Raw genomic sequence first — 72,089 nt, 5'->3', positions numbered from 1 at the left:
GCCGTTACAGTATTGTCTATCTATACCATATTAAACTACTGCTACACTTGAAAAGGCAGTGTGTTATCAGTCTACCATATTTCCTATTGCAAAGCCTAACCAAGATGTCGAAGACCATCCAAAAGCAGAAGGGAAATGAAGACAAGAGCCTATATCACTTTGGGTTAATTAAAATTCTTATTGAGCATGAATTGCAGAGAAGAGGGAAAACGTGGAAGGAGTTCTTAGCTGCTAACCAAATTAAAGATGAAGAAGACAAAGAAGAACTGCAGGAGAACTCAGGATTCATGAAGGATATCGATGAAGATATCCCAGTATCCAAAGCAATCAAGGTACCTCCACCTGTGAGCAGCATAAGGACTAGGAAAATGAGAAAAGAGGATGCTCAGAAAGCAGAGCAAGATAAATTTTTCACCACCTATTCAAGAAGAACGAGGAGAGCATCAAAATCCCAGTTATAAGAAGACCAGCTTGAATCCAATGCACCTATACCGATGGATATTGAGAGTAGTGACCACTCACAACCAGGACCAGGAGCTGATATAGAGGTTGAAAGCAATAACAGGCAAGAAAAAGGTTCACCACCTCCCATTAAGAAACAGAAGAAACTGGAGAAACAAATTGAGAAATTAAAGGAAGAACTCATGGAGGCTAATATGCTGGAAAAAGTTATCAAGAAAGAAAATGAAATGCTCCGAGCACAGAGTAAAGAGACTCAACAGAAGAATGAAAAGTTAAGGGAGCGAATCAATGAACTTGAGGCTGAGCAAACGGATATTTGTAAATGGGCCACTAAGTGGTACAACCAGAAGAAGACCCTCAAAGAAAAATACAAAAGATTAAAGCAGGAGCTCCATGGTCAGAAAGATGCCCAGGTGAAAAAGAATGTGGAAACATTGCTAAAGGCAGCAGAGGTACAGGCAGGGACAGAGTTCAAGGGAAGCACTTCGGGGTTAGCATGAGGACATGCTAATTCATTAAGTCGGGGAGAGATGTTGGTACCATCACATGACCTCCTTTTTCCTCCTAAAACATATCATTTTCCTACCTCTTTCCATCATACATCTCTTAGATCCCTTGAAATTGATTAGTTAATAGTACTACAGTTATTAAAATGCATTGAAATTGATTTAGGAGTTTTATGTTAAAGAATTAGGAATTTTTGGTAAAATGACTACAGGAAGTTACAACATCCTGTAATTTGTTTATTGTTTGACATGTGGCATGACAACTAGGCTAGAGCGAAGGGTAGGGATGAAAATCAGAATGTCCAAGCATGGACGAATACCTATCCTACAACAGAACCGACCCTCCTACATGCGCGGTCAACGATGGTCAAAGTATAGCATGTTGGCGACAAAAGCAGCAACAACATAGCATTATAAACTGATTTAGTTTTGTTCCTTTTTGAAATCCGTTCAGAATAGAAACATTTTAAAAATCACGACATGATAAAAGCGGCAACAGCCGCATCATGAATGTACATTCGTTTTCAAAATGTAAGGGTTGTAAAAACATATGTAAACACAGTTCTGGGTAGTCAGTGGTTGGTTATCATTGTATCGTTTTGAAAACAGAGTTTTGAACTTAATACCAAGAACACGGTTGCAGTCACGATTTTCCTTGTTGCGTTGATTCTATAATCGATTGATCACAGTCTAGTATACCTCTGAAACGCTGACGGGCCTTGCGTTAAACTGGTATACTGTCATTTCTTTTTATTCGCGACTTAGGGTATTAAATGATATGCACAACAATTAGAATTGGTTTTTGATTTCAATAGAATGCGTATGGGTGATGTTTATGATAGTGCTTGAACAGTTCATCACTGAGATCGTGAATTGTATCCTGTAAGGGATTCGATCCTTTGTTGTCTTTTAAAGCAATGTCATGAACTCTGTTATCATTTTAAAGTATGCTTATGATTTCAGTATGTCTTTATCTTTCATGAATATTAGTGAATGCTGAGTAATTGTTGAACAGGGGTTTTATGCATAGTGTCTCCGTAAAGAGATTGAAATCTTGGTTTGAAGTGATACACAGTGTTTTAATTTGGTAAATGAATTGAATGACAATGTTTTAATTAGGTAGATTAACTGAGTGACCTAAGTGTTTGGGTGATAGGTAACACACCTCAATCTTCCGTAAAGAAGTCCTGTAACCTACCATCATAACCACTTAGCTAATAATCCTTTATGTCTATATACTGTAGACGCATGCCTCTAAGTCTACGCATCCTGGTCGATAATAAATATAGCCTAGTCTACTACCCTAGATAGGACACTACAACTTGTCTGCTTCTTCTCCCACTGCTCTAGTGTTACAGATGAATGGACCAACTTGAGATTTTAGCTTAAACTGTGATTTCTTCTTTGCATCCACAAAATGCACTTCATTTGCATTGAGCCTCTGCCTAATATATTTTAATGCAAAAATTCTCATAGGGAGGTACTTAGATAGCTTGTAAGGTGGAAGCTCACAGCCATAGACTCTGATATCTATATATTTTTTGTAAAGATACCAATCTCCTATTGTAGCATGGTCAACTAGCTGCAAAACTTTTACAATTTCATCACTAATCCTTGGTTCTAGAGTGCTGCTCAGAAGATTAATGGCTGGATGAACAAACAATTCAATGAGCTGTTTATATGAAAATTATTCTTTCTCCTTCATTCCCATAGAATTCCAAAAGATAACTGATTGCTGGTTCCCTTCTTCATCTAGCTTCTGCAAAGTGAATGGAAACTTGTCTCCCTGAAAATAGATAAAAAGATATACAAGTATTGAAGCATACTTGAATACCTCTTTAATATTGAACTGGACAAATTGTTCATGAATGGCCTCAACTAGAAATTGACCAAAATTAAAAAGAACAGTGGGTTTGGAACTAACAGAAAAGATAGACAAGAAAACAATGATGGCTTCATCTACATATTGATCAGAATAGTAACCAAGGAGATAAGAGAGAATGGTGGTAATTTTCTTGGTTATGTTTGGGAATATAGATGAATCATAGGGAGGGTTTCTTTTAGGCAGAGGGCTATCTACAACTAGGAAAAGTTCTAGGGTTTGAGCTCTTTTAGTGAAATCCAGCTTCTGATAGGCTTCTGTTAGGATTTCATGAGAAAAAGGAGTTGTTGGCACAATAGTTGGGGCCTACAACATTTGGTCAATGGACTGGGAATTGATAGAGCACAAGATTTCTCCTGTAGGTGAGATAATAGCTCTTTGAGTGAGGTCATAGGATGCATGATATTTTCTGACAAATTCAGGTGCTCTGTGGGTCTGAGGGAAGATGTAATGAGGAAGATGGAAGTCCCAAAGTCCAATTTCGTCATTTTGATCGACGAATTGGTCCTCCATCTAGCAATAGATCTCAAACAAGTCAAATTCGGATAAAGATTCATGGATTTTACGGTCTTTATCAACCAAGGGAGTATGATGGAAATCAACTTGAGGATGAATGAGAGGATTTTGGATTTCTACAATTTCCTTCCCCTTAGGAGGAATTCTGTTGATTGGACTACAAATTGAAAGTGAAGAAATGGGAAGGATTTGGCTGAAACACAGTGATAAAAGAAAAACAGTGAAATTGAAATAGATTAAAAAAACCTGGATGCCAGCTTGCTTGTGAACAGGACATAAAATTAGCTTGAACGGTAAATTTTTCATTTTGACTATAAGCTGCAAGTATCCAGTGATCAATTAAGTTACGGGAATGCACTATGTAACAATTTTTATGAAAGAATAAGGTTTATAAGGCATAAAGTGGAGTGGGTCAGTTTAATCAACGACTAAATTCGTATTAACTCTCCAACGAGACTGAGAAACGGATCGATAGAATATTCATTTGTAGGGGTGGCGAATTAAATGGATAACAGGTAGACAGGCGAAAGATTGGTCTATGTAGGATGATGGGAGAGAGGAAGTGACAGGGTGTTTTTGTAGACGATGACGTGGGAGCGGCGGTGATGGTGGAGGCCAAAAGCTACTTTCGGGAGTGAGTTTAGGCAGTAAATGGTTTGGGATTTTAAGTCCCGAATAACTAGGAGCGGAGGTTGGCAGTTTCAGAGGGCGGTTTCTAAAACTGCCGACTTTGGACCCCCCCTCTGCTAATAATGTTCGGATGGCAAGGGAGGGTCGAAGAGAAATGTAGGCCGTTTGATCGGAGGGAGATGCGAGGGATTAAAGGAAAATGGAAGGGGTTTAATGAAGTGAGGCAGAAGGTGATGGTGGGGTTGCTTGGGGAATCAATGGATAAAGCAGGTAAATATTATAAAATAACATTGGGATTTAGAAAATTATGGTTAATTAAAACCATTCGTTACATGCACATATATCCAATGTTTTAACTTAGGATAAAAATCCTATCATGCTCCAATTTCATTTTATTTCTCTACCTACCCTTAAATCTCCTAACATTTTTTGCAATCTTAGTCACCCGAGTGCATTTAGACTAGCAACTCAACATTTTCCTTTTAATGATTAATCTACTTCTATCCCTTATTTCTTCCATTGTCTCAGATTAAACTGTTGAGCTAATTTTATTTGCTACCTATTAACAAACAATTTTAAATCTAATCCAATCATGATTAAACTGTATGGTTGAATTGTATGAACTAGTGTGGAACTTAAACAATCTGCACACAACTTTATTTGAAATAATAGAATTGACTAAAAGTAGTGGCATTTGGATGTGAAACACTTTCATAATTTATTATTTTTTCTTTTATTTCTAATCTAACAATTTTTTTTTTTTGCCTTCCTTTTTAGAGCATCTATTCTAACATTTTATTTTATATGGACTTGTTCATCAAAATATTCCTAACATTTTATTTCTTTATTCTTTTTGTCCATATCTTAACTTAACATTTTCTTAAAATATATTTTCATTTTTTCTAACTTACCAAAATAAAAAAATGCTACAACATCGGCTCCAACTAGGGACTGCTTTTCCAGTAGAATGCAGAGAACCTGCAGATCCATGTGCCTTCTCCTTGGGCTATGGAGTCTTAGTTGTGAAAAAATCACACTGAAGTTGAAAAAGTAAAATAAACATGACTTTTTACAATGGTAGTATTGAAATCTACTTCAACTTCTCAGTACTAAATGTAATGCTTGAAAAATTTTCCATTAACCGGATATGTGGAATATTGACCCTCTAAATTTTGTAACACAAAAGTGTTGTTTCCTTTTACTTCAGCAATAGCTAGAGGTCCAAACCATAGGTTGTCAAACTTTCCATGTTTTCCTTTGTCTTCTCTTCTAGAATCCCATCTTAGAACTAGATCACCCTCCTTGAAGTCCCTTTCCCTGGCTCTTCTGTCAAACAAGCTCTTCATCTTATTCTGATACTTTTTCAATTTGTATTGAACTTCATCTCTGTTCTCATTTAGTTCAATGATTTGATTTATCCTTCTTGAGAAATCATCAGGTTCATTAGTTGAATCCTACAGAAACTTTAAAACAGGGAAGGCCAAGTTGGTAGGGAAAATTGCATCTTTCCCATAAACTAACTGAAAGGGAGATTTTCCAGTAGATCTCTTTGGAGTAATCCTGTTTGCCCAGACTACATAAATTAGATGAGTGTCCCAACTCTTTTTATGATCTGCTAAAGTTTTTCTGATAACCTTTACCAGACTTTTATTGGATGATTCTGCAAGACCATTACCTTGAGGATAGTATGGAGTTGAATGATGTAGCAGAATTTGATATTTTTGGCTAAAATTCAATCATTTTAGCATTGGAAAATGATGTGGAATTTTCAATAACAATCTGGGTTGGGCAACCAAACCTAGATAAGATGTTTTCTTCAATGAATTTGATTACTACTAAATCAGTAGCATTTCTTACTGGAATTGCTTCCACCCATTTAGTAAAGTATTCTGTTGCAATGAGGATCCATCTATGCTGATTACTTGAAGTAGGATGAATCTCTCCAATAAAATATAATCCCCATTGGAGAAAAGGTGCTGAAACTATTGTTGGGATCAGTGGGAGAGCTGCTAGTTTTTTCTTACCAGCAAACATCTGACAAGGGACACAACTTCTGACCTTTGCTCCTACTTGCAAGAACAATATTGGCCAATAAAATCCTACCCTTAATATTTTATATGCTGTTGCTCTCCAAGCATAATGTCCTCCACAAAATCCTGTATGAAATTGATCAATGATCCCTTCAGTTTCTGATTCTGTTAAACATAATAACAAGATATTGAGTGGGTCCTTCCAATATAGATTTGCATTTATGATATAGTACTTGACTGCTTTCAATTTCAGAGTTTTACATTGACTTTTAGAGAATGATGCTAGAAACTCAAAATGAATCAAGAAATTTACAATATCTTGATACCAATTTGATAAAAGATATTTCTCATCAATATGTACATAAATGGTCTGATTTGAAGGTAAAGGTTCATGTGGATTCTTTTCATTTGGATTTTGGGAAGGTTCTTTTGGATTCTCCCCTGGTATTTCCAGAACACAGTTGATGCCAAACACTTTATAGTTGGATTCAGCAAGAAGCTTAGCTAATTTACAATATCTTGATACCAATTTGATAAAAGATATTTCTCATCAATATGTACAGAAATGGTCTGGTATGAAGGTAAAGGTTCTTGTGGATTCTTTTCATTTGGATTTTGGGAAGGTTCTTGTGGATTCTCCCTTGGTATTTCCAGAACAGAGTTGATGCCTAAAATTTGAGTGATCCACCTACCTCTCCTCCCATTAGTATCCGGTAGGGTGAGAACAGTTTTAACAACACTGTTGGGGACATAAACTATAATGGTTGAATTTAAAACATACATCCTAAAAGATTTCAAGGATTGGACTAGGGCATAAGCCTACTTTTCAATTATATCATATTTGAGCTCAACATCCTTCATGAATTTGCTAAAAAAGGCTATAGGTTGGTTATGGGAATCTTGATTCTTTTGTAATAAAACAATAGCAAGGGTTGTTTCAGAGGAAAATGAAAATATACTGAATGGTTTGGTATAATCAGGACTAGCCAAGGTTGGAGCTTCAGAGATGGATTTCTTGATTTGATCAAATGCATGTCTGGAAGAGACAACCCATTTAACTTCATGACCCTTTTTTAGTTATATCTTTGACAATTTTAGCATAATTGGGTATGAACCTTCTTAAAAAATTGATTTTACCAAGAAAATCTTGAACTTCCTTTTTATTTATTGGTAATGATAATCTCTTGATGGATGATACTCTGTTTGGATCAATAACTACTCCATCTTTGGAAATTATATGGCCAAGCAATTTACCTTCAGTGATAGCAAATAGAGACTTCTTTGGATTCAATGATATTCCAAATTTCCCGCATCTTTCAAAAACCTTCATCAAGTGCTTTAAATGTTTTTTATTAGAATTAGAAAAAACTATAAGGTCATCAAGATAAATAACAAGAAATTTGTTTATTTGGCCTACAAAAGCTATATCCATATCTCTCTAGAATGTAGCTCCTGCATTTGTCAAGCCAAAAGGCATCCTTGCATACATGAAAGTCCCCCAAGGTGTCATGAACGTAGTCTTTTCCCTATCCTCTTTGTCAACCATAATCTGATTATAACCAGAAAAGCCATCTAACATAGAAAGTCTGTTAGCTCCAGAAACTTGTTGAAGTAACTGATCCATTTTAGGTAATGCATAGTTATCCTTTAATGATGCTTTATTTAAGTTTCTAAAATCAACACAGAGCCTGATTTCACCATTCTTTTTCCTGACAAGTACTAGTTTCGAAATCTAATTAAAATATCTTAGTGGAAGAATGATCTATGCATCTAACATTTTCTTAAGCTCTTTCTCAATAGTTGGTAGAAGAACTGGATTAATTCTTTTGAGATTTTGCTGGTAGGGTTTAGCTTCAGACTTTAATGGGATCTTATGTTCAATGAGGGATGTGTCATAAGTTTTAAGATCAGCGTAACCAAGAAAAAACATCTTTGTACTTTCTAAGTAACTTAAAATATTCATCTTTAACTTCAGGGGCTAAAGATGTAGATATTTTTAAGTTTTTCACTTGTTCTTGGTTTCCAATATTGATTTCTTCAATGTCATCTTCAGGAGAAATGGATGGAGGGTTTCGAGGGACATCATTATAATCAAATAATTTCTCCAAAGGAATTAACCCTTTAGGAATGAAGTTGTTTGATAATTGTATGATGTTATGATCTGCAATTTTAGAATTTAACTTTGGATCATCAACATCTTGAGGATTGAGCATATCAAGATTGTGTTCATCAATTTGCAGAAGAGAGAATTCACCTACAAGTTGAAGGAAAGACTTTAGTTGTTCATCATACTCAAACACCTACCAATGCTTTTGGTTGTTTGGTATAGATGGCGTGTTTTTAACTTGTATTTGGTATAACACTTGGGTTTGATTAAGAATCTTAAATGAGCTTGCAGAGACAACTAAAGAGTCTGCATGTATGTTTTCATTTCTAGGGACATAAGTTATGTTGAAGGCATCAAATAAATTTTCAATGGAGTCCCCAACCTCATTCGATAAGATCTAAGCCTAGTATGCTTCGTTTGGAAAAGATTTCTAACTTGTTTTACAATGAGCTCTGAGTCAGTGAAAACACTCAGGTTGTGTACCTATAAGCTTTTGGCTAATTGTAGTCCTAGAAGGAAAGCCTCATATTCTGCTACATTATTGGTAACTTCAAAATCAAGTTTACATGACTGTGTAATGTTTTCTTTTTTTGGTGAGATTAGTACTACCCCAACCCCTTCTCCATCCTTTGTACAAGAACCATCAAATAATAGCTTCCATACATTAGTTTGATTTGATATAGGGTTTTCAATTACATCTTCAATTTTTACTTGAGATTCATGTATTTGGTTTGAAGAGAGTTGAAAACAACCAAAATCTTGATCAATAACATAGATGGGGTGGTTCTTTGGTTGATCTATTTTGCATACAGTGTGCACAAATCTAACTTCTCTATACAACCTAAGTTGTTCTCCCCCATAAAATGGAATAGTGGCATAAGACATGTCCATATGAAGAGTTCCCCCTAATTTGGCACAACAAGACCTTGAAAGGAGCATTCCAAATTTGGGAGGGATATCAGTGACAACTATATCTAACACTATGCTTTTTACTGGGATTTGGGCAAGAGTGACTACTAAATCCTTAATCAGACCTAGACAAGGTACCCTTTTAGAATCAAAGGTATACAAATCATGATAGGATCTAGTTATGTCAAGATTTAAATGATCCATGATGGTTTTTGGCATGAGGTTATGTGATTCTTTAGAATCAAGCATACAATTGTATAGCATGGAATCATTTGTTTTTAGTGTCACATAGAAAGGGGGTACTATTTCATCTATCATATCTGAGCTAGGGCCAAAGACAACTGCTGGTTTTTCATCTTGAAGGCTAATAACATCACTTTCAGCATCAACCGAGGTGTTTTGTATCCATTTGGAGACTTGATTTTTATATCCAGGGTTTTTGGAAAGTTTTGAAAGTGGTATGGGGGTTTTAACTCTTTCTAACTCCTTTTCAACATTAATGCAGTTAAGACAATTTTTTCAAATTGAGCTGTATCAGATGATTGATTTAATGGTCGAGTAGTAGTTGTATGAGTTTCTACAACTTTGGTATGAGGTTCAATTGTTGGAGTTCTTCCAAGGCCAAGTATAGGTCTAAGATCATATCTTTTGTTCAACACCACAATTAGGAATTTAGAGAAGGCATGGTACTTGGAAACCTGTGAGGATTGTTGATCTTCTTGAACTTGCTCATGTTGTGAAAGAGGAACAATAGTGGTTTGACTAGAAGAAGTATCCATATTATTAATGTCTTTAGTGATAGTCATTGTATTATCATCAGGCTATTGATCATCTATCAGTAAAGGAGTTGGAACCTGCTGATCATTACTAGGTCTTTGAAGAATTTGTAATTGTGGATTTCTTTTGTATTGACCTTGCTTTTGATTTTGAGGTTGAGTGACTGACTGTTGAAATGTTATAGGTTGAGTCTTAATCTTGGAAATTCTATTGGATAGATTTATAAGAAGTGAAGTGATCTCATCTATTTTAGAATCTTCAGTTTTAGTCTTTGAAGAAGTAGTGGTCTCTTGACTAGATTTAAGTTTTCTTTGGGCATTTTCCTCTTTAGCTTTTAAAGTGGCTGAGGCAGTCCTATTTGCTTCCACCTCTATAGAATTAGTTTGCATGTCTTCAAGAGTCCTTGAAGTTCTTTCTCTTAACATTACAACAAAATCAGCTTCAGAGGTTTTTGAAAACCTAGATTTGGCTGCTGCTACAGGGGGTTTGCAATCAGGGGGCATCTTATGATAAAGTTTGTTGAACCTTTTGATAAAATCAGAGACAAGTTCACCAAAGTTTCTTTTAAGTTATTCAAACTCAGTCAAAAAGTAAAAAGCATCTTTCTTCACACCCCTTTGATTTTTGAACATGTTTGTTAGCTCCTCCCAATTTCTAATGGAATTTGCAAGTAACTGCCTAAACTAGGTTCTCACATTTCCCTCAAGAGATTGGACAAACAACCTCATGTAAACATTTTCTTGTTCTATGTTCATGTTATCTGCGAAGTCTAGAAATGCTTGAAGATGGTCCTCAACTGAGGAACCAGTTTCTCCATTATACCTAGGAAGGTGCTTTAAATATCCAGGAGGGAATGCATCGAGGATTGGAGGTAAGACTAAAGCTGCATATATGGCCTGTACAATAGGTTGGAATGCCATAGTAGAAGGTGGTGTATGAGGTGTTTGTGTAGATGAAGAAGAAGAATATGGTGATAGAGAGGGTGTATGACTATGTGGGGGTGAAGAAGGAGGGGATAAAGAAGAAGGGGACATCCTGAAAGATTTTAAAGGAGTCTTAATAACTAACTTGTGGACCTGAGAATGAATATCTTCTTTTGTTTCAAAGAGAGGATTTGAATATATAGAAAATGTCCCTTTATGTTGTTTAGAAGTAGAAGATTCAGGTTGTTCAGAAGTGGAAGGGAATGAATAAGTAGTGGGGGATATGAAGTCTATAGGTTTGTATTCAGGTAAATGAACACCCAAGTCAGACTCAGATTTAGGTGATCCTACTGGTAGTGGGGGTTCTTGACATGATTCAAGTGAATGAATAAGGAAAGCTAATTTGAAATCAACTCCCCTATCTAAAAGTTTAGCAACCCTAGGTGATAAATGAGTCCAATATGGATTTGATGGAATGTTACTATAGGGATCAAATTGTAATATATCTTCAGATTGCAAGGTTGAAGTAGAAGAAGATGGTTGATGTCTTCTTCTAGAACTGGCCTTTCTCACAAGTTTTTCTGGATCTGACAGAGGACTAACTGTGTCAGATTCAGAATGGGATCTAGTGTGCTTAAAAGGTGCCAATTTGACACAATGGAGTCGCCAGGTGAAGGATTTTGACCTATCTATACCTTTAGTCACCTTTAAAGGAATAGGATTTATATCGTTGTCCTAGGAAAACTTATCAAATTTGAGTTCCAGGCAATGGCGCCTGATTAATTTTGTTCCTCTGAGATGATAATGGTCAATTGATCATGCGAGAGCATCTAAGATATTTGTTTTGGGGGTTTTGGTTTTGGCTTTTATGGAGGACCAATACATAGACAAACTGTAAGAATGATGTATTAACTCTTTTAGATAGTACTAATAGATAATCAAAGGGCTACTTTTTAACTTCACACAGTGATTTGAATTTATAAGGTGTAGAAATAATTGTAAGGAGATATGATTAATTTAGATTTCAGACAGAAAGATAAATGATCATAAGTGGAAAACCTTTGACCAATGTTCAAAAGTTAAACAAACTATGCTTAAGATTAAATAAGATGCTGGAAATTTTATGGTTTAGAGGGAGCCTTTCAAACAGATAGTCCAATATCTCAGTCTCTTTATGATAATAACTTCAGAAAGGAATTTTAAGAATAATTGTAACACATTTATTCTCACTTGATATCTCTGTAAAGTTTAAACACTTGAAGAATAAAAAAAATCAATGAAACATATGAAAAACTTACAGAAGAAAACAAAACTGTATGAGACCAAATTCAGAATCCTTTGCTTTATTATCAGTAATCTAGAAACAAATTGTACATAAATGCTTTTACAAAATTGCTTGGTACCACCCTTGTTAACTCCTAGAAGAGAGTTATTTATACAAGTTGAGTGTTAAGAAAACATCTTAAACAAATCTACAAAAATAGCTTAATACAAAATCAAGAAAAATGAACTGATAATCGATCTGTCACTATTTTGATGTTGAACTGTTGATGACTGTTCCTCAAAATTCTGAATGATGTTGACCTGTTGATGACTGTTCCCCAAAATGCTGAATGATGTTGATCTTTCTTTCAGTCAAGTAAATCAGTTAACTGTTCCTAATGTTTAATATTTGGGATAGATAACTTACTTACCCTTCGATAAACCTCATACATTTCTGTATATTTAGTAAAAGTAGGTTTTACTAAAATTATGTGTTTTATTTCATTAAGGATGAAAAAGGTATCTCAAAGGGCATTCAACACAAGCCTTGGTGTTGTTGTACCCTTTATATTTGAAACTGTAGCTGCACTGGTCTTGACCTCTATGATCTTGCAGACATAATCTTCAATAAGCATTAAATTATCATTTATCACAAATATGGAGGGCAAACCTGATATGAAAATGACGATCTTAGATTACTTTTAAGGAATTAAAGACTCACGTGCATGGATTTTCCTATATTATTTGGTGCAACGGATAGATAAGATTGCGAATAATATAGAGAGTGAGCAGTTAGAGAAACATAATAGACAAACACACATAACACAACAAGTTTAATATGGATTTCACCCAAAACCCTTGGGCTACGTCTCCTGTTCTAGCCTTCAGTGGTGACCTCTGTATTATGTCTTCAAGGGCAGAGTTTTACAAAGTGTGAGCTCAAATTGAGTCTCAACACAATAGATACAAAGCAGTAGGAGTTTTTCTTGAATCCCTCAACCCTCTCTAAGTACATAGACTCTTTCTTTCACTATTTGTCTCTAATTTCCCTCTGTCTCAGTACTACCCCTCTCTGTCTTTGTTAGTTTGTGGCTTTAAAGCCAATCAGCGTTGTCTGTTCGTTTCCCCTTCTCGAGCTCTCTAGCTCCCGGCCTATGTCATCTCAAAGACCCTTTGAGCATTAACCAATCATGGCATAATGTCTTCAGGGAAGGTGGCCACCTGTTCTGCAACGGAAGGGACCATCAGGCCTTTGAAATCCCCAAAAATAGCGTTCTCTATTTACACAGAGAAATACACTACAAACATGGGAAAAATTGCCATTTTGCCATTTATCAGACTTCAAATATCCTTAAATCTGCCCTATATTCCATCGGGTCCACCTTTAAATCGCTATCGCAAGTCGATTAGGCGCGGGTTCATTTGTATTTTGGTTTAATGTTAAAAATCCCAAATACAAAGAAAATCCCGAAAAATGGCTCATATCGGACTTGAAATAATTATGCAGTGGCATTTGCAAACCCTTTCAGGTCCGGCTTCACCGCATTGGCGCATTCCCTTTGTATTTCGTTCATTTAGTGAAAATGCGAAATACATAGAAAAATGTCGTTTTTTGGATCTCAAAATATGTTAAATATCATCTATAACCTCATCGGGCCCGGCTATCGCAAGTCATATTTATATCGGCCCTGCTCCGTTGTATTGCTCTGACGCGATATTGCGATATGATTGATCACAATCACATATCGTATAGACCCCGGACTATTTGTAAGCGCTCCTCTGTGGTTTGCCGACGCGATATCGTGAGTTAACTTGGGCCGTTGATCTGCGGGCTTGATCGACGGTCCTCGTTGACTGTGCTGATCGCTGTCACAATATTTATGTGATAGCCTCTGATAGCCTCCGATAGTCTCCGCCGATTGCGATATGCCGATCGGATTTGGACCATTGATCGGCCAGATCTGATGACTCCTGTGCACTGCTGCCCAAGCCTCCGATAACTCTGTTTTTGGCCATTTCTTCATGTTTTTCAGGCCTGATAGTGTAAGCCACCATTTCTAAGATTTCTTCTTTTGCGATAGTTTTGATCTTTAGAAGACTTAGAGGGTGTTTTGGATCCATTTTGGATCACGCCTTCCCACTGAAAAACCTTTTGGACCACCAAAAGTTGGTTTTTTAAGCATCGACCAAGTGAGGATACAACTTCCTCACTTGTCCAATCTCTATCTATCGTGCACTGCTTGGTTTTGAACCTTTGAGTCCGATTATGAGGTACTCAACATCCCCTCTGCACATAGTTCTCACCTTACTATCCAACACTGTATCTTCTTGCAACTCATTAAGATATTCAGGCAACAGATCATTAATAGAAGGAAACTGACTTTTCTCTTTGGGATCTTCAATCAATGAAGGTTCAAACAGTCTATAGTTCTATGCATTAACTACTGAATATAAGTGCATGTAAGCTGGAAAATCAAGGCGAAAAGTGTACTCACCAATTTTCTCAAGTATCTTGAAAGGCCCATACCTTATTGGCTTCAGCTTCTTGCCTTCACCTTGCATTCTGTCTTTGCTGATGTACAACAAGACTTGATCACCAACTTGGAAGCTATGCTCAATTCGATGCTTGTTATGCCTTGCCTTGTACTTGGCTTGGTTCTTTTCCAGCTGTTCCTACACTGCCCGGTGAATTTCTTGGATCTGTTCAATGAACTTGGTTGCTTTGTCCACATCACTGTGTCCATCAACTGTAATGTCTTTTCCAAAGAAAAAATCCAAGGGAGACTTTGGTGTAAAACCAAAACAAGTCTCAAAAGAAGATCTTTGTGTAGAAAAGTTCTTAGCACGGTTGTAAGCATGTTGCACATAAAAAAAATGTTCATCCCAAAGCTTGGGATGTTTGCTGCAATAGCCCCTGAGCAACTGGATCACTATCCTATTGACTACCTCTGTTTGGCCATCTGTTTGTGGATGAAAGGCTGTGCTCTTCTTCAGTCTGGTGTCCATGAATTCCCACAGACTTGACCAAAACTTCCCAACAAATCAGGAATCTCGATCAGATCCAATAGAAGTGGGTAACCCAAAATGAACCATACATGCTGAAAGAACAACTTTGCTGTTTGTTCAGCTGTAATCTACTTGTTACAAGGTATTAAAATACACATTTTGCTGAACTTTTCCACAATAACATATAAATAATCATGACCTTTTCTAGATTTTGGCAATCCCACAACAAAGTCCATGGAAACACTTTCCCAAGGATGAGAAGGAACTAGAAGTGGAGTGTACAAGCCTAATTTTCTATTGCTGGGCTTGCTTTTAGCACACATGGTACACCCTTTAATATATCTAGAAACTGTTTCATGCATTCTTGGCCAATAACAGAACCTTTGCAGCTGTGCAATTGTTTTACTTACATCAAAATGACCTGATATAACAGAAGCATGTGATTCTCGGATTATGTTAACTCTTTCAGTTTGTGGAATGGATAACTTTCCCAAATGATACAAGAGTTGGTCCTTAACAGAATAATCCAATTCTTCTACTTGTTTGCCATGACTTAAGGTTGCATATACATATTTAAAATCTACTTCTTGAGCATATTGGTCAATATAGATTTCATGCATTATTGAGTTATGCTTAAGTATAGTAGATGCATTTATGATTAGTCTGGATAACATATCTGTAACCTTATTGTGTATGCCCTTCTTATATTCGATGACAAGATGAAACTGGTGTAGAAAACCCATCCACCTATAGTGTCTTGATTGCTACAATTTAGTTTGTGAGTGCAAGTATTGAAGTGGTTGATGATTTGTATGTATAATTGTTTCTTTGCCCATTAGGTAATGTTTCCACTTTTTCACACTCTGTACTAATGCATACAATTCTTTATCATATGTGGGATAATTAACTACTGTAGAATTAAATGTCTCAGAATGATAACATATGGGTTTACCATGTTGCATCAGCATTGATCCCATGGCATAGTCACTGGCATCTGTTTCAATCTCAAATGGTCGTTGAAGATTTGGCAGTGCTAGTACTGGTGCTGTACTAATTTTTTCTTTCAAGGTGTCGAAGGCTTTTTGTTGTTTGCCTCCCCACTGAAACACGTCGTTCAATCCTGTTAAAGCATGTAAGGGAGCTGCAATCAAGGAAAAGTTAGCAATAAACTTCCTTCAATATTGTGCTGCTCCTAGGAAACTCCTAATTTCTGTAGCAGATTTGGATTTAGGCCAGTTCACAATGACTTCAACCTTAGAGGGATCTATCTTCAATTCACCACCCCCTACAATATGACCCAAATAATTTAAAGATGTTTTGCCAAATTCACATTTTGATAACTTCACATAGAGATTTTATCTTTTCAAAAAATCTAAAGTCTGCTCTACATGCTTCAAATATTCTTCCCATGTTTTACTGAAAACAAGAATGCCATCTAAATATATAATTACAAAATCATCAATAACAGGCCTGAATACATCATTCATAACTCTCATGAAAGTGGTAGGAGCATTAGTTAAGCCAAAAGGCATAACTAGCCATTCATACAACCCTTGCTTTGTTTTGAAAGCAGTCTTCCATGCATCTTGTTCTGCTACTCTGACTGATGATAGCCACTATGCAAGTCGAACATGGAAAATTAAATTGCTTCTTTCAGCTGATCTAATAGATCATCAGTGCGAGGAAGAGGATAATGATTCTTGATCGTTATTTTATTCAGTGCTATTTAATCAATGCACATCCTCCACGAACCATCTTTCTTTCTCAACAATACAATTGGAGATCCACATGGTGATGTGCTTGGTCTTATGAACCCTTTCTCGAGCAGCTCCTGTACCTGCTTCTTGATCTCTGCATTCTCTAAAGCAGATAACTTGTACATTCTGATGTTAGGCAATGGAGCATCTTGTTGCAAATGAATATCATGTACTATTTCCCTTTTGGGTGGCAAACCTTTAGGTTCTTGAAATCTGAAACAACTTTTTCTAAATCAACTTTCTGTTTAGCATCATAGCCTTCAAATATATTGGTTTTATTAGGGTTCTTTTCCTTTACAACCATTAGTAAAAACTTCTTGCATGAGTTTATAATTCTTTTCATCTACCCTGATTTTATGAGAGTATAGTTATTTTGAGTTTATAAGCTGTTACAATATATTCTATTCCATCTTTGGTGAGTTGATACTTATTTTGATCTCTATAGAAAATGGCTTTTCTATCATACAAGTAAGGACTTCCTAAAACAATACCAAATATATCCAAGGGAACTATATCTAACTCAACCTCATCTACAAATGTTGACCCAAAAGCAAACCTAAGTTTACATTGTCTAGTCACTTGTAGCTTTGTTTTATCACATACCCAACCTAATGGATATGGCTTCTTGTGAGGTGTGGTTAGTAGTCCCAACTTCTTTACAATTGCTTCAGAAATCAAGTTTACTTGTGATCCACTATCAAATAAAGTATCAATCTTTTGGTGCTTGCAAATAACTCTAATATGAAAAAGCTCATGTCTTTTCCTCTCATTTTCTTCATTATCAATAAATTGTGCAGAATTACTAGTAGATGCTTCAGAATTTTTATCTTTTATACCTATGGCTGTGACTGTTGTTTCATCACCTGAGTTTGACCCCAATTCTTTCTAAATAGTAGCAACAATCTTCTTCTTCTTACCACCGAATTTTTGGGTTTCAGCTCCGGATGCAAAAACTAGCAATGTTCATCATCATGTCCATCCTTCTTGCAGTGAGTGCATGAAGGTTTGTCTTTCTGTACAGCATTTGCCTTCCTCTCTTTCCATTTCTTCTTCTTCTTTTCCTTGTTCTTGCTTGCAGAGGGTTTTGATGATCCCCCGATCTCTGGGTTCACATTCTTGCCTCTAGCCTCTAGATGTGTAGCCTGAACAGATACCACATCTATGCTAGTGGGGTTAAACATGAGAATGGTGTGCCTCAAATAGCTATGCAGACCACCTATATACTTCAACAAAGTTTCAGGTGAGTCTAGAGAAATGCCCAGAATTAAAGCTCTTTTTCTAAATTCCTGGGTATAGCTTTGTACAATTTGCCCCTTTAATTGGTGAAGATTTTTCCAACTCATCATTTCTTGCTGCATATAAGCTTGTGGATAGAATTTTTTTTTAATGGAAGAAACAAATTCACTCCAGGTAGAAAGAATTCTACCATGCTTCTTCAAATCATCTTGTGTCTTGCCTTCCCACCACACTAGGGAAGTTCCTCCAAGGCGAAGGCTAGCCAGCTGAATCTTTCTCCTTTCTGAATTGATGTTCTGCACCCTGCAATATACATCAATCTGTCTAATCCAGTTATCTAGCTTTTCTGCATTTAATTCTCCATCATATATTGGCAAATCAAATTTTACATATAATTTAATCAAAGAGGTTTATTCTTTTTCTTATCAGGGCTAGGAGATGAGGATGATGGAGGAGATGATGGAGGAGGATTTTCCCCTTTCCCTTTGCCCTTTGGGGCATCTAGGGAAGGTTCTTCTACTTCTTTATCTTGTTTGGAGGTTGAAGTACTTTCACCTCGACCCTTCTTGAATTCTCGATACATTTCTTCCACCATGGCCCTCATGGCCATCAAACTGTCCATGAATTGAGATTCCTATTCCATTGAAATTTCTTCTGCCATCCTCCTCCTCGGATAGACTCTTCCAATTTCTGGGTTGGCCTCAACAAGTTCTCCTTTTCCCAGTTTGAGCTTTGACCTCGTTAGCATTCAAAAAAGTCCAACACAAGCTTGTCTAACCTTAACAAATCAAAAACCCAAAGCTCTGATACCACTTGATTTGAAAATGACGATATTAGATTACTTTTAAGGAATTAAAGACTCATGTGCATGGATTTTCCTATATTATTTGGTGCAACGGATCGATAAGATTGCGAATAATATAGACAGTGAGCAGTTAGAGAAACATAATAGACAAACACACATAACACAACAAGTTTAATATGGAGTTCACCCAAAACCCTTGGGCTACGTCTCCTGGTCCAACCTTCAGTGGTGACCTCTCTATTATGTCTTTAAGAGCAGATTTTTACAAAGTGTGAGCTCAAATTGAGTCTCAACACAATAGATACAAAGTAGTAGGAGTTTTGCTTGAATCCCTCAAGCCTCTTTGAGTACACAGACTCTTTCTTTCACTCTTTGTATTTGCTTTCCCTCTGTCTCAGTACTGCCCCTCTCTGTCTCTGTTAGTGTATGGCTTTAAAGCCAATCAGTGCTCTCTATTCGTTTCCCCTTCTCGAGCTCTCTGGCTCCCGGCCTCTATCTTCTCAAATACACTTTGAGCGTTAAACAATCATGGCATAACATCTTCAGGGAAGGTGGCCACCTGTACGGAAGGGACCATCGGGCCTTTGAAATCCCCAAAAATAGCGTTCTCTGTTTACACAGAGAAATACACTAAAAATATGGGAAAATTCACCATTTTGTTGTTTATCGGACTTCAAATATCCTTAAATTTTCCCTATATTCCATCGGGCCTGCCTTTAAGTCGCTATCGCAAGTCGCATAGGCGCGGGTTCCTTTGTATTTTGGTTTAATGTTAAAAATCCCAAAAACAAAGAAAATCCCGAAAAATGGCTCCTATCGAACTTGAAATAATTATGCAGTGGAATTTGCAAACCCTTTCGGGTCTGGCTTCATCGCATCGGAGCATTCCCTTTGTATTTCGTTCATTTGGCGAAAATGCGAAATACACAGAATAATGCCGTTTTTCGGATCTCAAAATATGTTAAATATCATCTATAACCCCATCGGGTCTGGCTATCGCAAGTCATATTTATATTGGCCCTGCTCCGTTGTATTGCTTTGACGCGATATTGCGATGCGATTGATCGCAATCGCATATTGCATAGACCCTGGGCTGTTTGTAAGCGCTCCTCTGTGGTTTGTCGACGCGATATTGCGAGTTAACCAGGGCCATCGATCTGCGTGCTTGATTGACGGTTCTCGTTGACTGTGCTGATCGCTATCGCAATATTTATGTGGTAGCCTCTGATAGCCTCCGCTGATTGCAATATGCTGATCGGATCTGGACCGTTGATCGGCCAGATCCGACGGCTCTTGTGCATCACTGCCCAAGCCTTCGATAACTCTATTTTTGGCCATTTCTTCATGTTTCTCAGGCCCGATAGTGTAATCCGCCCTTTCTAAGAGTTCTTATTTTGTGATAGTTTTGATCTTTAGAAGACTTAGAGGGCGTTTTGGATCCATTTTGGATCAAAACCCTTACTTATCAAGGGTTCCAGCCTACTGAAAAAACGTTGGACTATGACATTAACACTGCTCCACTTTTCCCCCAACTGAAGAATGAGATTTTTCTTTGTAATAAATTTCTTCACTTCCAATATGGATGATATCCTATCATCAATACCCAATTCTTCAAGCTCATAGCTGTCTTTAGAATTCAGAAACTTGATTATATTAGTGGCTATTTCTGGCTTGTCCTCAAGTTCATTTGAGATAGTTTCAATAACTTCTTGAGCTTTTTCCAACAAGTCTTCTTGATAAAAAAATATTCTGATATAAAGTCAGATATATTTGATTGATTCAATGATCTCTTCCTGTTGGGTAGTAGAGGCCCCACGTAATGGTTTTGGGGCTTAAAGCCTGTAAGTTAGGGTAATAATATTGTAAATCTTTGAAATGCGCGGAGCACAAAATGTAATAGGTCGAGTCAAAGGGTTGTCCGCACAGAAATAATATAGAATAATAGGAAGTAAGTTAGCCTGCCCATGGTTTGCAGACCATGGGAATGTATAAATAGAGTGAGGCTCTAAGGGTATAAGGAAGTTCTTGTTTTTTGTCGGTCTGGAATGTATGGGTATGTGAAGGCAATAGTGGATCTGAGTCTATAAATCCGAGTCGGGTTAAATAGTAGTGGAATAGGCTCTGTAGTTGTGTGTGCAGAGGCCCGGTAGAGTCCGCAGCCGTGTGCGCGGACCCCTGTAGCTGAGTGCGCAGGGTGGAAAGTGGATTGTACTGAACAAAGATATCAATAAAGCTAAGTGGCTTCTGAAATATTATGGATCTGGTTAGTTTTTGGTTTATATTTCTGTTTGATCTATGCACTATGCTTATGTTCTGAGTTTTGCAAATCTATGACATTTCTGGGTGCGTGTACTAGTTATCTCTGTTAAATGTCTGGTTAAAGACTGTAGCAAAAAGATTAGATCTATAATAATTTCATTAATAAGAAAGTACACCCGCACGGATCTTCGTAGAAGACCGATAATATTCCAGAGTGGCATGAGGCCACAGAACAGTTCGTGACTCCTCCAGACCACATCAAGACATCCCAAGGGTGTGGAAACCTGGTTTCAGCACCCTCCCCTGCTACCTAGGGTGAGACCTCAGTCCGCGTTCCGCAGGCTGTTTCCGAAAGGGCCAGTAGATGCGGGATTTGTTTGGCTAATAACTCTTCCGAACCTGGGTCAGGCCCCAATAAGCTAACAAATGGTTCTGTTGCTGGGACCAGGATTTGCCTAAGGGATGTCTGATGTTGGAATTTTGAAGCCTTACGAAGAAAGAGATTGAAGATTGTTTGGATCATAACTGGTATGAGGTCATAGTAGGCCCTAGCATACCCACGTACAGACCAAGAGTTAAAAATGACAAGCGCGATCAAGCTGATAGTATTCAAAGGAGCAGGAAGCGAAGATCCAGAACAATTTTGGTTTGTAGTAAGAGAAGTGTGGGAAGCACATGGAGTTACTAATGATAACATCAAAAAGGCTACTTTGGTTAGCGCGTTGCAGGACCGCGCGTTGACATGGTATATAAAGCACTCGAGCGATCACCCGAATGCGAGAATACCAGAGATCTAGGAGGCATTGAAAAAAGAATTTAGCCGGCTGAGATCAGAGATGTAGTCAGTCATCGAGTTTAAGGAGATCGTAATGTTGCTAGGGGAAATCCCTTGGGACCTAGATTAGAGGCTAAAAAAGTACAATCTGAGAGGCTGACATGACACTGACGGTTGCGTAACACTGCATGTGGTTTGTGGCGTCTTTAATGCCACATCTGAGGACGACGCTGTCACAGCAAAATATCTCAAACCAGGTTGAATCATTAGAGATAGCGATGAGGTTGCATGAAACTCCAATACAGGATCTGGGGTTGGGAGTTCAGCAAATCCACATGCAAATAAAAAACATGTGTTTAGAAATGTAGAATTTAAAACAAGAAAAGGCACCCTGCCCAAAAGCACAGGAAGAAGTGGGTGCATGAAATGAAAAGGCCAGGGTCACTATAAGGATCATTGTACAATATTCGCGAATTATTTGGTAGGGGGGGACCAATGCCATTGCGACCAGAGGCACAGGTAGGGCCAAGCGCGGTGCCCTTGTTGTGGTGCGTAATCTGTCAGGTTGGAGGAAAGCACACTACATACAGTTGTCACCTACTGCAAAATTTTAATTAGACCCCCCAGCAACTATTTTGAAATTTTTGCAGATCGGTGGGCCATGATGAATAGGACTGCCAGAGTTATGAATTATTGATGGATCAAACACCTGCCTACAGGATGCAGACTGAGGTGCAAGGTCAGGATCCAGCTGCAGTGATAACGTGCGGTGGGTTCCAGGGGCGAGGACGAGGACGGGGAATGGGGCCAGGAAGGGGCCATGGGCAGCTAATCTGCTATAACTATGGCGGACCAGGGCACTGCGTGCGGGATTGTACCAACCCGACCAGAATATCGTGCCCTTATTGCGAGCAGTTCGATCATGAAATAATAGATTGCCGCACATTGATAGCCTAGATACGTGAGAAGAGGGCAGCGCAACGTACGACGACGCAGAATGTCCAAATGATGAGGGCCGAACCGCGTGAGGAAGGCCCCAACGTGAACATGGTGCTCAGAAGTGGTGCAACCACAGGGGAGGATAAGAGGAAATTAACCAAGGACGATGTCAGCATTTGCAAGGAGATAGATCTGGAAGCTAAGAATAGCTTCGCGGAGGTCTCTACGCCAGGTAGTAAGGATCAACTCGAGTCGGAAAGGGATCCCTCGATGCTAACTACTTTTTTAGAGACATGAATGAAATTGCTTCGCGATAGTAGGGTGGTTAAAGGATTACAAGAGTTGATAACTAGATATGCAGGTCAGGTGAACCCCACGTGGTCCGAGAATTGTGGAAACATGCTTCGCGTACTAGATGGGAGATGCGGTTAACGACACAAATCAACGACTATGAGATGGATCAGGTTATCTTGGACTTAGGCTCGGATGCAAACGTGTGACCTAAATGGACTTGGGAGCGCATGGGCAAGCCCACACTACAATGGTCTCCTATTCAATTGCGAATGGCAAACCAACAGAAGATCTTGCCCATGGGGAGACTGCAAGGAATCACAATAGATATAGAAGGCGCGAGCACACAAACAGACTTTGAGGTAATAGAAATCATGGATGACAATAGCCCTTACCCTGCGTTGTTAGGGATAGATTGGGCCATAGATATGAATGGGGTCATTAATTTAAAGAAGCGGAAAATGATATTTGAGAAGAAGTCACTCCACGTAGTTATTCCGCTAGACCCGGCTGAAGGAGCATGCTACACAGAACCCATCCATGATGAATGTTGGGTTGTGTTATATTCTTTCCACGTAGTTAACAGGGGGTTTGAAGGGCACCTGTAACCCCAATTTATGGGGTCTAGGGCAGTGCCCTGGAAAATTTTGGTTTTGGACCCTATGTTAGGTTGGGCGGACCCACCTATGGTTTTGTGCATGATTTTTGCACATGTTTTTTTGGACGCGATGGTTTTTGGTCCATGGTATTGGATGCTTTGGCATGTATAAATACGTATTATAACATTGAAAGGAACATAATGAAAAATCAAGCTGGTAGTCCCAGTTTTGGGATCCAGGGGAAAATCTCTATGTATATGTGTTTTTTGTGTTATGCTCTCGCTTTGTTTATTTTCTATGTTTAAGAATTCGTATGCAGGTAATTTCTGTACAGGGTTAAAACCTACATTTGGTATTAGAGCAGTTTTGGCTTCAAGGGGACGCCTTTGTTGCTGAGGGGTTTCGCTCGAGCCTGTGGTAGACGTTGTTCAGTGGGAGATCTGCAAGATCGATTCTAGTGGTGAAAGAAGATGGCGAGCAGTGGAAAGATAGAGATCGAGAAATTTAATGGTCAAAGTTTTGAGTTGTGGAAACTCAAGATGGAGGATCTGTTGGTGGCTAAAGACCAGTGGATCGCGGTAGATCTGGGTACTAAACCAACATGAGTGTTTGATGAAGAATGGAAGAAGCTGGATTGGAAGGCAAAGAACACAATACGATTGTGTGTTTCAGACTCAGTATTGCTAAATGTATTAGGGGAAGCTATGGTGAAGGCTTTGTGGGACAAGTTAGGGACTTTGTACCAATCTAAGTCTTTGGTGAATAAACTGTTCCTGCGAAAAAAGCTGTATAACTTGAGGATGAAAGATGGAGACTCAGTGACAGAGCATTTGAACACATTTAATACTATGGTAAGTCAGTTAGCATCTGTTGATATTGAAATTTTAGATGAAGATAAGTGCGTCAGTTTGTTGTGTTCTCTACCAGATTCGTGGGATAGTCTAGTTATTACAATAGGTAGCAATGCAACTGCCTTGTAGTTTGACGAAACAGTCTCAGCCTTGCTGACGGAGGAGATGAGACGGAAAAATATGGAGAGCCAGAATGGTGATGCCTTGTCTGTATGAGGATGGTCCCATAATAGAAACAAAAATAAGTCATCGAGTGGGAGATCTAAATCTCTAGGAAAACCTGTAAAGGTGGTGTGCTGGAAATGCGGAAAGGAAGGCCACTTTAAAAGGGATTGTAAATCTAAAGCTCCTGACAAAGGAAAGGGATCTGATAAGGCTCCTTTTGCAGAGTCGAAAACCACCTTAGATGAAGGTGGGGATGTGTACTTGGCTTCTTCAAGTACACATTTAGATCATGAGGCATGGTTGATTGACTCAGATGCATCCTTTCACTTCACTCCCCATAGAGAGTGGTTATGCAAGTATGAGAAATATGATGGTGGTGATGTCTTCTTGGGGGATGACAGGAAGGCTAGAATCGTTGGTCGCAGAAAAGTAAAGTTGAAGTTACAAGGTGGAAGGGTTAGAACGCTTCTAGGTGTTCTACATATTCCTGCATTAGCTAGAAATCTGATTTCTATTAGCAAGCTGGATGATGCAGGTGTAAAAACAGTGTTCGAGAAGGATACCTGCAAGATGGTTCAGGGAGCACTGGTATTGATGCGGGGAGTTCGGATTGGAACTCTGTACAAGCTACAAGGTAGTTGTAATATTCCTAACCCAGAATATTCCTCAAACCCCAGCAAAAACTCCAACCAAATATGTGCAAATGATATAATAACCCAGAAGTGATAAAATAACATTGGAACAACATATAATAATGTAAACCGGAAATATAAGCAGATACACAAGAAATGTAGCGAGAAATGCTAAGCCATTTTATTATAATGAGCAATAAATGAGTACAAGAGGTGATTAGATAGATGGCACCTCAACTTGCACAAGGCAAGTGAAGAAATACTCTCAGAATGACAAGAATGGCCTCTCTGCGTGGATGTTGCTGTTGTGCTGCTGCTGCTGCTAGAAAAAAAATGATGATTTGGGGCCACTCCCCTCCTCGGAAAAAGCTAAAACTCTGGATTCGGGCTCTACTCAAGAAACCCAGAAAAACCCAAAAAGCTTTCCTAGAATGGCCTCACACTGATCTGCGTCCCAGTTGCTGGGAAACTGCCATGCTGCTGCTGCTACAGGAAATAAAATGAGGATTTGGGGCTACTCCCCTCCTCAGAAAAGGATGAAACTCTGGAATCGGACTCTACTAAAAAAGCCTAGAAAAACCCAAAAAGCTTTTATGAAATGGCCTACCCCCGAAAATCACCCCCTTAGGGTTTTGCGCAGTTCCTCAAAGACGCTGATGAAACTGCTGCTGAAATGCTGATGAAACTGCTACTGAAATGCTGATGAATCTACTGTTGGAACGCCAATGGAAATACCTTGCCCGATCAGGCACTCGAAGTCCCCCGGGGCTAAGGGTGAGATCTTCGAACGGAGACACTCAATGCACTAAACAGTGTTGCAGACTAGCTAAACATCCAATGTGTTCTAAGTCAAAATGACTATCACAAATGTTCATAACTAGAATGATCCCAAATGAGGGGGTTCCTCTCTATTTTATAGCCTCTGCCTCTCACAATCCCTAGGCTCACTTTCTCCTGCGTGATCCCCTTCTTTCCATCTGTTCCTTCCCTCCTACGCAGTCCCTCCATGTGTCTGCATGGGCCCCATTTCTGCGTCCCCCTTTGGCCCCCTTGGTTCCCCCTTAAGTCACAACGTTGTGCTACCTAGGAAGTGACTTTTTATTCTAAAGTGAGGTATGTTCCCCCTTCCTCACTTTTTATTTACAAATAACTATAGAAGGCAAAAATCGAACAAAATCGAATATTACAATTGGCCACAGCTAATTAGGAATATTACAGTAGCACTATTGTTGATGGGTGCAACAATTCCGTGGTTCTTGAAAGTGGAGCAGAAAATCTAGCGGTCTCTGGAGAAAAGACCATGCTGTGGCATCAAAGGCTTGGACATATTGGAGAGAAGGGCCTTCGAATACTTCATGGTAAAGGTATGGTAGAAGGTATAAGTAATAGCTCTCTGGATTTTGATTTCTGTGAAAATTGTGTATACGAGAAGCAGAATCGGGTGAGTTTCCCCTCTGGTGGTGAGAGGGCGAAACATATATTAGAGCTTGTGCACAGTTATTTGTTTGGACCTGTGAAGGTTCCATCACTGGGTAAGTCTGTGTACTATGTATCATTTATAGATGACTTCTCAAGGAATACATGGATATATTTCCTTAAGAAGAAATCTGAAATCTTTGACATGTTTAAAGAATTTAAGGCTCTGGTGGAAAACCAGACAAAGAAGAAGATAAAGGTGCTGAGGACATATAACGGTGGAGAGTTTTGCAGCAAGGAATTTGAAGAATTCTGTAAGAAGTGTGGTATATCACGGCAGAAAAATACTCCATATACACCTCAACAAAATGGAGTTGCAAAAAGAATGAACAAGACATTGATGGAAAGGGCAAGAAGCATGCTCAGTGGTGCCGGGTTAGGACAAGAATTCTGGGCAAAGGCAGTGGATACTGCATGTTACCTGGTCAATAGGTCACCTTCATCAGCGTTGGAGGATAAGACTCCACAAGAGGTATGGACTGGTAAGAAACCCTCTCTTTCACATCTAAAGGTATTTGGATGTGATGCATATGTACATGTTCCAAAGGAGAAACGAACCAAGTTGGATAGTAAATCTGAAAAGTGCATCTTTATTGGGTATAAGGATGGTTTAAAGGGTTATAAGCTTTGGAACCCAGTGTTAGAGTTTGTCTGGTCAGTCCTCCGTCAGAGATCAAAACTCTTTATGCATTTCATTTTAGGTGTCCTGTTCCATTCACTCAACTGCATTCCGCTAGGGGCATGCCATAATTTGACGGAGAAAGGTCATGCTAGTCATTTCCCCTCATGTCTAGCTCTTGCTGGCTTTGGTCTTTTGTCAATGATCACCAAAGTCCATGACAGTCAAGGTCTGGTCCTTTGATGGACAAAGGTCATTTTCAATCATTAGGTCTAGGGATTTATCAGTTTGGGCTTTAAATATGTCTAGTAAATCCATGCAGGCCAGAGAGAGGCCCTTACAAAGTAATGATTCACGGAGTTTCATCGTCATATTGATAAACTTCGACTGTTCTTCAAAACTCTGTTTTGAAGAAAAGTCAAACAGTGTCATTGGTGATAAAATTTTCAAAGAGATCGACAGTTTATTTCTTCAGGTGCAGTCATGGTTTTCGTGGCCAAATTCCCTGTCATGCAATCCCCGCAAAGAGTGTCAAAAATTTCATCATTTGAGCCAAAATTTCAAAGGAAAAGTGAAAATCAGTGTTGATTTAAGTCAGTGAAAAAGTGGCAAAACATGACATTAGAAAATGGGTTTTTGAAAAAGCAAAATTTAAATCATGACTTCCAAGTCTTTATACACAAGTTTACATCAAAAATCAAAGTTATTGTGTAATCAAAGGCATAGGGAAAACATTGCAAAGTCGTGGAGTGTGCATCGTGCGTTTTGGAGCAAAGTTGGAGGCGGTTTCAGCGCGCGGCGCATATAGACTGGGGCGTGGTGCACACACAGGGCGCAGCGCACACAGAGCCTACCAGCAGTGCAATTTTCTAACTGGAGCGGCGCACTGGGTTTTGCGCGCGATGCACACAGACAAAGGGCCAGAAACTTGCCAAAACTCCCTCAAATATTTTGTGGATGCCCATCAGCTCGAGAGGTAGGCCCTACAACATCAATGGTTCCTCAAATTATGTAAATGATATAGTGATGTATGCCTATGATTGAAATGCAACAAAACTCATAAAGCAACCACAAGAAAACATAAAGGGCCATTTTTGCTAGGGTTGTGTAATTGTGTTGTTGATGCCAAGGTCCCATTTTCCCTTCCTTACCATTTTTCCTTATTCCCCCATGCCATTTTTCCTATTATCACTACCCTAAAACACTACCAAACCCTATTCCCTTCCCCCTCCTCCTATTGGTCAATACAAACCCCAAACCCTACCTTATAAAAACCCCAAACCCTACCCTATCAAACCCCCTACATATCCCTAAACACACTTCCCCCCATAACCCCTATTCCCATCACATTACTCCCTTCCTAATACTCCCTTTGTTTCATTGTTCCCCTTGGTGGCAATATAAAAAACAACACCCAACTTCACCATCATCAAAGGGCAGCTTAAGTACAGTATATAAACAACAGTCATGGCATCTGAGGGTTCATCAGAGTATGAGGTGGAAACTCACAGCGATATAGCTTCAGGAGAACAGGCTCCCAGGAGACATCACAGGAGTGGCAAACATGTTAGGGATGAGCCAAACACCCTCACTGAATTGCAGGCATGCCCTCTTGCTATGTCATGTTTCCAGCACCTAGCATGTTTTTAATTTTGTCAAGGGGTGGCAAACGTTAGAGTTCATCATGAGTTGGTCCGTCTTTTTGTGCTTCATCTACATGGAGGTCAGTCTATCTTGGCCAGGGTCACCTTCACATTGACACCCGAAACTATCTCAGTGGCAATAGGCATACCAAATGTTGGAGAACAATGGCATAAGAAGAAGAAGGTGGATAGGCAATACTATGAGCCTTACATTAAGGCTAGTTGTTTGAGGCATCTCACAAGAGTCTTCCCATTCAGATATTTGAAAGATGAGTATGCTCCGCTCATGAAATTGATCATGAAGTACTTCAGTTGTGAGGGGAGGTTCTCTCGCCTATATGCCTATCACATTAGGTTGCTCATGCACTTTACCAAGGTGCGGATGATGAACCTCCCATTTTTCATTTGCAGGAACATAGAGAGGATGAACAATTTCATGCAGCATAAGACCCCTCAGCAGCAGTTCAACAGTGTTTATCACTTTTCTCTTATCCGGATTTTGGTGGATCATCAGTTGGGATTGCAGGGCATTGCTTGGGAGGACTTCATCTCCCGTGACTTCTTCAGCACTCCACAGGTAGTATCAGAGGCAGAGCATGAGATAGGTGGTCCTTCTCATCAGTATGAGTGCCATGAGGCCACTACTATGCGAGTATTCATCACCTATCAGAGAGGCAATAGACATTTGTTTGCAGCGGCAAAGCGAGTGTTATCTCTACCTGGGGTGGAAGGGGCCTCACTTCCTACATCGACGACACCATAAACAGGACAGAGGTAAGGAGCCAATGAATGATGAGGGGCCTTGAGGTGAGCCATCAGGTGAACGAGAGACAAAATTTGTTCTCCTTCATGATGATGAGACAAATACAGAACCGACAAATGCAGAGCTTAGAGAGATCATCCAGGAGTAGCAATCAGTGATTGAGGCCTTATCCCTTGACTTGGAGAGGGCTAAGTGGAACATGAAATACCTGGAGCAGAGGAACAAACAACTGGAGGATCAACAGGCGATCATGGAGCTACAAAACATTCGTGAGCATCGCTAAGCTGCACAAAGAAGAAGAGTTGAGCTCACGTCATTGGAGCAAGAGATCAATGAGGATCGGGAGGCCAATCTAGAGAGAGTTAACATGCACTTGGATTGGCTGCTAGACAAGGCCGACAAGGACCATGCCTTACTGAGACACATGGCTTTCCATTACAGGGCACGAAACATGAGTGCAAGGGCCCGGATAAAGAGCTTGAAGGCAAAATTGAGCAAAGCAACAAAAGAGGCAAAAGAGGCAAAACAGCAAGATCGGCTTCGAATCTTGGCTGAAGCTTCCTTGGCATAGCATAGCACTTCATAAAGGACCTCCAGCCCAAATTTCAAGAAATTTGGGGAAATTTTGGTCACATGACAAATTTTTGGGCAAAACACAGGTTTTTTCTCTAAAAATTGGGAGCTCCAAATGAAGAATGGTTTGCATTTTTGGATTCAACATGAAAAATCACGACTACTGGTGCTTGAAAAATAAATTTGGGCAAGATCTGAGTCTCCAGGAGGTCAAAAACACCCAAAAAATGATCTCTCTGCCCCTATTTTGACACACAGGAAGCAGTCTTGGGAGAATGAAGATTTGGAGGGGAAAATGAGCACCAAATTCAGAAATTCTACTTGGGTTAGAAAGTAGACAGGACAGGCTTTCCAACAAGCACACTTGGGCACATTTTGGACTCCTGCAAGTGCCTCAAAACAGGCTCCAAAGTGGCACGATGCACACAGAAAATGGCGTGGTGCATACAGGGAAAAAGCCCAATTTTACCTCCGTTTCGCGAAATTTCGATTCGTGACTTCTCCAAGTGGGCCCGCTCATCTACATTTCAGTTTTTTGGCACCTAAGGCATCATTTAAAGTATTTTCACTCCAGATTGGCTTCTATCCAAGTGGCAAAGGAAGGAAAACGGTCACCCAAGCCATTTGTCATGTTTGTAACGCTGCACCTGGAGCTAATGGTTGGCTTTCCACTTCCATTTTGTAAAGATTCGAGTAACTCCCCAACCCCTGGGCGCTCTATATCTTCATGGCACATTCTATATATTGTATGCAAACTATTTGCAAAGGGTTGGTTGGCTTGTAACTTCTGGGAGACTGTGGGAAAGAAACTCTGTTTCTTCACTGTATATTTTTGACAGAGAATTAATGAAAGGCAGCGACTCTGTTTTATGAGATTCATGTGGTTGTGAGTGTAGTAAATGTGTCTCTTATGTTTCATATGTATTTTGTAATTTTCATAATTCAATTCATATTCATTTCCAACAAAATTTTCTGAGTTAGATAAGGTAGAATTCAATTTTATTGCTCTGCCTGTGGGAAAATTTCATGTTCAGTGTTCTTCTTCTGTTGAAAAGGATTCATGTACTTATGCCCTTTTCACTCTCCTAAGAAATCTCTCCATTCTGCGTTATTTCGAACTAAATTGCTACACTTTCCGCCTATCTTGCCTCACGGAGTAATCTGTGCCTTTGTATTAAATTCTCTGTTCATTGCTGTCTGTTGGTCCCATAACATCCCAGAAGCTCAGTCATTCATAAAAATTGTTTCTTGTATCCATATTCACTTATTAGCCTAAGATAAATATTTCACTGTAAGTCATCTCAGACCGTTTCGTTTATCCTTTCACTGAGCGTGACTCGGAGAGATCCCTCTCTTTTTCTGGTAGGGCTAGCTACCAAACTGAGCGTGGTTTGTGGTTACCCTGAATTTTGCCTTCCTTCAGCGTAAGGCAGATTTAGGTGCTAACATAGTGGTGACTCAACTAGGGAACTGAAATCAAATCCCCTTACTTCTTAATAATTCTAAGCTTCCGGATGATAATTTTAGGATTGGATAGGCTGAGTAAGTTGGTTGTGTCCTGTGATTTTTCTCAATAGCATGCTGGCTTCGAGACGATATACCAGAGCCAATCCAGACCCGGATCCTCCTCATATCTACGAAAACCCCAATTTGATTCCAAGACTCCTTCATCAAGAGAGCACTATAACTCCCGTGTTCAAATCCCATTCATGTCTTGACATTTTTGAGTATCTTGAAGAGCTTGAGTTTGACGAACGGTTTGAAATATCATTGTTCGAGTCTAAATCTGAAAAGGCTGTTGACTATACTGTCCCCAATCCACAATTTCTTGTAGATCTAGAAACCGAAAGAGCTAACCGGTTAATTGATAATTATATTGCGACACAACCTCAAACTCCAATTGCTAGCCCCTTACAAACTGTGCAAACTCCTCCAACACCTCCAAGGCCAAATCCACCAAGAGCGATGGCTGCCCATTTTGCACCCCTGGTTGTGCCTCAAATTCTAGATTATATGCCCGCAGATTATCAAAACAAACCCCGTTTTTTGATGGCAATCCTAATAGCATTACTGCTCAGCAACATGTGGACAAAATGGTAGACTTCTATGAACTTCATGAGATCGATGCGGAGAATGTGGCAATGAGACTCTTTGTACAGACATTTGCAGGTGATGTGAGGAAATGGTTCAGAGGTTTGCCGGCGGCAAGTATCGCTACCTTGGCCAACCTACAAAGACAATTTTTAAACCGATGGGAAGTGAAAAAGAATCCTCTTCAAATTCTGGCTGAATATGAGCAAATCAAACGAAATGCTGGTGAGTCGGTCCAAGACTATTGTGTTAGATTCAATTCAGTTTATAACGAAATTCCAGATCATCTAAAGCCACCTGTGGGACTAGCTATGATGAAATTTCCGGATGGTTTTGATGCTGACATGGCCTACCAACTAAGAGAGAGAGAACCGGCCACAATGGAAGACATGCAGAAAATCGCGGTCAGCGTTGAAGCAAATCTGCTATCCAAGAGAGCTAGAGCAAAAGCAGAAAAGAAAGTCACAGTTAAGGAAGAGTCTTCTTCGATGGATCAATTATTCAAGAAGGTAGAGCAAATGCTTGAAAGGGTGAAACTTGACAAACCGGAGCCACACGTTAGAAATCCTAACTTTCGTGGTCAGCAACAACCACAATATAGAATAAGACAGAGAGATCAACGAGCCCAAGAATAGACAGCACAATGGCCAGTACAAACACCTTGGCAGCAAAATTTTGTGCATGGACTGGAGTCAGATGAGGACAGGAATATAATAGGTGAAGAAAACCACCTCTTTACTCCAGATGATCTTCCTACTTACATTACTGAAGAGGAGGAGTGTGCGGTGAGTTCAGCTGCACACAAAGACACAGATTTCATTCTAGCAAGTGACACTATTTTAGAAGAAGAATCAGAGGAGTATCAAAGAGGGTATATGAATGCTCTGTCCGCATAGCAACAACGATATTCACTTAGAAATATATATGTGCCGGTCAAACCAGTTTAGAAAAGGAAGGATGTTGAGGCATCAAAGAATGAGTTGTCAGTTACACAAAGGAAAGGAAAGGAGGCGGTTGGTCTGGAGAGTAGCAAAACACCATCAGCTGAACAATCACATCAGCAAGTTGCATCTAAAGAAAAGGAAAAGAAAGAAATCCCAGTCAAAGAGGTAGAAAGGATTCCCCTTTTAATTTAGAGAATGAGATTTCCAAATTAAAAGTATCCATCCCCTTGACTGAAATAATGAAGAACAACAGTTATAGAGGACAAATATCTAAGATGTTGAATTTGGACCCAATGTCTGACATGGTGAATGTTTAAGACGATCAGCCTGAAATGATTTTTGGACCAGCATCGAATGGTGAGTCTCCTGATAGTGATGTGCCACCCTTTTATATCAGTTTAAGATTGCATGATTTTGTGTTACACAATGCCATGTTCGATTCTGGAGCCTCTCACAATCTCATGCCCAAGGCTATCATGGATAGACTTGGTCTGGACATCACCCGACAATACCACGATCTCTATTCATTTGATTCCAGTAGAGTAAGATGTATAGGACTCATCAAAGACTTGGTTGTGAGTCTGGATCAACTCCCAATGAAGAATGTTTTGATGGATGTGGTTGTAGCAGATATTACTCCAAGGTTTGGCATGCTTCTTTCTAGGTCTTGGGTAGCAAAATTGAAAGGGACACTACAACTAGATTTCTCCTATGCAACGATTCCGGTGTTTGGACAAATGAGGAAATTGTATCGGGAACAAAAAATGAAATACATGATCATAAGCAAGGAGAAACCAATAAATCATCCAATTAACTATGTACATACAGATTTAGAGTCTTTTGTTTTGTATTCAGATAGTTTTAATGATATAGATAGTCAATTAGTTGAAGCAGATGATATTCCGGAAATAACAGAAAATTTCAAAGAAATTTGAAAGAAAGAAGGACAAGAACAACAGAACAATGTTGAGCAATCAGCTGAAAGTAATGGAAAGCAAGCAGACAAGGCACAACAAACAGATTTCCAGCACTTGCAAGAGGAGGAAGAAGGTTTGTGGACCATGGATTTTGATGGAGCAGTGGGAAATGATGGCGCTGGAATTGGAATTTGGGTACGCAGTCCTTTCTCCGCCCCGAACAAAGTGCCTAATAATGTGCGGTATGCTCTTACAAGTTGGATTTTGAGTGTTCAAACAATGAAGTTGAGTATTAAGCTCTGATTGCTAGCCTAAAGATTCTAATAAAGCTGAATGCTAAGAGGATTTCAGTATATGGCGACTCCGAATTGGTAATTAAGCAGGTCAGAGGCGAGTATCAAGCAAAGCATCCTAGGATGCGGGCCTACCGTAATGCAGTTCTAGACATCCTAAAATTATTTTCAGAATACACCTTGACATGTGTGCCTCGTATACAAAATAGTATTGTTGACGCTCTTGCCAAGGTAGCAAGTAGTTTGAAGATCCCAATGAACTCTAGCAATAAATTCGAAATCCATGTCAAGCATCATCCAACCGTTCCAGACAATCAGAATATTGGCAAGTGTTTCAAGATGATGAGGAGATTAATGATTTTCTGCAAAACAAAGGCAAGTTCAAAGAAACCTCAATAGATGTAGAAAATGATGATGTTAAAGGGAATGGTACAGATGAAGTACAGATCAATGAAATTGACGTGTGGTAGCTGAAGAATAATGTTATTCCTAAAGGCTTGATACCTTTAGAAGAACTTTTTGATCAAGATGATGTAGCCCGCAAGCCAACATTGTAGCCAATAGAGAAGGGTGTAGAAGAGGTCAACATCGGAACAGCTGTTAATCCTAAGTTGGTAAAATTGTCCAAAGCATTGCCGCCAAAGATCAAGGAAAAATACATCAGTTTGCTGGCTTCATTTGCAGATGTGTTTGCTTGGGACTACTCTGATTTAAAGACATATGATACCAATATAATTCAGCACACTATACCCATCAAGCCCAATAAAAAACCATTCAGACAGAAGTTGAGAAGGATAAATCCAAATTTGCTACCATCTATTGAAAAGGAGGTAAACAGGTTGTACAAATTAGGGATCATTGTGCCCATCAATTTTCAGATTGGATATCTAACTTGGTGCCTGTATGAAAGAAGACAGGTGAGATCCGCTTATGCATTGATTTTAGAAATCTCAATAAAGTTTCATTGAAGGACAACTATCCACTGCCCAAAATGGACCATATACTTCAGCGAGTAGTGGGAGCATCTCGTATGTCACTACTTGATGGTTATTCCGGATATAACCAAATTTCTATCCATGAAGATGACCGAGACAAGACAACATTCACCATTCCATGGGGAACCTTTCATTACGCCAAAATTCCTTTCGGTTTAAAGACTGCAGGTGCCACATTTCAACGTGCAATGGACTTGGCTTTTGCAAATGAGAAAGATGTCTTTTTGGTAGTGTACTTGGATGATTTGATGGTGTTTTCCAAATCTGATGAAGAGCACATGCACCATCTAAAAACTGTCTTTCAAAAGTGCAGAAAATATGGTTTGTCACTGAATCCGAAGAAGAGCTTGTTCACCATGGAGGAAGGCAAATTACTCGGGCATATTATCTCAAGAGATGGCATTCATATTGACCCATCACGTGTGCAAGCAATTCAGAAAATCGATCTGCCCCAGAATAAAAAAGAGATACAATCGTTCAATGGTAAGATGAATTTTCTACATCGCTTTGTACCAAATCTTGCTGAACACCTAAGAGAGATGACAAACATGCTTAAGAAGGACAACCAAGTGAAATGGATAGAGGAGGCTGTAAAATCTTTCAATTTGGTCAAGTTGGCTCTTTCTTCAGCCCTAGTTCTAGTCAGCCCGGACTACTCTCAGGATTTCATATTGTTTTCATTTGCTTTGGAGCACACTATGGCAGCTGTATTATTGCAGAAAAGAGATAATCATGAAAGACCCATTGCATTCTTTAGCAGAGCCATAAGAGATGCATCCTTAAAGTACAACATCATTGAGAAGCAAGCCTTGGCACTTGTGAAGGCATTGAAAGATTTCTTGGTATATATTCTACATTCTCATATTGTGGCCTATGTTCCTAACGCTGCTGTAAAATATGTTTTAGTGCAGACCGATCCGGAAGGAAGACGAGGTAAATGGATTGCAGCCTTGCTGGAATATGATGTGGAAATACAGCCTACAAAGCTGGTTAAAGGACAGGGATTGGCAAAGTTAATGGCCAAATCAAACTTGCACGCCTTGGACATAAATTTGATCGCTGCTATGTCCGATGAGAATGAGGAAGGGTCTTCAATTCAGGTATCTAAAATGTTTTCTCTCTCTCCATGGTATTCAGGTATCATATATTTGATTAAAAATTTGTCACCACCGCCCGGCATGCCTAAAAACAAAGCGAGAACACTCAAATTGAAAGCTGCCAAGTTTTGCATTCTAAATTCTGCACTGTATTGGAAAGATCCCGGTGGCGTTCTTTTGAATTGTTTGGTGGAAGAAGAAGCACAGAAAGTTATGGAGGATTGCCACGGAGGAGAATGTGGTGGTCACCTTTTTTGGAAATCAACAGCAAATAAAATTCTGAGAGCAGGGTACTATTGGCCGACATTGTTTGCTGATGTATATAAGATGGTCAAGCGCTGTCATAAATGTCATATTTTCGAAGGAAAGCAGAAGTTACAGCCTTTTCCACTTAAGCCTATTGAGGTGAGCGCTCCTTTCCAGCAATGGGGGTTGGACTTCATTGGTGAAATTCATCTCGCTTCTTCTGGTCAGCACAGGTGGATCCTCACAGCAACAGATTATTTCAAGAAATGGATTGAGTCAACTCCCACCAGACAAGCTACAGATGCAGTAATCATTTCATTTCTTGAAAATAACATCTTGTCTCGCTTTGGTTGTCCAAATAAGTTAATCACTGATAACGCAACAACTTTCAAATAAAAAAGGATGGTAGAGTTTTGTCATAAATATCACATCATTTTGGGTCACTCAATTGCCTATCATCCGCAAGGAAATGGATTGGCAGAGTCTTCGAACAAATCATTGGTCAACATCATGAAGAAGCTGCTAGAAATAAATAAGAAGAGCTGGCATAAGAGGTTGGTCCATGCACTTTGGGCAGATCGGATCAGTCAGAAAAAATCCATTAGTATGTCACCGTTTGAGCTTGTTTATGGAGTTGATACAATATTTCCTACCTCTCTCGCTGCCTCGGTAGTCAGACTTCTTCAGGAGGCCGATAGTGAAGAAGATCCCATCCAGAGAAGGTTGAATCAAATGGTCCACTTACAACAAACAAGAGAAGAAGGTTTCAAGAACACATCCAAATTGCAGGAGAAGATCAAGAAAATTTATGACAGAAAAGCAAAGGCAGATAAATTTCAGTTGGATGATGTGGTGCTGAAGTGGGATGCAAGGAATGAGGAGAAACGTAAGCACGGAAAGTTCGAGAATCTTTGGAAAGGTCCTTTCAAGATTGTAGCATTTAGGGGTCAGAATGCCTTTCTTCTGAAGGAAATGAACGGGGAAGATTGTCCAGGAGGGCCGATCAATGGTCGGCTGCTCAAGCGGTACCATTTCTGAGTTTATTAACGCTGCTTCCACTGTCATTGTAAATACCATTTTTATTTCAGTTTGGTTTGAGTTTGTCAAGTTAGTCTTCAAGTCATTTCAATTTCAAGTTTGAGTTAATTTTTTGGTCACTTTAGTTTCAAAAATGAGTCAGAGTCCTCTGTCGTTTGTCGAAAAAATGACTCCATAGCCCAATGGACGGAAGGCACTGTCTAGCTCTTCCAGAGATCTGTTGTTCTTGGCACCTCCAAGGAGCTACCATCCCCCATTGGAGCCAATGTTAGAGTCGGTCTGGTCAGTCCTCCGTCAGAGATTAAAACTATATATGCATTTCATTTTAGGTGTCCCAATCCATTCACTCAGCTGCATTCCGCTAGGGGCATGCCATAATCTGACGGAGAAAGGTCATGCTAGTCATTTCCCCTCATGTCTGGCTCCTGCTGGCTTTGGTCTTTTGTCAATGATCACCAACGTCCATGATAGTCAAGGTCTGGTCCTTGGATGGACAAAGGTAATTTTCGATCATTAGGTCTAGGGATTTATCAGTTTGGTCTTTAAATATGTCCAGTAAAGCCATGCAGGCCAGAGAGAGGCCCTTACAAAGTAATGATTCATAGAGTTTCATCATCATATTGATAAACTTCGACTGTTCTTCAAAACTCTGTTTTGAAGAAAAGTCAAACAGTGTCATTGGTGATAAAATTTTCAAAGAGATCGATAGTTGATTTCTTCAGGTGTAGTCATGGTTTCCGTGGCCAAATTCCTTTTCATGCAATCCCCGTAAAGAGTGTTGAAAATTTCATCATTTGAGCCAAAATTTCAAAGGAAAAGTGAAAATCAGTGTTGATTTAAGTCAGTGAAAAAGTGGCAAAACATGACATTAGAAAATGGGTTTTTGAAAAAGCAAAATTTAAATCATGACTTCCAAGTCTTTATACACAAGTTTACATCAAAAATCAAATTCATTGTGCAATCAAAGGCATAGGGAAAACATTGCAAAGTCGTGGAGTGTGCATCGTGCGTTTTGGAGCAAAGTTGGAGGCAGTTTCAGCGTGCGGCGCATATAGACTGGGGCGCGGCGCACACACAGGGCGCGGCGCACACAGAGCCTGCCCGCAGTGCAATTTTCTGACTGGCGCGACGTACTGGGTTTTGCGCGCAGCGCACACAGACAAAGGGCCAGAAACTTGCCAAAACTCCCTCAAATATTTTGTGGATGCCCATCAGCTTGAGAGGTAGGCTCTATAACATCAATGGTTCCTCAAATTATGTAAATGATATAGTGATGTATGCCTACGATTGAAATGCAACAAAACTCATAAAGCAACCACAAGAAAACACAAAGGGCCATTTTTGCTAGGGTTGTGTAATTGTGTTGTTGATGCCAAGGTCCCATTTTCCCTTCCTTACCATTTTTCCTTATTCCCCCATGCCATTTTTCCTATTTTTACTACCCTAAAACACTATCAAACCCTATTCCCTTCCCCCTCCTCCTATTGGTCAATACAAACCCCAAACCCTATCTTATCAAACCCCCTACATATCCCTAAACAAACTTGCCCCCATAACCCCTATTCCCAACACATTACTCCCTTCCTAATACTCCCTTTGTTCCATTGTTCCCCTTGGTGGTAGATATCACAAACAACACCCAGCTTCACCATCATCAAAGGGCAGCCTAAGTACAGTATATAAACAGCAGTCATGGCATCTGAGGGTTCATCAGAGTATGAGGTAGAAACTCACAGCGATACAACTTCAAGGGAACAGGCTCCCAGGAGACATCACAGGAGTGGCAAACATGTTAGGGATGAGCCAAACACCCTCACTGAATTGCAGGCATGCCCTCTTGCTATGTCATGTTTCCAGCACCTAGCATGTTTTGAATTTTGTCAAAGGGTGGAAAATGTTAGAGTTCATCATGAGTTGGCTCGTCTTTTTGTGCTTCATCTACATGGAGGTCAGTCTATCTTGGCCGGGGTCACCTTCACATTGACACCCGAAACTATCTCAGTGGCAACAGGCATACCAAATGTTGGAGAACAGTGGCATAAGAAGAAGAAGGTGGATAGGCAATACTATGAGCCTTACATTAAGGCTAGTTGTTTGAGGCATCTCACAAGAGTCTTCCCATTCAGATATTTGAAAGATGAGTATGCTCTGCTCATGAAATTGATCATGAAGTACTTTAGTTGTGAGGGGAGGTTCTCTCGCCTATATGCCTATCACATCAGGTTGCTCATGCACTTTACCAAGGTGCGGATGATGAACCTCCCATTTTTCATTTGCAGGAACATAGAGAGGATGAAAAATTTCATGCAGCATAAGACCCCTCAGCAGCAGTTCAACAGTGTTTATCACTTTGCTCTTATCCGCATTTTGGTGGATCATTAGTTGGGATTGCAGGGCATTGCTTGGGAGGACTTCATCTCCCGTGACTTCTTCAGCACTCCACAGGTAGTATCAGAGGCAAAGCATGAGATAGGTGGTCCTTCTCATCAGTATGAGCGCCATGAGGCCGCTACTATGCCAGTATTCATCACCTATCAGAGAGGCAGTATACATTTGTTTGTAGCGGCAAAGCGAGTGTTATCTCCACTCGGGGTGGAAGGGGCCTCGCTTCCTACATCGATGACACAGGAATAGGATAGAGGTAAGGAGCCAATGCATGATGAGGGGCCTTCAGGTGAGCCATTAGGTGAACAAGAGACAGAATTCGTTCTCCTTCATGATGATGAGACAGATACAGAACCGACAAATGCAGAGCTTAGAGAGATCATCCATGAGCAGCAATCAGTGATTGAGGCCTTATCCCTTAAATTGGAGAGGGCTAAGTGGAACATGAAATACCTGGAGCAGAGGAACAAACAGCTGGAGGATCAGTGGGTGATCATAGAGCTACAAAACATTCGTGAGCATCGCCAAGGTGCACAAAGAAGAAGAGTTGAGCTCATGTAATTGGAGCAAGAGATCAATGAGGATCGGGAGGCCAATCTAGAGAGAGTTAACATGCACTTGGAGAGGCTGCTGGATAAGGTCGACAAGGACCATGCCTTACTGAGACACATGGCTTTCCATTACAGGGCACAAAACATGAGTGCAAGGGCCCGGATAAAGAGCTTGAAGGCAAAATTGAGCAAAGCAACAAAAGAGGCAAAAGAGGAAAAAGAGAAAGATCAGCTTCAAATCTTGGCTGAAGCTTCCTTGGAACAACATAGCACTTCATAGAGGACCTCCAGCCCAAATTTCAAGAAATTTTGGGAAATTTTGGTCACATGACAAATTTTTGGGCAAAACACAGGTTTTTTCTCCCTGTGTGGCGCGACGCTAAAAATTGGGAGCTCCAAATGAAGAATGGTTTGCATTTTTGGATTCAACATGAAAAATCACGACTATTGGTGCTTGGACAAGAAATTTGGGCAATATCTGAGTCTCCAGGAGGTCAAAAACACCCAAAAAATGACCTCTCTGCCCCTATTTTGACACACAGGAAGTAGTCTTGGGAGAATGAAGATTTGGAGGGGCAAATGAGCACCAGATTTAGAAATTACACTTGGGTTAGAAAGTAGACAGGACAGGCTTTCCAACAAGCACACTTGGGCACATTTTGGACTCCTGCAAGTGCCTCAAAACAGGCTCCAAAGTGGCATGGCGCACACAGAAAATGGCGCGGCGCATACAGGAAAAAAGCCCAATTTTACCTCCATTTCGCGAAATTTCGATTCGCGACTTCTCCAAGTGGGCCCGCTCATCTACATCTCAGTTTTTCGGCACCTAAGGCATCATTTAAATTATTTTCACTCTAGATTGGCTTCTATGCAAGTGGCAAAGGAAGGAAAACGGTCACCCAAGCCACTTGTCATGTTTGTAACGCTGCACCTGTAGCTAATGGTTGGCTTTCCACTTCCATTTTGTAATGATTCGAGTAACTCCCCAACCCCTGGGTGTTCTATCTCTTCATGGCACATTCTATATATTGTACACAAACTATTTGCAAAGGGTTGGTTGGCTTGTAACTTCTGGGAGACTGTGGGAAAGAAACTCTGTTTCTTCACTGTATATTTTTGATAGAGAATTAATGAAAGGTAGCGACTCTGTTTCATGAGATTCATGTGGTTTTGAGTGTAGTAAATGCGTCTCTTATGTTTCATATGTATTTTGTAATGTTCATAGTTCAATTCATATTCATTTCTAGTGAAATTTTCTGAGTTAGATAAGGTAGAATTCAATTTTATTGCTCCGCCTGTGGGAAAATTTCATGTTCAGTGTTCTTCTTCTGTTGAAAAGGATTCATGTACTTATGCCCTTTTCACTCTCCTAAGCAATCTCTCCATTCCGCGTTATTTCAAACTAAATTGCTACACTTTCCGCCTGTCTTGCCTCACGGAGTAATCTGTGCCTTTGTATTAAATTCTCTGTTCATTGCTGTCTGTTGGTCCCATAACATCCCAGAAGCTCAGTCATTCATAAAAATTGTTTCTTGTATCCATATTAACTTACTAGCCTAAGATAAATATTTCACTGTAAGTCATCTCAGACATTTCGTTTATCCTTTCACTGAGCGTGACTCGGAGAGAGCCCTCTCCTGTTCTGGTAAGGCTAGCTACCAGACTGAGCGTGGTTTGTGGTTACCCTGAATTTTGCCTTCCTTCAGCCTAAGGTAGATTTAGGTGCTAACACCCAGTCACACAGAAGGTTGTGTACAGCCGAGATGTGGTGTTCAGAGAGGTGAAAGATGTTATTAAACATGAAGTCCAACGAAAGGAACCTGATAAGATAGAGTTTGAGCTAAAGGAGGAAGAATCAAACTCTACAATAGAGGAGGAATCAGAAGATGAAGAGCCACAAACTCCGGCTGTGAGAAGATCAGTTCGAGAAAAAGGGCAGCCAAAAAGGTATAGTCCATCTGCTTTCTATTCAAATTTTGCTTTGTCTATTACTGATGATGATCCCAGAACTATGAAGGAAGCAATGGATTCAGAGGATGGAAAACTCTGGAAAGAGGCCATGGTTGATGAAATGGCATCTTTGCACAAAAATGAGGCTTGGGATCTAGTGGAGTTGCCAGCTGGAAGGAAACCCATTGGCAGCAAATGGGTGTTCAAAAAGAAGACAAATGCAGAAGGAAAAGTGGAGAAATAAAAAGCTCGGTTGGTAGCAAAAGGTTATTCCCAGGTGCCGGGAATTGATTTTGGTGATATTTTTTCTCCTGTTGCCAAGGTAACTTCTATTAGATTACTTTTATCTGTTGCTGCTGCTTTTGATTTTGAGGTAGAATAGATGGATGTGAAGACGACATTTCTTCACGGGGATTTGGAAGAGGAAATCTACATGAAGCAACCTGAAGGATTTGCGGTGAAGGGTAAGAAAGAACTGGTATGCAAGTTAAAGAAGTCTATGTATGGGTTAAAACAATCACCAAGGAGGTGGTATCAGAAATTTGATACGTTTATGCGGGGACTTGGCTTCACTAGAAGCAAAGCAGATCACTGTGTGTATTTTAAATTAATTGGTGACCATGTTATTTATTTGGTCTTGTATGTGGATGATATGTTGCTGGTTGGAAATGACAAAGAAATTATCCAGGATTTGAAGACCCAATTGTCCTCCAAATTCGACATGAAAGATCTTGGTGCTGCAAACTATATTTTGGGCATGGAAATTAAAAGAGATTGGGCAAAGAGGAAGCTTTGGTTAAACCAGAGGAAGTATGTCGAGACAATACTGTAGAGGTTTAATATGCAGGATAGTAAACCGGTGAAGGTTCCTATTCCTGTAGGTGTGAGGTTATCTGTTGAACAGTGTCCCAAGACACAATTAGAGGAAGAGGACATGTCTCGTGTTCCATATGCAAGTGTAGTCGGTAGCCTGATGTATGCAATGGTTTGTACTAGACCAAACATTGCACATGCAGAGGGAGTATTGAGTAGGATTATGTCAAAACTAGGGAAGGAGCATTAGACAGCAGTGAAGCGGGTTTTTAGGTATTTGCGTGGCACTAGCGATTATGGTCTGTGCTACCAAGGAAGACCAAGATTGGACAGAGTGTTGTATATTCATGGCTTTGTTGATGTATACCGGGTCGGAGATCTGGATCAGAGAAGATCTACAAGTGGGTATGTGTTTAACCTATTTGGAGGTGCAGTCAGTTGGATGAGTAAGAAACAATCTGTAGTGGCACAATCAACTACAGAGGAAAAATACATGGCAACCATTCATGCAAGCAAGGAAGCAGTTTGGTTGCAGAGATTGTGTTCAAGTATGGGGTTAGTACAGGAAGCTATAAGGATAGATTGTAACAGCCAAAGTGCAATTTTCTTGGCAAAGAACCCTACCTATCATTCAAAGACAAAGCGCATTGATGTTCAGTATCACTTTGTGAGGGATATGATAGAATAAAAAAAGGTGTTGCTGGTAAAGGTGGACACTTTGAAGAATACTGCAGATGCATTGACAAAATCTGTGAGCTCTGAGAAGTTCTCTTGGTGTAGAGAGACAATGGGCATTTCAGGGTTGGGTAAATGACTAAGCTCTCTTGTGCCCCCCTGTGGAAAGAAAACAACAAGTGGGAGAATGTTGGGTTGTGTTATATTATTTCCGCGTAGTTAACAGGGGGTTTGAAGGGCACCTGTAGCCCCACTTTATTGGGTCCGGGGCAGCGCCCCAGAAAATTTTGGTTTTGGACCCTATGTTAGGTTGGGCGGACCCACCTATGGTTTTGTGCATGATTTTCGCACATGTTTTTTTGGACGCAATGGTTTTCGGTCCATGGTATTGGACACGATGGTTTTCGGTCCATGGTATTGGATGCTTCGGCATGTATAAATATGTATTATAACATTGAAAGGAACATAATGAAAAATCAAGCTGGTAGTCCCCGTTTTGGGATCCAAGGGAAAATCTCTGTGTATATGTGTTTTATGTGTTATGCTCTCGCTTTGTTTATTTTCTGTGTTTTAGAATTCGTATGCAGGTAATTTCTGTATAGGGTTAAAACCTACAATGAAGGAAATGATGATGAATTGGATTGCATCTATAAGATCACTGCACAAAATCAAGATTGGGTCAATCCGACTGCAGAAGGAAGAATATCGTGGGAGCGTGTAGAGTCCTGCACTACAGATTCAGATGAGGAAGATGAGCGGTGGCATAATCGGTTAAATGGAGTAACAACGTTAAAATGCAACATGATGACTAGGTCGCTGTATTGCGTAAAATCTTAGGATAGAGAATTGCCAATGTATAATGGGCTGACAATGGTAGATGAATTCCTGACCAAGTTTGAACGCACGGTACCAGAGCACCATCGGTTTGAGGCGTTAAAATGGGCGTTGCGCGCGATGCCAGCACGATGATGGGGGATGCATGAAGGAACCTTTAACGACTGGTGTAGTTGCAGGCGGATGATGCAGATAAGGTTTGGGAAGCCGGAACTACGAATAACTAAGAAATACGATGGACGTGATGACCCACGCATGCACCTCACCAAATGGACCTAGGCCTATGGACAAGAGCCCCAGCTAGAGTGGGTACACTTATTTTATCATACCTTGGATGTCATCGTACGGAACTGGTATACTGAAACAGAACTCTGACATGGTACAGGCGAATGGGATATCTTGCGTGAAGGGTTCTTATTGACATTCTTATTTGAGGACCAATGGATGGATACTGTTGATGATGCACTGAAAATTGTGAAGGCTGCCATTTTCAAAGTACCACTGGAACTAGAAGAAATAGTGCAGCTAGATTGGTTGCGTCAGTTGAGCTAGGCCCTAGAATGTTACAGCGTGCAGATAGAGGATGATGAGGATGATCCCAGAAACATCAATATTCCAGAAACAAAGGGGAGTCGCGAGGTTCGAGGACCCGCAATCGAGGACCCCGACATCACCTCGCCGCTAAAAAAAAAACAGGTGAACATTGGTACGGAGGAGGAGCAGAAGTATACGATGCTTGGGGACTATTGGGATGATTCCACGGTGGAAAAGGTCATCGAGTTACTTCGAGAATATCAAGACTTATTCCCGACTAAAATCACGGAGTTAAAAGGAATCCTCGACGACCTAGGGATAATGAAGATAAATCTGAAGCCGGACATAAAGCCAGTAAAGGAGCGGCTTTATCGGTTTAATCCAAAATACAAAGCGAAGGTCCGCGAAGAGTTGGACAAAATGCTTGTAGCAGGAATAATTGAACCAGTGGAGGAATCTGACTGGGTAAGTCCTATGGTAGTACAAGAGAAAAAATAGAAAGGTGAAATTCACATCTGCATGGATCTTAAGAAGCTCAACGATACATGTGTTAATGATCCCTTTCCGATGCCATTTAAAGATGAGGTACTGGAAAATGTGGGTGGACAGGAAGCCTAATCCTTCATGGATGGTTTTTTGGGGTATCACCAGATCAAGATCACGCCAAAGGCCAGGAGTAAAACAACTTTCACCACTGAAAAAGATCGTTGTGATACTCAATTTGCAAGAGCCGCGAAGTGTCAAACAATTGCACGCCACGTTGGGACACACTGGGTACTATCGAAAGTTCATCAAAAGCTATGCACAGATCACGCCACTGATGGAATAGTTGTTGAAAAAGGACGCCACTTATTGTTGGAATGAGGAATGTAACAAAATTTTGGAAAATCTCAAGGAAAAGATGGCATCAGCGCCCATTTTGGTCTTTCTAAAATGGGACATCGAATTTCACGTACATGTTGATGTGTCATGTATCGTGTTGGGCACGGTACTCACACAGGAAGGAGCGGAAGGAATTGATCTCCGGATCAGATTCGCAAGCTGATGATTGTCCAAAGCTGAAAAGAACTACTCCACCACTGAGTGTGAAGGGTTGGCAATGGTGTACGCGCTCCAGAAATTCTGCCACTATCTACTCAGTGGACACTTTAAGATGTATACTAATCATTCTGCGTTAAAATACTTAGTCAATAAGCCTGTGTTGTGGGGGTGCAGTTGTTGATAGATGTTATTATTTCAGGAATATGATTTTGAAGTCATCATAAAGCTGGGACATCTATATGCCGACCCAGATCATCTGTCCTGAATTGAGAATGGTGAAGAGCCCACAAATTTACAGGAGGGACTACCTGACACACAACTCTATGTAGTCCGTGTCACGGATGGCCACTTTGAGGATATAATCCACTTCTTAACCACAGGAACCGTGCCGCCAGGGTATTTTGTGCAGTAGAAGAAAGAACTGGTAATACGCGCAGTAGACTTTACTGTTATTGCAGGGCACCTCTACAAAATGGGCAACGATGAAATATTATGCAGATATGTACTTGAATTCGAGAGAGGACAGATCCTTGCCAAAGCACATGGGGGGTTGCAGGAGGACATTATGCGGGATTCACCACAACACAGAAGATTCTCTGCGCCAGACTATGGTCACCAACTCCACATCAAGACTCAAAAGCATACTGTCGGGCGTGTGAGGTATGTCAACGGATTGGGAAACCACCATGGAGGGATGAAATGCCACTCAAGCCACATATGACACTGCAATCGTTCAAAAAATGGGCAATTGACTTTGTGGGGCCTATCACACATCAAGGGAAGACGGGCACGCTCTATATCATCACCGTGACAAAATACTTGACCCGGTGGGCAGAAGCATAATCGATTAAGGATTGCACGACTGCTACAGCTACGAAATTTTTGTTCGAGAATGTGTTGACACGGTTTGGATGTCCCAAAATTCTAATGAGCAACCGTGGAACGCACTTCCTAAATGAGACTATTAGCGCGCTCACTAAGGAATTCCAGATATATCATCAACAGAGTATGCCATACCATCCGTAAGCGAATGGGACTGTCGAAGCGTTTAGTAAGATTTTGGAGACTGTGTTGACCAAGGTATGTAATGCACAATGAAACGATTGGGACTTTCACATCCCTGCTGTGCTATGGGCATAATGAACCACGTGCAAGAAGTTTATGGGCTAGACACCTTTCCGATTAGTCTATGGCATGGAAGCCATAATGCCAATGGAATACATTGTACCTAGTTTGCGAATCGTGGCAATGATAGGCATCGCAGACCGCGGGGATTTGGAGGAGCGGCTCATGCGACTGGAGGAACTTGAGGAGGAACAATTTTTGGCCGAATTCCATCAATAGGTATAGAAGCAGTGAGAGAAATCTTGGCATGATTACCACATCAAAGTGTGCACTTTCAAGGAGAATGATCTAGTATTACTATATGATAGAAAGTTTGAGAAATTCCCTGGAAAGCTCCGAATGCATTGGTTGGGACCCTATGTAGTCAAAGACGTTATAGATGGAGGCGCGGTCCAGCTTGCCAAACTCAATGGAGACCCCTTCCTGGGAATAGTAAATGGTAGTCGCCTGAAGCTCTACATGGGTGGGCTGACCGCCTGACTAACCGACCGAAGGAGAGTCTCACCGCTCCAGTCAGTTGAAAGAGAGCATGGGATGATAAAGCAATTTATGGGGAAGATGCGCGACAACCAGGGTGTGCGTAGATTTGGTCTATCACAAGGGTCACCATTGCATGGAAGGGGCTGCGTTGTTGCATTGAAAAGCAGAGAGGTGACCGTTGCTGTCATTATTCATGATAAGATGTCTGAATCATGGCGATAAGGAGCGGGCGACGGGAAATTAAGAGACGAGGTACAAACCAGATCTGGATTGATCTGCTGCAAGCTTAACGTTACGGTGCTAGAACTAGAGGGAACAACTGAATTTGAATTTCAAAACACTTATAAATTACAGGGGGGCATCCGCCGACTGAGCTGCGCTTTTGAGAAAAGTAAGCTATTGTGCCTTCTAGCCGATATGGAAATGTTCATGATTTATGCTCAAGGAGTAAGCCCAACGGTTGTGATATGGCCAATGGAGTTGTAGGACTTTCTAACTCATATGGTGTTGTTGGCTACGGGTGTTGTGCGTGGAGCATGATTGTTCAGAGGTCTTTGTTTCAGCTGGATGTATACCCCAGGAAGTTTGTACACCCCCCCATGCGGGGGGGTAGGGGGGCCGATCCCCCCCGGTTGCGGGGTCCGGGGGCCAGCGGTCCCCCGACGAGGGCTCGGGGGCAGCGCCCCCAAAGCTAAAAATAGATGTAAAATTGCCTTGTAAAAGTATAGTAATTTCTAGTCAATCTGGGCCGTTCATTAGGCAGCTGATCTGACGGTAGAACTTATGTTTAGTTTAGGGTTTTTTGCCTTAGAAGGCTACCCCTCTCTTTGTATGAGGGCATTGTATTTGAGGCTGTGTAATAGATGTGTAGACTGTGAGTGAGAAACAGAGAGGTGAGACTGTGAGAGAAAAAAGAGGATATTACAGCGGATCTGCTGTAGGTTGTGTCTCTTCATTTTGCTGGATAATAGAAAGGAAGGACTGGCTATTCGGGGTGGACGTAGCCCAAACTGGGTGAACCATGTAAATATGTGTCTCTCTTGTTTTATGTGTTTTATGTGTTTATATTTTTGCGATATTTTATGTGTTCCATTGCTCCGTAATATATAATTTTATAACAGCGGGCACCATGCAAAGTTTAGCACCGACGGTAGGGGATGTGCCAGAAATTCTTCGACACGAAGCAGAACTGGTCCGGATGCCGCTGCCTAACCCATGGGCTGGCTGGTGAACCATAAATGATAAGGGAAAGACTGTACATATGGAGACAAATGGTGAAATTGCCGTTAACAGTTTGTCTCTAATGCACCTTGAAGATTGGGATCTCGCGGACATAAGCAATGGTCTTGCAAAATTGAAACACAAGCTACAATAGATAGTGCATATAGTAGACCAGATGTTGGAAATTTGTTGTTATGGCGTGAGGATTTCCCGTATGTGGCACCCCAGCTAGAGCTAAAATCCTATGAGGGGGTGTTCTATGTTAACCAAGTAAAGTAGAATGTGCATCATCGGTTGCGCGAATTGGTAGAGGCAATGGAGCAAGAGCTGGAAGAAGCATTGCAGGAGACAAAGAGAGTAGTAGAACGAAGTGCATCACTCACAGGGAGGTGAACCGCGGAGCCTAGGAAGTGCATATCACCGCACCGAAGAGTGACTCGGGACGAGTCACGATGATTGTGTTGGGGGCTTGTTGGGTAGCGAAGGCCCTGCGTAATGGTTTTGGGTTTAAAGCCTATAAGTTAGGGTAATAATATTGTAAATCTCTGAAATGCGCGAAGCGCGAAATGTAATAGGTCGAGTCAAAGGATTGTTCACCTAGAAATAATATAGAATAATAAGAAGTAAGTCGGCCTGCCCATGGTCCGCAGACCATGGGAATGTATAAATAGAGTGAGGCTCTAAGGGTAGAATGAAGTTCTTGTTTTTTGTCGATCTGGAATGTATGGGTATGTGAAGGCAATAGTGGATCTAAGTTTGTAAGTCCGAGTTGGGTTAGATAGTAGTGGAATAGGCTCTGAAGCTGTGTGTGAAGAGGCCTGGTAGAGTTCGCAGCTGTGTGCGTGGACCCCTATAGCTGAGTGCGCAGGGTGGAAAGTGGATTGTATTGAACAAAGATATCAATAAAGCTAAGTGGGTTCTGAAATATTTTGGATCTGGTTAGTTTCTGGTTTATATTTTTGTTTGATCTGTGTGCTATGCTTATGTTATGAGTTTTTCAAATTTATAACATTTCTGGGTGCGCGTCCTAGTTATCTCTATTAAATGTTTTCTTAAAGACTATAGCAAAAAGATTATTAATTTCATTAATAAGAAAGTACACCTGCGTGGATCTTCACGGAAGACCGATAATAGTCCAGAGTGGCGCAAGGCCACAGAACAGTTCACGACTCCTCCAGACCACATCAAGACATCTCAAGGGTGTAGAAACATGGTTCCAACACCTTCCCCTACTACCTCGGGTGAGACCTCAGTCTGTGCTTCGCGTGCTGTTGCTGAAATGGCCGGTAGTTACGGGATTTGTTTGGCTAATAAATCCTCCGAACTTGGGTTAGTCCTATGGTTGTACAGGAGAAAACACAGAAAGGTGAAATTCGCATCTGCGTGGATCTCAGGAAGCTCAACGATGCATGTGTTAACAATCCCTTTCCGACACCATTTACAGATGAGATACTGGAAAATGCGGGTGGAAAGGAAGCCTACTCACTTCCTATATAATATCCTTTACTAAACCCAGTGTATTTCCGAGGTAAGAGTCTTTGACTTCTTTCTGCAATACCTCAATTTGACCTCTTGCCCTCTGCAACTCAACTGCATGTGAGCTGTCTGCAACTGCTTTCATGTGTTGTAGTGTCTTCAGTTGATCCTGCAATTTCTTGATTTCCTCTATCTGAATAGACAGGTTCTAAATAGCTTCAACAAGCTGTTCAGCTCCTTCTGTTGTACCTGTGGTTGCTACTATGCCTGAGGTAGAAACTGTAGTTATAGGGACTGCTGCAAGAGGAACTACATCCATTTGAATATTGGCCTTTTTCACAGCTTCCTCTTTCTCTTTGAAAAGTTTTTCCATTTGTTCCTCCATCTGTTTTATTTGCAGATTTTGTTCCATAATGAGTTTCATCATATCTAATATCTGAGCCTTAGTTTCTTCAATTTCCTTAGTCATTAGGTCCTCTGAAGCTGGTAATTTGAGCTACTTCCGTAATGTTGAAACCTCAACACTTTTCTTCTTGACAATTTCTTCTGCAACATTTATATTAGAGGGATCATATCCCATATTCAGCACTAGATCTTCCAAAGATTTGATCTTGGTGTCTTTTGCCAATGAGGAAACTTTCTCAATCTTGAGCTGTCAATTTGTATTAGCCAAGGTGACTTGCAACTTTGACAGACTCATGGTAGTGTTAGTTAAAGTAGAAGAAATCATTTGGCCAGTCTGTTTGTGCATCTCAATTTGGTCAATTGGATGTAAATCTTTAACATTAAATTGAAAGGAGGTTTGCTTATGGTATTGTGCAACAATTTTGGGTTGTGGAATTTGAGCTTGTAAGAAAGCCATATTCATTTTACCCTTTTTAGAGTCAAATACTGAAAGAAGTCTAGCTTGAGAACTGAAAGAATGTTTCCAGAATTGAGTATAAGTGTTCAATTTTAACTCCTCATTCTTCTTCTTAATTTCACTGAAAACATGAAAAATATCATCTTCTTCATTTTTATCCTTCTGACTGCCTTCAATGGTCTGAATCACCCGTTGTTCATGAGATGTGGTGGAATGAGTGGGAGACTGAGTAGACTGTCCACCAGACTGTGTGAAAAGAGATGTCTCTCCAAGTTTGTCAAATGTTGCTTTTTGTGACTTACTAGTTGTACTGACCTTCAAAAAGATCTTAGGCCTCTTCTTTCTGTGTACAATTCTAAAGCCTTTACTTGATGCTTCTTCTGTAGGGGATGACTGTTCTTCCCTTCCTCATTTGGCTGTCTTTTCCTATGCAAGTGGAGTTTGTATATTTGAAGTAGAGATTGCCTGCTCTTCAGCTTCTTGAAGGGTGTTTTCCTTCCATTCTAACAGATTTTTGTATTGCTCAATCTCAGGCTTGGCTGTGTGATGATATGGAGTAAATTTATTTTCTACTCTAAGTTTTGAAATCACTCCCATTGGGTCATAAGACCAAGTAAAGCTGAGGCCAAACTTCATCTCTTTCAATAACCTGTCTGCTTCTTCTCCTGTTGCTCTAGTGTTATAGATGAATGGACCAACTTGAGCTTTTAGCTTAAATTATGATTTCTTCTTTACAGCCACAAAATGCACTTCATCTGCATTGAGCCTCTGCCTAATATATTCTAATGCAAAAATTCTCATAGGGAGGTACTTAGGCAACTTGTAAGGTGGAAGCTCATAGCCATAGACTCTAATCTCTGTATAATTTTGGTAAAGATACCAATCTCCTGTTGTGGCTTGGTAAACTAGCTGCAGAACTTTTACAATTTCATCGCTTATTCTTAGTTTTGGAGTGTTGTTCAGAAGATTAATGGCTTGATGAACAAACAATTCAATGAAATGTTTATATGAAAATTCTTCTTTTTCCTTCATTCCCATAGAAGTCCAAAAGATAACTGATTGCTGGTTCCCTTTTTCATCTAGCTTCTGCAAAGTGAATGGAAATTTGTCTCCTTGAAAATAGATAAAAAGATATACAAGTACTGAAGCATACTTGAATACCTCTCTAGTATTGAACTGGACAAATTGTTCATGAATGGCCTTAGCCAGAAATTGACTAAAGTTAAAAAGAACAGTGGGTTTGGAACCAACAGAAAAGATAGACAAGAAACCAATGCTGGCTTCATCTACATATTGATCAAAATAGTAACCAAGGAGATAAGAGAGAATGGTGGTATTTTGCTTGGTTGTGTCAGGGAATATAGATGAATCATAGGGAGGGTTTCTTTTAGACAGAGGGATATGTACAGATAGGAAAAGTTCTAGGGTTTGAGCTCTTTTAGTGAAATCCAACTTCTGATAGGCCTCTGTTAGGCTTTCATGAGAAAAAGGAGTGGTTGGCACAATAGTTGGGGCCTGCAACATCTGGTCAATGGATCGAGCATTGATAGAGCACATGATTTCTCCTGTAGGTGAGATAATAGCTCTTTGAGTGGGGTCATAGGATGCATGACATTTTCTGACAAATTCAGGTGCTCTGTGGGTCTTAGGGAAGATGTAATGAGGAAGATGGGAGTCCCAAAGTCCAATTTCGTTAGTTTGATCGACGAATTGGTCCTCTATCCAACAATAGATCTCAAACAAGTCAAATTCGGAAAATGATTCATGGATTTTACAGTCTCTGTCAACCAAGGGAGTATGATGGAAATCAACTTGAGGATGAATGGGAGGATTTTGGGTTTCTGCAATTTCCTTCCCCTTAGGAGGCATTCTGTTGATTGGACTACAAACTGAAAGTGATAGAAATGGAAGGATTTGGCTGAAACATAGTGATAATAGAAAAATAGTGAAATTGAAATAGATTGAAAAAACCTAGATGCTGGCTTGCGTGTGAACATGATATAAAATTGGCTTGAACGGTGAATTTGTCATTTTGACTGTAAGCTGCAAGTATCCAGTGATCAATTAAGTTACAGGAATGCACAATGTAACAATTTGTATGAAAGAACAGGGTTTATAAGGCATAAAGTGGAGCGGGTCAATTTAATCAACGACTAAATTCGTATTAACTATCCAACGAGACTGAGAAACAGATCGATAGAATATTCATTTGCTAGGGTGGCAAATTAAATGGATAATGGGTAGACAGGTGGAAGATTGGTCTACGTAGGATGATGGGACAGAGGAAGTGACGCGGTATTGTCGTAGACGATGACGTGGGAGTGATGGTGATGGGGGAGGCCAAAAACTGCATTCGGGAGTGAGTTTAGGTGGTAAATGGTTTAGGATTTGAAGTCCCGAATAACTAGGAGCGGAGGTTGGCAGTTTAGAAGGGAGGTTTCTAAAATTGCCAACTTCGGACCCCCCCTCTACTAATAACGTTTGGATGACAAGGGAGGGACGAAGAGCAATGTAGGCCGTTTGATCGAAGGGAGATACGAGGGATGAAAAGAAAATGGAAGGGCTTTAATGAAGTGAGGTGGAAGGTGATGGTGGGGTCGCTTGGGAAATCAATGGATAAAGCAAGTGAATATTATAAAATAACATTATGATTTGGAAAATCATGGTTAATTTCATTACATGTACATATATCCAATGTTTTAACTTAGGATAAAAATCCTATCATGCTCCAATTTCATTTTATTTCTCTACCCACCCTTAACTCTCCTAACATTTTTTGCAATATTAGTCACCCGAGTGCATTTAGACTAGAAACTGAACATTTTCCTTTTAATGATTAATCTACTTTTATCCCTTATTGCTTCCATTGGCTCAGATTAAACGGTTGAGACAATTTTATTTGCTACCTATTAACAAACAATTTTAAATCTTATCCAATCATGATTAAACTGTATGATTGAATTGTATGAACTAGTGTGGCATTTAAACAATTTGCACACAACTTTATTTGAAATAATAGAATTGACTAAGAGTAGTGGAATTTGGATGTGAAACACTTTCAGAATTTATTTATTTTTCCTTTATTTCTAATCTAACAATTTATTTTTTTCCTTCCTTTTTTAGGGAATCTATTCTAACATTTTATTTGATATGGACTTATTCGTCAAATATTCCTAACATTTTATTTCTTTATTCTTTTTGTCCATATCCTAACTTAAAATTTTCTTAAAATATATTTTCATTTTTTGTTAACTTACCAAAATGAAAAAATGCTACAACACCAGACATACTCTATCATGAGTTGCTTGAACATCAGGCATCCCAGAGATTAACTTCTTCAATTTTGGTAAATCTTCATAATGTAAATGTGCCAACCCTCGTGCCATATCTCACTTTGATGGTTAGTGTCGTAGACCATTGCTAATAGAGGTCTTCCATTGAATCTATAAAGTCCTTCAACTCTAGATCCAAAGGTAAAAGGATCCCTCATGTGGGATTTCATAGGCCATGTGAGGAATTTTCCTTTGATGAAAGCTACTCTCATACCCTTGTCTTCCAAAGGAGAAATAAATACCAGTCTCTTCTTTAATCCTGGAATGTACATCCTCTTCTGTTGATCACTGCAACACTTGCATCTCCAACCACACAATTTGCCACTGTCAGCTCTCTTGTCTGCTCCAAGAGCAACTGCACATAGGTTCATTGATCTACCTGCTAACTGCTCTCCTTCTCCTCCAAGATCATCAAATCTTAGGGTCTTTACAACTCCCCTCTTATTTCCTCTCTTCTACTTCAAAGAAGACCAGACTTAGGGCTCACCAAGCGGTTAGAAAAATAACTAACGGAGAAATGAAACACATACAATATTGCGGAAACACAAACATATAAACACATAAAACAAGAGAGAAACATATATACGTGGTTCACCCAATTTGGGCTACGTCCAGGAGAAATAGCTAGTCCTTCCTTTTATATTATCCAACAAAATGAAGAGATACAATCTATGACAAATCTACTGTAATTTCCTCTTTTCTCTCACACAGTCTCCTCTTTCTCACTTAGAATAATAATAAACAACCACAATACAATTCCCTCATATAAACCGAGGGTTGCCTTCAAGGGAAAAAACCCTAAATTAACATAACTTTTATCATTAGATCATTCAACTAATGAACGACCCAGATTGACTACAAAATTACATTGTTTTAAGGAAAATTTTCATCTATTTTTAGCTTTGGGGGAAACTTCCCCCCAACCCCTGTCAGGGGCAGGCTCATAAAAATCATCATCGCCCCCTTTAGAACCATGACGACAATCATATGGGTGGTGTTGCTGCCCCATTAGGAATAGGGATCCAACGCAGTTGAAATTAAAAACCTCTGAACAATTAGGAATATAATTAGGCTCCACACCCAACAATATCCCACTTGGAGATTGATTATATAAAATCCATCGTTGCTTCACTTGCTAGACAATGACTCCACTTGGACCTAGTTTTTTCTCACATTCACCATCATACTTGAAGACCAATTGAAATTGAGCAAAATCTCAGTTTCTCCCTAGTTATAACTTTTGTTAACATATTTGCAGGATTCTAGCTAGTATGTATATTTTCCAGCTTTAATCGTCCATCTTCCAAAAATGACCGTATAAAATGGTACTTGAGATGTATATGTTTAGTCTTGGAATAAAAGGTTGAGTTCTTTGCAATATGAATTTCACTTTAACTCTCACTATATAACCTACCCATCTCTTGCTTCTTTCCTGATTCATCCATAAGCCTTTGTAACTAAATCATTTCTTTACTAGCCTCTGTAGCAGCAACATACTCTACTTCTGTTGTTGAAAGTGCAACAATGTTTTGCAATTTTGAAACCCAACTAATAGTTTTTCCACCTACAGTAAACACATACCTTGTGGTGCTCCTCCCGTTATCTCTATCACTTGCCATATCTACATTAACATATCCATGTAGAGCAATGTTTGAACCTCCAAAACATAATGCTTGATTTGTGGTACCTCTCAAATATGTGAGAATCCACTTCACTGCCATCCAATGCTCTTTCCTGGATTTTTCATATACATGCTTATAACTCTCACTGCATGTGCAATATCAGGCCTTGTGTAGACCATTACATACATTAGGCTTCCAACTGCTGATGCATATGGAACTTTACACATATAATCCATCTCTTTCTGGGTCTTGGGTCACATCTCCTTACTTAGTTTGAAATGACTAGACAATTTTCCTTTGAGCACATTTATTTCCTGTATGTTAGACCCTGTAACAAGCATGTCATCTACATACAATAGCAATATAATATAAATTCCATCATTTTTCCTTTTAAGATAAACACAATGGTCAGAGTGACATCTAGTATAACCTTGTTCATACATAAACCAGTAAAATTTTAGATACCACTACCTTGGAGCCTATTTTAAGCCATACAAGCTCTTCTTCAATTTACACACTAATTTATCCTTCCATTTGAACTCATACCCTTGTGCCTGCTGCATATATATTTCTTCCTCCAAATCCCCATGAAGAAAGGCCGTCTTTACATCTAACTGCTCAAGATGCAAATCTTCTGCTACCACTAGACTTAAAATAATTATGAATGAAGTCATTTTAAAAATAGGAGAAAAAATTTCATCAAAGTCTATACCTTTCTTTTGTACAAAACCCTTCACCACAAGTCTAGCCTTATACCTCTATTTGCCTCCATCTTCTTCTTTCAACCTGTAAACCCATTTATTCTGCAATGTTTTTTAACTTGCAGGCAACTTAAATAAGTCCCAAGTTTGGTTAGCATCAAGGAGTCCATCTCTTCTTCCATGGATTCTCCCACTTCTTCCTAGTTTCTACCTGCATTGCTTCTTCATATCTTTCAGGTTCACCATAATCAATCAACAATACATAATATAATAAAGGAGAGTATCATTTAGGGGTTCTACTTATCCCGATAGATCTTCTAACAAAAATTTCAGGTGTTTGAGGTGCCTATTTCTGTTGTAGTAGTAGTTGTTGTTTTGGATGTTGATCGTTATGATTTCAAGCACCTTTAGTTTTTATGTGATCTCATCAAGCACAACGTATTCTTTGTTTTCCTTTTGTTGTTTCTGTCCCTGCATCTGATCCTTATATAAGACCTTTTCATTGAATATGATGCCTCTGCTCCTAATGATTTTGTGATTTTCATAATCATATAAGAGATAACCAAAATCATTAGCACCATATCGAATAAAAGTACATTTCTATGATTTTTCCTCAAGCTTTGTTCTATTTTCTTTATTAATGTGGACAAAGGCTTCACAATCAAAAGTCTTTAAAAATGAGTAGTTTACTTTTTTACCTATCCATGCCTCCTCTGAAATACCACCATCCAAGGAACTTGAAGGACCTTTGTTTATTAGATAAACAACAGTATCTACAACATCTTCCCAAAATTGTAAGGGCAATCTTGCATACAATCTCATGCACCTTACATGCTCCATGATTGTCTTGTTCATCCTTTCTGACACTCCATTTTCCTATGGTGTTCCCGGAATTGTTTCCTCTCTACGAATTCCATGCTATGAACAATAGTTATCAAACTCTTTGTTGTAGTATTCACCTCCATTGTCTGATCTGAGACACTTCAACTTTTTTCTTGTCTCATTCTCAGGCAAATATTTCCATTTCTTTAAAGTATCAAATACATCAAATTTATTCTGAATACAATAAATCTAGATTTTCCTAGTTGCATCAATAAAAGTAACATAGTAGCGAGAGCCACCTAGAGATGATAAATCTGACTCTGATAAATCCGAGTCTCTTCTATTTTCCCTAAACAAAATTTTCACAGAAATCCAAATTAACATGCTTTAAACTTGGAAACAAATTTCTTGAGTGAAGAATCGACATCCCCTTCTCACTCGTTTTCCCAAGCCTATGATGCTAGAATGCCATATATGCTCATGTGGAGGTTAAAGCATTAACGAAATTAGAAATACGATTGCATACATACAATGTACCTACCTTTTCTTATTTTTCTATTACCAGGGCTCCTTTTGGGACCTTCTAGGTTTTGTCTGTAAATGTAGTTACATGATGTTCACCTCCTAACTTCCCTATTGAAATTATATTTTTCTTCAAAGCTAGAACATGCCTTACCTCCTTTAATAGACATTGGTTTCCATTCTATTTCTTTATAAAAAAATTACCCATTCCAATGATTTTATAGGGTTTATCATCACTCATGCGAACATGTCCAAAATATCCTTGAACATAGTCATGAAAATGTTTCCAATAAGGTGTGGCATGGAATGAAGCCCTTGAATATACTACCCAGGCATCAATAATATTTTCTAGTGAAAGAATCAAAGCATATTGCAACACATCACCTGTTATATTCACTTCTTGATTGTTCTCTTGATGTACATCTCCTTTTCTTCCCTTTTGGGACTTACAATCTTTCTCCAGGTGTCCTCTCTTCACACATTTCCAGCACACTATCACTGATATGGAGTTGGATATGCCTCTCCTTGACTTACTGTGATGTCTTGGGCTCTTCCCTCTTTCCATTTTTCTTCCCCTAGTCTCTACAGTCAAAAAATTACCTGATGTCTCACATGAGATTTTCCTTTGCATTTCCTCATTAAGGATAACACCAACAACATCATCAAAATTTAAAATACTAGATACAGAGACAGAGTTACTAATAGCCATAACTAAGCCATTATATCTTTTTGGCAATGAGCACAGAAATAATAGAGCCTTAAATTCATCATCAAAATTTACCCCTACAAAACTTAACTGACTGATAACCGTGTCTATTCATTTAACTTATCAACAACATATCCACCTTCTGACATCTTCATATTAAATAAATGCTTCATAAGAAATACCTTATTTGCGGCCGAGGTTTTTTCATATAGTTTTTCCAATGCCATCATTAAATCTTCTATCGTCGCTTCCTTTGAAATTTTGAATGCCACAGATGTTGCAAGACACAATCGTATTGTTCCTAGTGCCTTTCTGTTGAGAATATACCATTCTTCACCTATCATACTTGTCAGCTTCTTTGATTTTCCACTCAATGGTAGCACAAATATTTCTAATACAGATAATCTTTCATCTACATCTTCCACGACTAGTAGTTTTGGCCATTAAATTTCTTGACCCTAAACCTACCATCTTCCGCCATTGCTCTCACTCGAACTAGGAACCCTTTTCTCCTGTGAGTTTATCAGTCAAATACACCTTCAAATTTGATTCCAGTTGTTAGAAAAATAATTAATGAAGCAAGGAAACATATACAATATTGCGGAAACACAAACACATAAACACATAAACACATAAAACAAGAGAGACATAGATATACGTGGTTCACCTAATTTGGGCTACATCCACTGAGAAACAAACAATCCTTCCTTTTATATTATCTAGCAAAATGAAGAGATACAACCTACAACAGATCCGCTGTAATTTCCTCTTTGCTCTCACACATTCTCCTCTCTCTTTCTCGCTCATAATAATAATACATAACAACAATAAAATTCCCTCATATAAACCAATGATTGCCTTCTAGGGAAAAGAACCCTAAATTAATATAACTTCTACCATCAGATCATCCGCCTAATGAATGACCTAGATTGACTACGAAATTACAATATTTTACAAGGAAATATTTCATCTATTTTTAGCTTTTGAGGCTATGCCCCCAAACCCCTGCTGGGGGGGGGGCTCATAAAAGTTGTCATCACCCCCTAGACCCCCCTGACAGTTATCATATGAGTGACGTTGCTGCCCTATTAGGAACATGGATCCAACACATCTGAAACAAAAAACCTTTGAAGAATCAGGAAGATAATTAGGCTCCATACCCAACACAAGCTTCCCTCATATCACTGACGTTGCCCACCAACAACCCACTAAACTAAGTCTCATCAATTTGACTCCTAACATCCCCTTCACTGCTCCAAGGATCACTGTACATGAGGTCTTCTAGATCTACCCACAATCCATCTCCTTTCTGCTCCAAAGGTGATAGAACTCAAGTCTCAACAATTAGCCCTAATATCACTAAAATGCCTCATGCATTCAATGATCTAGGGCACAACAATCAAGTTTCCCACTGACAGTAACAAGTCTGCCCTCTTATTCATTATACTAGGGATATAATCCAGGCACTAATGATCCTCCAACTCGTTTTCCATTGGCTTCTTTAGATCTTTGTCTAAACACCACTAGGACAAACTTCTCCTCATCAACTTCAGTACTCCATGACAAGCATGCTATCCTCATTGTATCACCCTACCACTATCCACTTTCACTGACTATTCTTCTTACACTTTCTCTCGCACACCTAATGCATATGAATCGATGCATTCAACCTTCAAAACATAGACAAACTTGCACCTTAATAGACTTGACCCTCTTCTCCAAGCGCTATGAACAAGACCAAACCTAGGGAAAACTTTAGGATTTGATTCTGGGTGACTGTACATGCAATGAACAACCCTAAACTAGGGCATCAAAACTGATATTCCAAAACCTTGGAACAACCCATCGACTTAGTAACACTTCTCTATGGCTCCAACCCTCTTTTAACAACTCCACATAGTCCTAACTATTTGACCGCCTTGCCCAAGACACCAATCATCTTGGACAGTCACACAACTTCTTCTTTTAGGCACATTACTCATTAAACTAGGCCACATAGGCCACTCTTCTTGCTGCACTGAGGTTTGAGGGTGCTTGACCATATTAGACACAATCATTTTAGGCCTTGGACCTCCTACCACACACATTATGGCTTGCGACCCTCTTCCTACAATATGGGCAGTGATATAAGCTTTTTTTCCCTCCTTGTTCCAACTGTAAGACACACTACACTGCTTCTCTTTCTTAGAAAGGTAATCGGGCCATTTGACGACCTTTTCATGCCCAAGAATAGGTCTGCGGGCCTAGCCACAGTTCGTTGAAACCATAGAGAATAACTCAACTTCTAGGGCTGAAGAAGACCCCCATAAGAGTGAGAAAACTTTGAAAACAACCATCCTCTCTTACTACGACTCTCCTTGAGACTCCTTCGTTGCCTTCTTGAGATTTTCATTTCACTTGGATGGATCAAATCTCAACCTCACTTTTAGCCCATATTGGCCTTCTAGATCGGCCCCCCCAAGGCTACATTTCTCTACCTCCACGCTCAATGACATTCCTCACATTGATGTCTAGTATTCTTCATTAGGCCTCCTTAAATACTTTTTCCTTTAGTCTCTTAGGAACCCTCTAGATCTAGGGTTTTAGTCCTCTTGACATTAGGAAACAATAATATTTTCTTTTTAGATCTTAAACGCCTTTCTTGGGCCCAAAACACCATTGCTTGGGTACTCTGCCCACAAAAACCATATGGGTCAAACTTCTCCCAAACCAAATAACCCAGGGTTGTGGGAGTACCTCCCAAGCTACACTAATCAACATACCATTTTTATGGTGGGTCCCAGTTTGGAAAATTGAGTTTTAAAATAAAGGAAATTTGAGGCATTTAATAAAGTTTTTTGGGGTCCAAAATATCCTTCTTTTGTCATACCCCTTGGGTTTTTTTCTAAACTCATATACCTTTGTAAAGAGGCATGAAATACCTCAATTTCAATCCATATACAAAACTTATGCGACCACAAAGTTGACCTTCTTGTTTTTTCCATCATGATTTGAGAGGATGCCATGTTAGCCCAATTTCTCATGGAAAAGGGGTTAGCTATGTGGCCATGATGAATAATACTATAGAATAGTCAATTTCTACCTCATATTGAGGATTTAATTAGTTAAATCAAACCCCTAATTGGCTAACGGGTTGTGTTATAATTGGGACTCTAAGAGGAAAAGGAGTTTGATTCTATTATAGTGCATTTTCTTCCATAGTTAAGAAAAAACAACTGAAAAGAGATAGAGATAAGGTAGAACAAATAGGGTTTGTGTTTGGTAGCATCCTGCAAGCCATAGGTCTGACTCCTTTGTATTTGCACCATTTCCATTTAGAGAAAGAGAGAGTAGAGAAACCTCACCTTCCATCTAGGTTTTCTCCCAAAATGGTTTCCCAGGAAATTTTTAGTAGATATATTGTGATAAACTATTGAATGGAATATCTATGGAAGTTTACAAATCAACAGATACTATATTATGAAGGGAAGACAAGGTCAAACTTAATGAGCCCCATTTATATCCAACCTTCCTATTAAAAAAGGTAGATTACATGTCGAAAAATCTTTTCACACTACTTAATATAATAACTAATATTCAACAACAATGTTATATATCAGTTGGTATTAGAGATTACATTTTGGGGTTTCCTAACCAAACAAAAAATAACGCCAAATCCCCTCCATGTTTTCGTAGTTGCATTTTAATTTGAAATTGCTACTGTAAGAGAATGAATAAGGAACAACAACCTTGTGGTAGGAGGCCTTAACACACTACATGTAGAAAAGGAATTTTATTTTGTTTTAGTTTTAAGGGGTGGTCTGTTGAGGAAACCATTTCATGCCCAAGTTGACCAAATTATTTTATTACATGGGTGAATCTATCTATCACTCAATAGATCTATCGAATGATAATACCTATCCACTAAGCATGGAGTTGAAGGAGACATTATTTTTATGCTTTTTCAATTATAATTAGAATATACTAAAAGGTGAATTTCCTTCCATATTCATTAAAAGCATTGGTACAATCCAATGAAAATTCAAGCATTTATAGTTAACATTCTTTATCAAGAAAAATTTTAAAATTATGATCCATTCTCATGTGTTCAGGTGCTATAATAATATATTTCTCGTCTGCTTTAATATTCTTCAATTAGTGGACTACATTCTCTAGTCAATTTTCTTCTACATTGATATTATCCCATTGTTTGGATGCATTATTTAGTTGAATATAATTTTATTTCTCATGAATGCTCTTGTACAAATTTATTATAGGCTTCTAGGCGAGTCATAAAATCTACGTCAACTTTCCATTGGTAAAATTCCAATGCAATTATGGTTGGATGATATTTAGTTATACAACATATTACATGTAATAATATTAGTGTATGTGTAGACTGTTGGCATTATGACACAGATGTGGCGCTCTGGCATGAGTGTTGTCCTTGATGGCAACTCACTCAAGTGGAAAATCACTGTTCAGGCTCTCAAAATGATAGAAAATGAGATACCCGCAAGTGCGCCTAACAAAAGCTGCGGACCCGCAGGTGCTCCGAACAAGAAGTGCGGACATACCTGCAGCTTCTCCAAACAAAAGGTGTGGACGTCAAATTCACTCACTTCCATGCAGAAAAGCGTGCGCACGTGGGAAATTTTATGATTAATCCATGGTATTTAGTCCGCAGTTTTTGATCCTATGGTCTTGGTCTGTGGTATTGCATTCAAAAGAGTTGAACCCAAGTATTGATTCCTTGGTATTGTTTCTCAATGGTTTTGGTCCATGGTTTGAGAAAGGCCTAGACTATAAAAAGGGAAGGAGATCATTTGGCCCAAACACTTGTGAACATTGAATATCTTAAGACCTGAAATTTTGGTGATCGGTTTGTGAAGCTAGATCTGAATCAAGGAGAAAACCGTGAATTATAAGGCGGATCTACTGATAGGTCGAGGTCTCTTTGGCGCATGATTAGATCTGTGAATTCGACAGACTGGGGTACAATTGAGGACTGATAAAGTGTTTATATCCGGAGGTCTGTAGGCGAGATACGGCTCAGGTGCGGAGGTGCACAGTTCAGTAGACGACGTAGGTGCGGAGGTGCATAGTCCAGTAGATGGCGCAGGTGCGGAGGTGCGCAGTCCAGTAGACGACGCAGGTGCGGAGGTGCGCAATCCAGTAGACGGACTAGGTGCGGAGGTGTGCTGTCGAGTAGACAAAGCAGGTGCGGAGCTGCGCAGGCTAGACACAACAGAAGTGCGGATATTCACAGGTTTCTATTGGTGAAGTTGCGGACTTTTCTTGAAATATATGTTGACTGCCTTTTGTCTATTGTTGCAGAGTTCTGGGTTTAGAATCTGTGTCTGATTACTGGTATTGCTTTTCTGGTTACTGCATTCTGAGAAGCTATTGGTTGATTCATTAGTTGATTGTAAAAGGAGATTGGTTGATTCACATGTACTTGATGATTATTTGATGTTCATGGATCCAGTCTGAAAATTTATGAAACATGGTCCCTGGAAGAAAAGAAGTAGGTCAGCACTTACGTACTAGTAGTTCAGCTAGTACAAGAGCTAAGGGGGTTGTAGCTCCCTTCCAGGAGAGTCTGGAAAACGAGAGAGGGTTGTAGCTCTCTGCAGGTTGTAGCCTGCGTACTGGTAAAGGACTGCACCAGTACATAATCATTGTAAAAAGAAGTTTCTAATTGAAAGAAGATAGAGACACATTGCAGCAGGTGGTTTTCACCCACATTGGGTTTCCACCTTATATCTGATGTTCTTTGGTGTGACTGTTTGTTTTTCTTGTTCCTGTTCATTATTATATGGTACTGACATTCAAATTAATGGTCAACATCTGAAGAATAAATTAAATCATAAATCTAGAGGGAATATTGAAAAGAATTTGATAATACTGATTCACCCCCCCTCTCAGTATTATTTCCAACAATTGGAATCAGAGCAGGTCCTTCAGAAGAAGCTTGATTGCTTGAAGGAAGATCTATCATCATGAGAAACTACGAGAGAGAAGCATCGATTAGGCCACCAATTTTTAATGGGACAAACTTCGTATATTGGAAGGTAAGAGTTACTGCCTATCTTCAATCTCTTGGTACAGAAGTCTGGGATATCATACAGGGTACACTTTCCGTATGCAACACCTACAGATCCGGCTGGTAAGAAGTAATATGAAACAAATTCAAAGGCTGTCAATACTCTATTAGGATGTCTATCTCAATCAGAGTTCGTCAAGGTTATGTAGTACAAATCCGCAAAAGAAATATGGGATAAGATCGTTCTGAGCTATGAAGGAGATGAACAGGTAAAACGAGCAAAACTTCAAACCCTCATAATTCAGTATGAAAATCTCAAAATGTAAAATGATGAAAGTGTGGCTAACTATTTTCTACGTATAGATGAGATTGTTAATTGTATGAAAAACTTGGGTGAAGAAATAAAAGAGGTTGTTGTGGTTGAAAAGGTACTAAGATCTTTGTCCTCTAAGTTTGAATCAAAAGCTTCTGCAATAGAAGAAAAACAGAATGTACAACAACTTACCATGTCACAGCTGCACGCAATTCTAACTACTTATGAAATGAGGAAAGGAGGACCATCAGATAGAAGAGAAGCTGCATTCAAGGCCTCAGGCAAAGGAGATTACTATGAGTCAAGACATCTATCAGAAGAAGAATAAGAATCAAATTTTTTCAAGAACCTTCAACGAGGTGCTGGAAGATTCAGAGGTAAGTTACCTTTCAAATGATTTGCTTGTGGAAGAGTCGGTCACTATGCTGCAAAGTGTCCTCATAAAGATAAGCTTGATAAAGGTAAGGAACCTGTCAGATGGAACAAGAAACAAAATGTAAATAAGAAAAGCTATTACACTCATGAAGACAGTGATGGACTTTCAAATAGTGATGAAGATGAACAAGGTAACAATTATAGACCTTTAATGGCTTTTGAAGATGATGATTTCATGGATGCTATAGATGAAGAAGGTCTGTATGAAGAGATTTCTAAACTCAAAATTTGTTTAGAAGAGAAAAATATGATTATTGATACTCTGCAATTCCAATTGGCTGCAGAGAATTGTGAAATTGTTGGTCTTAGAAAAGAGATTGAGAAAACAAAAGCTCTTAATCTTAGATTTGTTAAAGGATCTGAAACTCTGGATGAGATTATCAATGTGCAATGTTCTCCACTAATCAAGACAGGTCTGGGATATAATGAAGAAGCATCTCAAGCATCCACCTCCAAAAGTTATCTTGATGCAGAAAGGAGGAGCGAGAAAAGGCCTAATAGAAATCATCAGGTAAATCAGGGACAGTTTACCTCAAGAATGAACAAAGACTATCAGGTAAATCGGGGGCAATCTACTTTAAGGACAAACAGAAGCTACAACCAGCCTCAGGTAAAACCTTCTCAATTTGCCTCAAGAATGGATGTCAATAGAAACTACAATCATTTGGCTGGTAGATTTGATAATCACAGGAGTTTCTTCAATGGCCAATGTTTCTCTTGTCATAACTTTGGCCACAAAGCAGCTCAATGTGTTGCCTATAAGACAATCATGACTAGAGAAGCTCAAAAACAAAGGAGTATGACTGGGATCGTGAAAAGAACCTACAATAACTTTCTGCTCTTGAAAATGAAATAGAATGCTCTATTTGTAACAACTTCGGTCATGAAGATTCTGAATGCAGGAGTAGGTTTCAACAGACAACTCAGAAGGAGCAAGCCTCAAGTGTCAAAACATGGAGAATGAAGGAACCACAACCAGAGAGATGTGGTATAGCTTTATATGCGAAAGGGCAAGAAAATCAATGGTACATCGACAGTGGTTGTTCGAAACACATGATGGGTGATAAGGAAAAACTTCAGTCATATAGTGCCTTAGAGAAGGAGAAGAAGGTCTCTTTTGGAAATGACACCCCTGCTCTCATAAAAGGTAAAGGTTCTGTTCAGTTAAAAGAAAAGGTCAAAGTTGGAAATGTCATGTATGTTGATGGCTTAAAGCATAATCTATTGAGCGTTAGTCAGATGTGCGATCAAGGAACTGAGGTAATATTTCAATCAAATGGATGTAGTGTTCGTGATCTTGATACAGGAACAACAGTGATCAAAGGCATAAGAACTCCAAATAATTTATACATATTCAAAGACGGACAACATCAATGCTATCTAAGTAAGAATGATGAACACTGGCTATGGCACAGAAGATTGGGGCATCTAAGCTTCTCACAAATAAGGAAAGCATGCAAATACCAAGCAGTTCGTGGTCTTTCGGACATCAAAATTCCAGACAATACAATATGCAAATCATGTCAGTTTGGTAAGCAAACTAGAACTAACTTCCCTGAGAAGGAAGGATCAGCTAGTAGGCCACTTGAACTGGTCCATACTGATGTATGTGGTCCATCTAGGAAAAGGTCACCTCGAGGAGAAGAATATTTTATATTATTCATTGATGACTTTTCCAGGATGTGTTGGATAGGACTTATGAAGCACAAAGACGAAGCCTTTGAAAAGTTGAAATCATTCAAAGCCTTGGTGGGGAACAAATCAGATCACAAAATCAAACGCCTCAGGTATGATAGAGGCAGGGAGTTTAACTTGAATGAATTTTTCTACTTTTGTGAAGAACATGGAATAAGAAGAGAATTCTCTACAGCTAGTACTCCTCAGCAAAATGGAGTACTGGAAAGGATGAACAGAACGGTTCAACAAATGGCTCGTGCTATGCTTGATGAGTCTGGAACTCCCGTAACCTTCTGGGGTGAATTCACATTTGCTGCAGTTGTTATTCTCAACAAGACAAATATCCGGGTGAACAACACTCAAACTCCTCATGAGCTCTGGTATGGTGAGACTCCTTCGGTAAAACATTTCAAAATTTTTGGAAGAAAATGCTATATTAAAAATAATGATGAAAATCTTGGCAAGTTTGAACCTAGAGCAGATGAAGGCATTCTCCTTGGTTATTCTCCTCACAACAAAGCATACAAATGTTACAATAAAAGGCTTGGAAGAATTGTCGACAACATTGATGTAGTGGTGGACGAAAAAGAAAACACTCCCAGGCAGGTAAGATCTGAAGACTTCGAAGATGATGAGGACTATCCATCAACATCAAATCAATTCATGATGAAGAAGAAACCCATGAGGCACCAGAGGAACAGATAAGGATAGAAGAAAAGACTCCATCCAGGTATGTTGAAAAGAATCATCCAGAATCTCAAATTTTGGGGCAAAAGGAGGCAGGCATACAAACAAGAAGAACAATTGCAGAAGCTTGAAGCTATTTGGCATTACTCTCCTCCACTGAACCACAAAATGTAAGAGAGGCATGCAAAGATGAATGTTGGGTCAAGGTAATGGATGAAGAACTTGAACAGATTGAAAGGAATAACACTTGGGAATTGGTTCCTAGACCAAAAGATAAGAATGTCATAGGGACAAATTCAAAAACAAGTTGAATGAAAATGGGGAAGTAATTAGAAACAAGGCCAGACTTGTTTGTAAAGGGTATTCTCAACAAGAAGGAGTAGACTTTGAAGAAACTTTTGCTCTCGTTGCTAGACTTGAGGCCATCAGAATGTTCCTTGCTCTCTCTAGCTTTCAGAAGTTCAAAGTATTTTAAATGGATGTGAAATCAGCCTTTCTGAATGGAGACTTAGAAGAAGAAGTGTACATTGAGCAACCAGATGGTTTCATCATTGGGAATGATCCAAATCTTGTATGCAGACTAAAAAAGGCTCTCTATGGTCTTAAACAGACTCCAAGGGCTTGGTACTATCGCTTGGACAAATACCTTCATCAACAAGGTTTTTCAAAAGGATCAGCAGATAGCAATCTTTATATAAAAATTGAAAATGACAAATTGCTAATACTTTTTGTGTATGTAGATGATATTATCTTTGGAAGCAATGAAGAAACTATGAGTCAAAACTTTGCCTTGGTAATTGTTGAAGCCTCGAAAATCGGGTCTACAACAAGGGGGATACCCGCCCGGTCTGGACCTTGGTTGGCAGCTCCTTATCCGTTTGGTATAGCGGGTCCGACTGGGGATATGGGACCAGTTTCTCAATCTATGAGTGTGTGTGTGTAGAATTTGATGTTCCTGATCTAACAGTTCCTAATTAAGATTCTAATTCTAACTTTAATCTAATGCTATTCTATTCTAATAAGAAGCAACATCTAAGTCTATACTAACCTGGGATGTAATTCTTCTATTATGAGATCCAAAAAGATTTCAAATAACAACTGGTAATAAAGATCATTAAGCTATTATGAGAAAAGAAATCAATAAGGATGAACCACTTCGCATAAAAAGTTAGACGAAATAGTTGTGACAAACATATCGCATAATGAGCTATTCATACATTAAGCATAAATAAATAGCTATCACCGTACAAAAGTGCCAAATGATAACTCAGGAATTCATACATTAATACATAAACAACTAAAAAACTGTATATCACTTTAACACATAAGCATAAATGGTTAAGAGATAAAAGTACCATTTATAACTAGTCCTACTCATGAGCTTCAAGCGACAATGATTTATCTCTCCTTGCTCTAACATCCACTAAGAGTACAAAAGTGCAACATCAGTAGCAGATATCAAATGCAAACATCAACAAATCCTGTTCCATTCATTCATCAAAACCTCCTCGGAGGGTGCAAAAGTGCATGTTCTGAGGACATGTTTTTGATAAATTTCTGGACCCTTCTCTAAATGCATGAGAAGGGTTTAAATACTACTAACTAAATCTAAAATTAACTTATTTACAAAAATTCAGGATATGGTTTAAATGACCGTCCTTTTTCTAAGCAAAAAATAAAGCAAAACTATTTCTAAAATTAAATCTAATATCTAACTATTTCTGCATTTGCTCCTTAACGTTGCAAACATTCAGTATTTGCTTGAGTAGAGTCGGATGACTGTCTTCCACTTTTAGTTGAGCTAAGCAAACAGAATTGGCAAGAGCTGGCACCATCTTCTCAACAAAATCGATGATATACTTGAGAGTCATCCACTGACTATGTGGCTTTACCGTGTATGCCCAGTAATGATCCCAGTTCAACTTGGTTAACCCTTTGGATTGCTTTTGCCTTTTCTTTAGATTTTTGTTTCCAGTTTGTTTTTATCATTGCTTTCTTGCAATTTTCAGGCTTACAGGTGACTGAGCGGTTAGAAGCTGTCCTTCTCAAGCAATTTTCTCAGCGATGCGCGATTAGCGCTAGGCACTAATCGCGCATCGGAAACTGCCTCCGTTCTTTGATCTGGGCTTCTCTGATGTGTTTTTCGCCTTTTGCGCCTCTTTCTCTTATCGGGTATAAGGCTAAAAATTTGTAAAAATAATAATTTCGTGAGCTCTTGACCCTGAGCATTAAACTGTCTGTCTCTGATATCAGCATCACTCAGTACCCATTTAACCATGGCTGTATATGAAAGATCTGTAATGGATGGCTCAACAACATTTTGTGAATTTGTGGCTCTGTTGCATGCGGTGTCTGCATATAAGGGCGCCTTTTCTCTATCTTTGGACATTGGAGCCTTACCCTTTTTCCCCATAGATTCCTGCACATTGCTTTGCGTAACTTTTGTTCTTCGTTCCTGCATTCACAAGTGAGGAGAGAGTAATGATAATAAATAATGACAGGAAAGCTTTAAATGCCAAGGATATGCAAAAACACGCCATCTGACGTGAATTGGCTCTTTGGAAAACACAAAACCATATTTTATTAACAACTGGTGTGTAATTCATTAATTATCATTAAAGTGAGTAACCGGTTCTTGGTTTATGGAAAAACTTCTTGAATATTGAGCCAGGAAAATCTGTGATGGAATGTTTCTGCGATTTGCATCGCAGTATCGCATTTCGCTGTATCACATTACCACAATTTCATCGTGCTGTTTTATCGCAAGGTTGCTTGATCGCAATATCGCAAGATCGCGGATCGCAATATCGCAAGATCGCAGATCGCTTAATCGTTTAATCGTTATGTGTATTTTATGTGATTTTGTGATATGCGATATCGCATATCGGCGATTTTAAGGTTTTCCAACGTGAGTGTTCATTAATGCATGCCATGCGATGGAGTTCGCGTCGCAATCCCGCATTTTATCATTTTGACTCATAAGAAGATGCCCTATCATTCTTTGCGCGATGCGATATTTCTTAAGGAGTGACATTACTTTCTTCATCATGAAACTTAAGCTTTTTAGTTTTTTCAAAAGTACTTTCCTAAGTCCATGATGGTAAGTTTTATCCAAGAGGACATATAAGCACTAATTGATTTTTAAAATTTTTCGACTAAGGGTCCCCACTTATATAGTGTTATTGCTAATACTAAATAAGTAGGGGGGTTGTTGGTGGCCACAACAGTAATGCAGAAAGAATTCGAAATGTCATTGCTTGGAGAGCTGACATATTTTCTTGGTCT

This window comes from Pinus tabuliformis, chromosome 8, assembly GCF_031772625.1.
Source record: "Pinus tabuliformis cultivar Carrire ecotype Pingquan chromosome 8, CPIR1, whole genome shotgun sequence".
Taxonomy (NCBI): domain Eukaryota; kingdom Viridiplantae; phylum Streptophyta; class Pinopsida; order Pinales; family Pinaceae; genus Pinus; species Pinus tabuliformis.
Note: the sequence above shows the minus strand (reverse complement) of the source record.